A 72,089-nucleotide genomic window follows, 5' to 3' on the forward strand; every position below is an offset into this window, starting at 1 on the left:
AGACAACCCTTGTAATTATAGACCAGTGAGCCTTACCTCAGTTGTTGGTAAAGTGTTGGAAAAGGTTATGAGGGATAGGATTTATAACCATCTAGAAAAGAATAAATTGATTAGGGATAGTAAGCACAGTTTTGTGAAGGGAAGGTCATGCCTCACAAACCTTATTGAGTTTTTAGAGAAGGTGACCAAACAGGCAGATGAGAGTAAACCGGTTGATGTGGTGTATATGGATTTCAGCAAGGCATTCGATAAGGTTCCCCATAATAGGCTATTGTACAAAATGCGGAGGAATGGAATTGTGGGAGATATAGCAGTTTGGATCGGAAATTGGCTTGCTGAAAGAAGACAGAGCGTGGTAGTTGATGGGAAATGTTCATCCTGGAGACCAGATACTAGTGGTGTACCGCAAGGGTCGGTGTTGGGTCCAACTGCTGTTTGTCATTTTTATAAATGACCTGGATGAGGGCGTAGAAGGATGGGTTAGTAAATTTGCAGACGACACTAAGGTCGGTGGAGTTGTGGATAGTGACGAAGGATGCTGTAGGTTGCAGAGAGACATAGATAAGCTGCAGAGCTGGCCTGAGAGGTGGCAAATGGAGTTTAATGCAGCCAAGTGTGACGTGATGAACTTTGGTAGGAGTAACCAGAAGGCAAAGTACAGGGCTAATGGTAAGATTCTTAGCAGTGTAGATGAGTAGAGAGATCTCGGTGTCCATGTACACAGATCCTTGAAAGTTGCCACCCAGGTTGACAGGGCTGTTAAGAAGGCATACAGTGTTTTAGCTTTTATTAATAGAGGGATCGAGTTCCGGAACCAACAGGTTATGGTGAAGCTGTACAAAACTCTGGTGCGGCTGCACTTGGAGTATTGTGTACAGTTCTGGTCAACGCATTATAAGAAGGATATGGAAGCTTTGGAAAGGGTGCCGAGGACATTTACTAGAATGTTGCCTGGTATGGAGGGAAGGTCTTACGAGGAAAGGCTGAGGGACTTGAGGCTGTTTTCGTTAGAGAGAAGAAGGTTGAGAGGTGACTTAATTGAAACATATAAAATAATCAGAGGGTTAGATAGGGTGGATAGGGAGAGCCTTTTTCCTAGGATGGTGACGGCGAGCACGAGGGGGCATAGCTTTAAATTGAGGGGTGAAAGATATAGGACAGATGTCAGAGGTAGTTTCTTTACTCAGAGCAGTAAGGGAATGGAACACTTTGCCTGCAACTGTAGTAGATTCGCCAACTTTAGGTACATTTAAGTCGTCATTGGACAAACATGTGGACGTACATGGAATAGTGTAGGTTAGATGGGCTTGAGATCGGTATGACAGGTCGGCACAACTTCGAGGGCCGAAAGGCCTGTACTGTGCTGTAATGTTCTATGTTCTAAAAGCTCAGCAGGTCTGGCAACATCTGTGAAGAGTAAAATCAGAGTTAACGTTTCGGGTCCAGTGCTGGTCTGGCAGCATGTGAATAGAAAAATCAGAGTTAACGTTTCGGGTCCAGTGCTGGTCTGGCAGCATCTGTGAAGAGAAAAATCAGAGTTAACGTTTCGGGTCCAGTGCTTCTCCAGCAACTTTCTGTTTTTGTTTCTGGCAAACCACTACAACCTTTCTGCAGACTTCCTTTGCAAAGGCACAGAAGGAGATGTGTGACAGTCTCTAGCCCCCACCCTGCCCCTCTCTGAGCTACTTTGAGGGCAGTATGTGGTGGCGGAGAGAGTTTGCGTATACATGAAGGATCTCACCACCAGCCAAACCATGTCTTGGTGCTTGTTGGAAAGTTCTGGCGATGAGGTGCGGACGTGAAGACAGGCACTGTGCCTGTTCCAAATCATCAAAACAGCAACTGACATTTGCAGGCTCATTTCTCAAGACAATACCCTTACCAATCAGTCATCCTGACCAGCACTTCTGAAGTAGAATACCAAGCTCCAACTGTTAACTCTGTCTCTCTCTTTCCATAGATGCTGCCAGACTTGCAGTTTCTGTGCGTTTGAATCAGTTGTCCTGCCTGGTTTAAAATGTGAATGAGATGAATCTCCAAGTAAAACCTATAGTGAAATATCCTCGTGTCCTTACACATCAATGAATCGACTGGGCGTTCTCTCGTAGTGTCGTGCATCACTCAGCCGTCAGCAGGTGGCAGAATGTCTCTCTCTTCAACTTGCCCATTTAAAAAAAAACTCCTTTCTTCCTCCTCGTGAGATTATTTCGTTTTAGAAGATGTTATTGGCAAAACAGTTTTCAGTTCTCTGCAATTATGAGAGAATGTTGAGCAACACCAAGTTATCTTCATTGGAAAGGTTGCCATGTTGAGGGCAAACATGAAATAGATGCAACAAAACAAGAACAAAATTAAAGTGACTGGACAAGGCAGTTGGTTAATTTGCACAGTCTACTTTGCTACTGCCACGAGCTGGAAGCTCTGTTCGAGTTTAACTACTTTCCTGCCCGCCGTCAGTCTCCACGCTTCCGGAAGACAGTCGTTTTTGTTTTCTTTAAATAAAATAGCCTGTTCTTCGGGCTGACAGTCAACAATTCAGACCATAAATGGGACTTAAAATGCCCAGAAAACAACTTGTAACGCCAGTGAGGAGGAAGTTACATGTTTCAAGGGGAGGGAAGAAAAAGTCGCAAGCACACTTACAACAGAAAAGCTTGGAGTAAAGGATGGTAACTTCCTCCTTTGGATTTTTTTCCTCTTCTGTTTTAGTGCTAAGTGCAAAACAGAACTATTAAATCACAGAAACATACCATTCGGCCTATTCGGATATACCCTATTCGCTCAATGCAAGTGACACCCTCCCGCCCCATTCGTCTTCCCGATGGTCCTCAGTGTTTCCTTCTTGAGTAAATAAGCTGGTCAGATGTCAGTGTATGGTAAGGCCCTAGGTAGTGCAGAGGATCAGAAGGACCTTGGTGTGTATGTCCATAAATCGTTGAAGGCAACAGGACAGGTAGATAAGGTGTTTAAGAAGTCAAATGCAACAAAAACGGAAATTGCTGGAAAATATCACCGTCTGGCAACATCTAGCATGGTGGTTCAGTGGTTAGCACTGCAGCCTCACAGTACTAGGGACCCGGGTTCGATTTCAGCCTAGGGTGACTGTCTGTGTGGAGTTTGCTCTGATTTCCTCCCACAGTCCAAAGATGTGCAGGCTAGGTCGATTGGCCATGCTAAATTGCCCATAGTGTTCAGGGGTGTGTGGGTTATAGGGGGATGGGTCTGGGTGGGATGCTTCAAGCGGCGGTGTGGACTTGTTGGGCCGAAGGGCCTGTTTCCACACTGTAGTGAATCTAATCTGTGGGGTAAAATCAGAATTAATATTTTGGGTGCAGCGATCCTTCTTCAGGACTGATTGCGGCTAGGGAGTGGTTGGTTTTTATACAGAAGCTGGGTGTGGTAAGGAGTAGAGGATGGTTGGAGATAGAGCCCAAAGAGGCAGGAGAACAGTTGGACAAAAGAATGGATAACGCTCAGCCTGGGAGAATGAATATGTGCAAATGGGGGCTACTAGCGGCTAACGATGGGTAGTGCATGATAGCAAATCTTGTTATATCAAAGCCTGGTGTGTGTGTTTGGGATAAGGACATGAGAGAAGGTGTCTCAACTGCTAAAATTGTTGCCTTCAATATCAATTCCAAAAGGTTGCAGAGTTCCCATGTCGCAAATGAGGTACTATTCTTCTGAAGAAGGGTCCAGACCCGAAACGTCAGCTTTTCCGCTTCTCTAATACTGCCTGGCCTGCTGGGTTCATCCAGCTCTAAACCTTGTTATCTTAGATTCTGCAGCATTGGAAGTTCCTACTATCTCTGCTATTCTTCTAACTTGTGCTGAGCTTTGCTGGAACACTGCAGCATCGTTTCCTATTACACACACTACCCATTTTTTAGCCACTGACAGTCCCCGTTAGCAGCCATTCATTCTCCTAAGCTGACCATTATCCAATCGTTTTGTCCAACCGTTCATCTCCTCTCTCTCTCTTTGGGTTCTATCCCCACCTGTCATTTACCCCTTACCATCCCCCCCACCCTATCTTCTACATAAAAAGCAACTTTTTCCTAGTTACCATAAGTTCTGAAGAAGGGTCACTGGGCCTGAAATGTTAACTCTGATCTCTCTCCACAAATGCTGCCAGACTTGCTGAGATTTTCCAGTAATTTTGGGTTTTTTTGTTTCTGATTTTTAGCATCTGCGGTTCTTTTGGTTTTTTTTAAAGAAGTCATATGGGATGCTTGACTTATTAGTCAAGGCACTGAGTACAAGAGTAAAGAGGTTATGATTGAGCTATATATAACATTGGTTAGGCCACAGCTGTGCTGCTGTGTGCCGTTCTGGTCACCACAATACAGGAAGGTTATGATTGTATTAGAGAGGGTGCACAGGAGGCTCACCAGAATGTTGCCTGGGCTGGAGCAATTCAGCTGTGAAATGAAGCTAAATAGGCTGGCGTTGCTGAGGCTCAAGGGGAGACCTGGCTGATATGTACAAAGTTCAGAGGAGCAAAGACTGGATAGATACTTTTCCCCTTTCATGGAGGTTTCAGCAAACAGGGGGCACAGTTTTAAGGTAAGGAGCAGGAGGTTTAGAGGGGATTTGAGGAATTTTTTTTGCACCCCGAATGTTGTCAGTTTCTGGAACTCACTGCCTGAAAGCATGATAAAGGCAGGAACTCTTAAGATATTTAAGAACTATTTGAAACACCATTGGCCAAGGGCCAAGTGCTGGAAAATGAAATCAGATTCTGAAGAAGGGTCCAGACCCAAAGCGTCGGTTTTCCTGCTCCTCTGATGCTGCTTGGCCTGCTGTGTTCCTCCAGTCTTCACCTTGATATCTTAGATTCTCCAGCACCGGCACTTCCCACTATCTCAGAATTGATGAATGTTTGATGACCCACGTAGGCATGATGGGCTGAAGGGCCTCTTTTTGTACTGTACAAACTCTGAATCTATGGCTAGATAGACTATAGCAAAGAGACTGAGGCCCTTGAAGGATTCAAGAACAAAGGGTGGCTTTGAGCGAGATGGATTTAAATTCTACCTTCAGACCTGAACTGCTACCTTCATCAAAACAGGTCTTTATACACAGAGGGTAATGCAAATAATGACATATGTCCCCTGCAGACCCTTAACACAGGGTTAAGGGGGCTGGATGAAGGCAGTTTCTCATTTCTCCTGCTCTTATGTACTCAATGCTTCCTTCCAAAGTGGTGACTGTTTGTTTCTTTTCTCTCTCAGCACGTAATGTTTCCCCCCTGGATCCTGGCTGTTGAAGTGAGCTAGTTATTTAATCCCTGGATGGCTGAGGGGGTGGGCGAAGAGAGCCTGAGAGCTTTGGCTACAACCTGACCAGCACAAAGCCCCGTTTGTGGCTGCTGCTTCTATAAACCCATACTGAGGGAGAGAGTCCAGGCGTTCACAGCTGTCCTCCTCAGCTGTAGGCACACACTACTCTAGAAAGGTAAGTGATCTTTAAACCACAAATTTAAACATTCATTCTAACGTGTAAATAAACATGTATTCAAAATCCCCAGTTGGGTGTCTGTAAAACAAAAAGGGAGCAGCAACAATTGGACCTCAGCAGTTAGTCATCAAAGTAAATTTAATATATACATAACCTGCTCTCAGCCCATTCTATTTGCCTTCAAAATTGAATTATCTAAAACGTTAACAGAATTTCCAGTTTGCACTTCCAGATTATGCCTAGGTTCAAAGTGTGCCCTTTTCATAAAAAATCAATGATTCCACGCATGGGCTGCCATTGAATGTGTTTCCTCTCGTTTCTTTAAATTTCTCGTTTTTTTAAAAAAAATAAGTCTTATTTTTATTTGGTTTTTTTCCGAGTGTGCAATTCTACATGAATTGGTAACGTAGCAACAACCCTGTCTGACTGAGAAAGACTGTCCCCACACACATAACGCCTTCCAGGGTTGTAAAATTAACCTTATTTAAGAGATTTGTTTCAACTGAACGTACAATGCAAATGCACAAAATCAAAAGCTCATATTTGGTGCGGAGATTTTTATTTTCTTTGATTTGTTTAAATTTATTATTTGAAGGAAGGTATTACAAAAGTAGGAGAAAAATAAAATCAGTTTTTTTTGGCTTGTCTAAACATGGCGAGGTCGTCCGGGTTATTTGATATCTGCGTGTTGAAAAGATATACATGTCGATAAAAGACCTGGCATGTTCTGCCCCTCAGCCTCCAGTGAAAAATGAAAAAGCCTATTGTTCTTATGCTTTTGAGCTGTGTGCTGGTTACCCAAGCCATGCCGACAAATCGCCCGTCGTGCTACAAAAAGCTGCTAAAGGGTCGAAGCTGTCATAACATCCCCGAAGGGACCGAACACTTACGGCTCATAGACCATGGATTGACGGATCACTTCTGGGCTGGGGACGACTGTGAGATTGTGTGCTACTGCAGTTTCCAAGAATTGCTTTGCTGCCCCAAGTAAGTCACTTTCTGCACAGACAGACACACACACACACACACGTACCTCCTGCTGTTGCCGTTAGGGGGAGCAGTGATAACACGCTCGGCCATACTGGCAAACACTGCCAGGAGCGAATGACTCAGTTAACAAACTAGTACAGACTTTCTCACTGTAATGTACTGCAATTCACTGACTGACCGACAAATGCCACGAAGTCTAGAAATAACAAAGGGCATTGAATATTTATCGACTCGCCTCCTTCACAGGTTGCATTTATGTAGCACCTTGTGCGTTAAGAAAAACGTTCCAAGACAAAGAGGACTTGGCTCAAATGTGTCCAAGAATATCACAACGCGGTGACTCCATGTGAACAAATAACGTGCACTTGGAAAGCACCTTCCGCAACTCGGACATCTCAAAGTGCTTTCTAGCCAGTGAAATACTGCTGTATTTGTTGAACCACAGCAGCTCTTTTTCTCAAGTTCCGGCATATTTGGTGACGTTGGATGAATGGTAAATGTTGGCTGGGGCACTGGCCAGAAATCTCTTGCTGTTCGGAAATAGTTCTGTGAAATCTTTTTCCTTCCAGGCAAGAGGACACTCTCAGCTTTGGTTTAACATGACGGAGAAGCTTGCAGTGTACAGATGAAGTCATTGTGTTTGCATAAAATCGCGGGCCTAGATTGTGTGATCGGTGACAAAGAAACAGTGCTTAAGAGCTGAATTCAGACTACTCATGGTCTCTTAGAGCAAGGAATAACCTATACCAGACGCCGGAGCCTTTTTCACTACTCGTTGGGGGTGGGGTGGGTGCTACTAAGCATGCGTAACAGGAAAAGATTACACACTTGTGGAATGTAGGCTTTGCTGACTGGACCGCAGTTAAGAGTCAACACATTGCATGGGTTTTCAGTTCTATACAGGCCCGAACAGGTAAGGATGGCAGTTTCCTTTCCCTAAAGGACATCAGCGAACCGGAAATAAAAACAGAAATTGCTGGAAAAGCTCAGCAGGTCTAGCAGCATCTGTAGAGGGTAGTCCGAGTTAACGTTTCGGGTTGAGCGACCTTTCCTCAGAACTGATGGTAGCTAGGAAACTGTCTATTTATGTGTTTATATTCTGCCAATAAACGACAATGATTTTGTGGTTATCATTAAATTCTCAACTGAATTAAAACTCCACCTTTTGCCATGATGGGATTCAAACCCACGTACGCAGAATATTATCTGCGTCTCAGGACTAATAGTGATGATACCAGTGAGCCAATACGTCCACTGACAAGGTGTTTCCTCAGCCTAAAAAATCATCGCTGAGATGCTTGGTTACTAAAACAAAGTAACTAAAACAGATATTTTAAAATTTGTTGACAGTGTGTGGATATTACTGACTAGGCCAACATATGTTGTCCATGGCTAATTATCCAGACGGCAGTTAATAGTCAACTACATTTTAGTACCTCAAGTTCTAGACAGATTTCCTTCCTTGAAAAGGGACATTAGTGAACCAGATGGACTTTTTAAAGCAATCCATGACCTGCTCCTATTTCTTATGTTCTCAAGTCAGATCACAACGTTCTAGTTTCTATTCTTAAATAGACCAAAATGAACTGCAGCTGGTGGGATGGAGTTTACCCTGTTATAGGCACTAGGGCCAATAGCCACTCTGTTATCCCTCATGTGAAATGCTGTGTATTTCCCAGCTGTTGTACACATGCATCTTTCAGTTCTCAGATTCTGGTCTTTATTACTGAACCCTTCTCTTTCTCAATTTTTCTCTCCCCAGTCTTTCCAATTTAAGAAACTGCTCCAAACCCATCTTTTCTGTCAAGCCTTCGCAGGCCTCTTTATTTCTTCATCAATAAATTACCAGTGCTTATTTACAAAATACATTTTTTCTCTCTTCCTTTTGTAAAGTACCTTATAAGGGAGAGACTTTCCACATCAATCATAAATTTTCAGCTTTGCTTACAACTCCTCAGATACTGAAGCAGCCCATATCCAAATGCAGCAAGACCTGGACAGTATCCAGATTAGGGCTGAAGAAAAGCAATATTCATACCTCACAAATGCTAAGCAACGACCATCTCCAACAAGAGAGAATCTAACCATTGACCCTTGACCATCATTGAATGCCCCACTATCAAGGTGGTTATCATTGACCAGAAACTGGTCTTGCCCCATAAACACAGTGGGCTACAAGACTAGGTCAGAGGCTATAAATCCTACAGCAATTAACTCTCCACCTGACTCTCCAAAAGCCTGTCCGCCACCGACATGGCAGAAGTCAGAAGTGTGATGGAATACTCCCTGTTTGCCTGGATGAACGCAGCTCCAATAACGCTAAAGAAGCCTGACACCATCCAGGCCAATGCAGTCTTCCGGATTGAAGCCGTATCCACAACATTCGCTCCCTCCATCACTGATGCTGAGCAGCAGTGTATACTATTTACAAGATACACTGCCGCAATCACTAAGGTTTCTTAGACAGCACCGACTAAATCCATGACCAGTTCTAGCCAGAAGGACAAGGGCAGGAGATACATGGAAATGTCATCAACTGAAAGTTCCCGTCCAAGCCATTTACATTCTGACTTGCAAATGCATCTCTGTTCCTTGACTGCCAAGAGGTCAAAATCCTGGAACTCCATTCCAGCACTGTAGGTCTGCCTACACTAAATGAACAAGAATGGGGCAGCATGGTGGCTCAGTGGTTAGCCCTGCTGTCACACAGCACCAGGGACCCAGGTTTGTTTCCAGCCTTGTGTGACTGTGTGGAGTTTGCACATTCTGCCCATGTTTCCTCTGGGTGTTCCGGTTCCTCCCACAGTCCAGTAATGTGCAGGTTAGGTAGACAGACCATGTTAAATCGCTTTCCTGTGCAAGATGTGTGGATATTGTGGGGATGGGCCTAGATGGGATGCCCTTTGGAGATTGTGGATTAGACTCGATGGGCTGAATGGCCTGCTTCTACACTGTAGGAATTCTATGAAGTCAGTTTCCAACTACCTTCAAAGGGTAATAGATAATAAACGTGAGCCCAACAGCATGAGGAATATAGCTGAATAAGGCTAAGTCAGGCCATTGGAAATAAGGGATCTTGGTGATGGTCCAGAAAAGGAGTGGTTGACTTATCTTGGTTAAATACAAAATGATGATTGGGTGTAGTCTTGTTCAACCTCAGTTGTTAGGGAGGGAAATGAAGACAGTGATAATAGACTAAAGAGAATCAACAGGAAACCAGCCTATGTTTAGACCATAAGACTGAAGTGCATAACCTTGTATTTTCCTTTTTATTCCATTTACCAAGATTTTATCCACTCACTTAACCTATTTCTATCACTCTACACACTCATGTGTCATGTTCACTGCTTACTTTTTCACATGTTTACGCGTGATTCACAAACTTGGCTACAACACATTCTCTTTCCTCATCCTAGCCATTAATATACATGGTAAATAATTGTGGTCACACCACTGATCACTGTATCAACTCCACGAGGCCCTGTCTCTCACAATTGCAATTCCTCGTTAATGTATTACATTATATAGACATTACAGTACATCCAAAAACTAAGCGACAAAGATAGATTAAAAATTACAACTAATTTTAGGAAGAAAATCTAAGAATTCAATTTCAGATAAATGTGAGGTGATGCATTTGGGCAGGATGACAAGGCAAGAGAATACATGATGAAGAATAGAACCCTGTGAAATATTGAGGATCAGAGGAACCTTAGTGTGCACGTCCACCAGTCCCTTAAGGTATTGGGACAGATGAATAAGGCGGTTAAGGCGGCATATGGGATTATTATCTTTATTAACTGATGTATAGAGTTTAAGAGCAAGGAGGTTATACCACAGCTTGAGTATTGCATACAGCTCTGGAATGCACATTACAGGAGGAATGTGATAGTAAGAGAGGGAGAGAGAAATTAACTAGGATATTGCCTGGGCTGGAGCGTTTTAGTTATGAAGAACAATTGGATAGATTGAGGTTGTTTTCCTTAGTGCAGAGGAGATTGCGAGGGATCATGGTTGAGGTGTAAATTATGAGGGACATACATAGGGCAGACAGGAAGAAACTCCTCCCCTTGGTGGAAGGATCAATAATGAGAGGTGATAGATTTAAGGAAAGCAGCAGAAAGTTTAGACGGGATGAAAGCAAAATCTTTTTTACCCAGAGGGTGTTAGGAATCTGGAACTCACTGCCAGTAAGGGTGATAGAGGCAGAAACCTTCATAACATTTAGGAAGTATTTAGATGTGCACCTGTGACACCAAGGCATGGAAGGCAATGGACCAAGTGCTGGAAAATGCAGTTAGAACAATTAGCTGGCTGTTTTTGACCAGCATGAACTCAATGAGTTGAAGAGCCCTTTAACTCAATAACTTCTCCTCTGACTCACCCTTGAGTGATCAAAGTCAGTTCTGGAGATCAAATGTGGTCTTGCTGTTGCTATGTGCTGTTCTGTCATATGTGATGTAATAGCAGGCCCTGACAAAAAAGATTCAGCTTTTTGTTGAAATAATTGTTGTAAATAGACCCTTACTGTACATGCCAGCAGCGATTCCAAAGACTCACTGTTCTCCAGGCAAAAGAAAATGGTGGTCCTAATTGACAAAATTGCCATATTGTCAGAACAACAGAGCAGTAATTTTCTGGAAACTAGAATGTCAGTGATGTATACTGCCTTAGCAAATCCTGCAATGAATAACCATAATATACTAAAATGTGAGGCTGGATGAACACAGCAGGCCAAGCAGCATCCCAGGAGCACAAAAGCTGACGTTTCGGGCCTAGACCCTTCATCAGAGAGGGGGATGGGGGGAGGGAACTGGAATAAATAGGGAGAGAGGGGGAGGCGGACCGAAGATGGAGAGCAAAGAAGATAGGTGGAGAGGGTGTAGGTGGGGAGGTAGGGAGGGGATAGGTCAGTCCAGGGAAGACGGACAGGTCAAGGAGGTGGGATGAGGTTAGTAGGTAGCTGGGGGTGCGGCTGGGGGTGGGAGGAAGGGATGGGTGAGAGGAAGAACCGGTTAGGGAGGCAGAGACAGGTTGGACTGGTTTTGGGATGCAGTGGGTGGGGGGGAAGAGCTGGGCTGGTTGTGTGGTGCAGTGGGGGGAGGGGATGAACTGGGCTGGTTTAGGGATGCAGTGGGGGAAGGGGAGATTTTGAAACTGGTGAAGTCCACATTGATACCATATGGCTGCAGGGTTCCCAGGCGGAATATGAGTTGCTGTTCTTGCAACCTTCGGGTGGCATCATTGTGGCAGTGCAGGAGGCCCATGATGGACATGTCATCAAGAGAATGGGAGGGGGAGTGGAAATGGTTTGCGACTGGGAGGTGCAGTTGTTTGTTGCGGACTGAGCGGAGGTGTTCTGCAAAGCGGTCCCCAAGCCTCCGCTTGGTTTCCCCAATGTAGAGAAAGCCGCACCGGGTACAGTGGATGCAGTATACCACATTGGCAGATGTGCAGGTGAACCTCTGCTTAATGTGGAATGTCATCTTGGGGCCTGGGATGGGGGTGAGGGAGGAGGTGTGGGGACAAGTGTAGCATTTCCTGCGGTTGCAGGGGAAGGTGCCGGGTGTGGTGGGGTTGGAGGGCAGTGTGGAGCGAACAAGGGAGTCACGGAGAGAGTGGTCTCTCCGGAAAGCAGACAGGGGTGGGGATGGAAAAATGTCTTGGGTGGTGGGGTCAGATTGTAAATGGCGGAAGTGTCGGAGGATAATGCGTTGTATCCGGAGGTTGGTAGGGTGGTGTGTGAGAACGAGGGGGATCCTCTTGGGGCGGTTGTGGCGGGGGCGGGGTGTGAGGGATGTGTCGCGGGAAATGCGGGAGACGCGGTCAAGGGCGTTCTCAATCACCGTGGGGGGGAAGTTGCGGTCCTTAAAGAACTTGGACATCTGGGATGTGCGGGAGTGGAATGTCTTATCGTGGGAGCAGATGCGGCGGAGGCGGAGGAATTGGGAATAGGGGATGGAGTTTTTGCAGGAGGGTGGGTGGGAGGAGGTGTATTCTAGGTAGCTGTGGGAGTCGGTGGGCTTGAAATGGACATCAGTTACAAGCTGGTTGCCTGAGATGGAGACTGAGAGGTCCAGGAAGGTGAGGGATGTGCTGGAGATGGCCCAGGTGAACTGAAGGTTGGGGTGGAAGGTGTTGGTGAAGTGGATGAACTGTTCGAGCTCCTCTGGGGAGCAAGAGGCGGCGCCGATACAGTCATCAATGTACCGGAGGAAGAGGTGGGGTTTGGGGCCTGTGTAGGTGCGGAAGATGGACTGTTCCACGTAACCTACAAAGAGGCAGGCATAGCTGGGGCCCATGCGGGTGCCCATGGCCACCCCCTTAGTCTGTAGGAAGTGGGAGGAGTCAAAAGAGAAGTTGTTGAGTGTGAGGACGAGTTCCGCTAGGCGGATGAGAGTGTCGGTGGAGGGGGCCTGGTCGGGCCTGCGGGACAGGAAGAAGCGGAGGGCCTTGAGGCCATCTCCATGCGGAATGCAGGTGTACAGGGACTGGACGTCCATGGTGAATATGAGGTGTTGGGGGCCAGGGAATTGGAAGTCCTGGAGGAGGTGGAGGGCGTGGGTGGTGTCCCACGATAAGACATTCCACTCCCGCACATCCCAGATGTCCAAGTTCTTTAAGGACCGCAACTTCCCCCCCACGGTGATTGAGAACGCCCTTGACCGCGTCTCCCGCATTTCCCGCGACACATCCCTCACACCCCGCCCCCGCCACAACCGCCCCAAGAGGATCCCCCTCGTTCTCACACACCACCCTACCAACCTCCGGATACAACGCATTATCCTCCGACACTTCCGCCATTTACAATCTGACCCCACCACCCAAGACATTTTTCCATCCCCACCCCTGTCTGCTTTCCGGAGAGACCACTCTCTCCGTGACTCCCTTGTTCGCTCCACACTGCCCTCCAACCCCACCACACCCGGCACCTTCCCCTGCAACCGCAGGAAATGCTACACTTGTCCCCACACCTCCTCCCTCACCCCCATCCCAGGCCCCAAGATGACATTCCACATTAAGCAGAGGTTCACCTGCACATCTGCCAATGTGGTATACTGCATCCACTGTACCCGGTGCGGCTTTCTCTACATTGGGGAAACCAAGCGGAGGCTTGGGGACCGCTTTGCAGAACACCTCCGCTCAGTCCGCAACAAACAACTGCACCTCCCAGTCGCAAACCATTTCCACTCCCCCTCCCATTCTCTTGATGACATGTCCATCATGGGCCTCCTGCACTGCCACAATGATGCCACCCGAAGGTTGCAGGAACAGCAACTCATATTCCGCCTGGGAACCCTGCAGCCATATGGTATCAATGTGGACTTCACCAGTTTCAAAATCTCCCCTTCCCCCACTGCATCCCTAAACCAGCCCAGTTCATCCCCTCCCCCCACTGCACCACACAACCAGCCCAGCTCTTCCCCCCCACCCACTGCATCCCAAAACCAGTCCAACCTGTCTCTGCCTCCCTAACCGGTTCTTCCTCTCACCCATCCCTTCCTCCCACCCCAAGCCGCACCCCCAGCTACCTACTAACCTCATCCCACCTCCTTGACCTGTCCGTCTTCCCTGGACTGACCTATCCCCTCCCTACCTCCCCACCTACACCCTCTCCACCTATCTTCTTTGCTCTCCATCTTCGGTCCGCCTCCCCCTCTCTCCCTATTTATTCCAGTTCCCTCCCCCCATCCCCCTCTCTGATGAAGGGTCTAGGCCCGAAACGTCAGCTTTTGTGCTCCTGGGATGCTGCTTGGCCTGCTGTGTTCATCCAGCCTCACATTTTATTATCTTGGAGTCTCCAGCATCTGCAGTTCCCATTATCTCTGATACTATCACAACCATAATATACTTACACCTTTAATAAACTCATGGAGAAAATGTAATTTTTTTTTTACAAATTAAGAAATACACAAAAAGCAACATCTTAAGCTTCAAGTGTGATTTGCATGAAAATCCAAAATACCCTAAGTACATACACTTTACTTCTGATCAGGAACAGATTCCTAATTTCTGACTGTTATCAAACAAAAAATAGAACACCTCCAAAGGTAAGTGTGTACATGTGCGAAACTCTGGGCCAGGAGGTTTGTCAGCTGAAGCAGTCTAGTCCTGGCTGGGGATCCACCCATATAGCAGAGAGTGGATCTGTGTTGAAATTATGCCCCTTTGCTTCTAAACAAGTTTCTGTTTTTCAAAGACTGAAACATCTGGAATTCACTAACAGCGCTAAGAGAACATAGGTGTCTAGGTTATGTGACAGGATAGGTAGTAGGTGTGTGAGCAGATACCATGGCAGTAGGTGTGGAGGGTGGGGGTGTGATATGAGGTACCAGGTAAGACTGGAGGTAAGATGCCAGGTAGGTGAGATGGTAGAGTGCCAGGGATGAAGTTCCCAGTTGATGAGGGATAGGGTGACAAGTGGCAGGTTAAGTGAGAGTGCTTAGTATGGTTTGAGTAAGGGGAGTTTGGGGCCTGTTGAGGCAACTCTGGTTGAGGTGGTGATCTTGGGGGCCAGGGAATGAGGATGATTGGAAACAGAATAGGGTCCGAGTCAGTAGGGTCAGTTTGGTCTGGAATAATAGTGGGGAGCTCGGGGCATTGGGTCTGGTGCGGTGAGGGTGTTGGGGTAGGTGTCCCATGACAAGGTTGGTGAGGTCGGAGGTTTAGTGTAATAATGGTGGGGTAATATGAAGGTCAAATGATCAGATTCATACACAGTTAGTGTGTGGGCTTTAATTCCTGTAACACTTCCTTGCTAACAAATTGGGTAAATCCGTCCAACTGTACCTCAGATTTGGGGCCGTTAATCAGAGGGTAGTTGATGGTGGGCAGTTGCCCATTAGAAGCTGGAATTTCTCAGGCTAGAGTCAGGACTCCCAAACTATCCCAACATTCATTTTCCAGTGTACACCCAGGCTTCTACTATCCAGAGATGGAAAGATCTAGGTTAATATGCTATATAGTTCACCCTTAAAATGAATTAGGTGATTGAGTTTTATTTAATCGATCATAAAAATGATGTCCAGCAGGTTACTGTGTGGATTCTGACAAATTGCATTTGTATTGTATATGCCTTGGTCAGCAGATTGCAGATATTCAGGTTTAATCCAGTTTCATCGAATTCTGTGAAATATTACTTTAAGTGTGGTATTGTTTTGTAGTCAATGGAAATGGGACTTCTTTAAATTGAAATATCTAATAGAGAGTAAAAACCAAAAGAACTGCGGGGATGCTGTAAATCAGGAACAAAAACAAAGTTGCCAGAAAAGTTCAGCAGGTCTGACCACATCTGTGGAGGAGAAAACAGAGTTAACGTTTCAGGTCCGGTGACCCTTCCTCAGAACGCAGTTAACTGTTTTCTCCTCCACAGATGTGGCCAGACCTGCTGAGCTTTTCCAGCAACTTTGTTTTTGTATCTATTTAGAGAGCTTTTGGCCCCATTTCTACAATGTCATCTTACTGATACTGTAGCACCGAAGAACCCTGGCATGAACTTTTAAATTGTTTATTCAAATTTTACAATGGCTTTCACAGGATACGTTCATGTTTCGACTTTGCATCAGTGGGAGCCTCTGAGTCTGATGGCTGTGGATTTTGAATCCCACTCCAGGGATTACAGTATAAAATCAGAGCTGACACTACTGTCTTGTACTGAAGAAGTACGTCATTGCAGAGAGTCACACTTCTGACAGAGTTTAAATTGAGGTGCAGTCCGAAAACTAAAGTAAGGAGCGGGAGCCGACAACACGATTTGTTCAGACTACTCTGTCAATCAGTGCAATCATGGCTCATCTTGAATTTTAAGCCAATTTCTCACCCATTTGAATCCCCGAGATACTATAATTCCATCTGAACTAAAAATTTAGTCAGTGATGGAATATGCACAACCGTCTGGGCAAAGAATTCCAAAAATTCTCAGTCGTTTCTCAGCAATGATTGGGGGATGTGATGGGCATAACACTGATGACACTGGATTAGTAGTACAGAACTAGCAGCTGGGGGCACGGGTTCGAATCCCACCTTGGACACGGTGAAATTCAAATTCAATGAAAATCTGATATACTTGTTTAATAATGATGATAGTTGCTTGTTTTCAAAAACTCATCAGGTTCGCGAACATCATTCAGGAAAGAAAACTACCACACTTACCAGCCTACTCCAGACCCACAACAATGTTGCTCTCGCCTAGCTGCCCTCTGTGTAATTAGGGATGGGCAATAAATGCTACAAGAAATGGACACTGAAACGGTCAGTAAAATTGGTTATTATGACCCTGTGGAAGGAAAGGGAAGAATTGGCCAGAGTTTCACTCCAAATGACTATGCAGTTAACCAACAGCAGTGTGTGGGGGATCTGCATGAAGATAACATTGTAGTTGGGCCTGGCATTACTAGTGGGCTAAGTCTGCCAACATTAACTTGCACCACTCAATAACCAGCTGCACCCCAAATTTAGCATCACCTGTTAACTAGTGCTGCTTGTTGATCATCACCACTCAACCACCTCTGACAGTGTGTCAAAACTGAAATAGACCTTGGAAACAACAGCTGAAGTTTAACAGCTTTACATCTTGTTCTGTTTCAGGGACATATTCTTTGGACCAAAGATTTCTTTTGTGATTCCTTGCAATTTCTAATGAAAAGAAATTTAACAGCAGCTTGAAAACCATTCACTGGTCTGCCAAAGACCTGCTTACCTACGTACAGTTCTTCTCCTATGATCTTCCTTAAACATCATTTGTAGAATGTGACCCACAACATGAGAAGTACTATTTCGCATAAGGAAGTGTAAAAGTTCTTTTTATGTTTGACGACTCAAATGACAATTAAACGCAAATGCTAAAATACACTAAACCATATACATGCTTTTTCAATCTAACATAGCAATCAACAATCTTTGTGGGCCATCCTACTAAATAGTTGTTCAATGATATTTAACACCGGTTTGTTTTTAATAAAGAAATAAGTTTAATTTCTGGATGTTCAAAGAAGCAGCTAAAATGCAGTTAAAATACTGATATTTATCCAAACTAATTACATAATGTAGTATTTGTCTTCCTTCCAACTGCTTACTCACCCTTTCAAAATTGTACGTTCAAGTAAAACTTACAAGTATGATATCATTTAAGTGGGACCCTAAAACCTAATTTAACACTCCATTTTACAGATTTTCTTACTTTTTATTCAAACAGTTTTGTCGTTGTATTGTAATTGTTTTATATCCTGTATTAAAAATGCTGAAAGTTCTAATGAGTCAAGTTTATTTTATTGCACAAACATTCTAATCTTAATTGTAGGATGTAATTTGTTGTATGGTTGCTCGAGTCCAAAAGAGGCAAATACTTCCAGAATTTGGCAAAGTGTCAATTTCAGTGAATTTCAAGAATGGTTTATCTCTAGTGCCTCACAAGATTTGGAGTCCTTGTCATAAAGATCTATAGCACAGAAACAGGCCCTTCAGCCTATCGCGTGCACATCAATCAAAATCAGCGATCTAACTTTATAGAACATAGAACATAACAGCACAGTACAGGCCCTTCGGCCCTCGATGTTGTGCCGACCTGTCATACCAATCTGAAGCCCATCTAACCTACACTATTCCATGTATGTCCATATGCTTGTCCAATGATGACTTAAATGTACCTAAAGGTGGCGAATCTACTACCGTTACAGTCAAAGCGTTCCATTCCCTTACTACTCCGAATAAAGAAACTACCTCTGACATCTTGAAATCATTTTGGAAATCCTTTCCTCTACATCTCTGGAACTTCTTGGAGGCCTGTAGAAAACTCCCAACAGGGTGACCTCCTTTCCGGTTTCTAACCTCAGCCCATACTACCTCAGTAGACGAGTTCTCATCAAACGTCATATTAGTCTTGAATTATTCTATTAAATCTTACCATAGATTCATGTATTTGCTCTATTTCTCACAAGTCACCTAGTGCATGGGTATTTCCAAAAATGTTATTAAATGTTTCCCTGTATCCACACCCACTTAGAGTGCTTGATAATTTTCTGAAATGCGCCTCATAACCAATGCACCACACCTCGAAGGTGCTCCATTGGTTGCATCTTCCCTCTTGCCACAGGCCAGGACCTCCCAGGACTCCTGGCTTTGGAACCTTATTTAAAAAATGGTTGCGTACCCGGTCGAGCCCCATCAGCCTGGAGTTGCTCTGCACAGTTCCTGTCAATTGCCTCGGATGTGGTGGACAGAAAAGAATTGACAGCTCACTTTGCTGATAGACACTAGATGGTGTAGAGGACAGCTGTCCACTTCTCTCAGGAACGGCAGAAGTGATCACGCTACTGGCCTAGTCCCAAGTTGCCACCTGAGTCAGTGCTGCCTCCAAGGTGCTTGTGCTCCTACTCAATGCTGCAAGGAGGCCAATGATCTTCTCCACTCTGCCAGTTAAGAACCAGCACTTTTTGTCTGCTATCTCTATCTATTCTACTGCACACCACCCCCCCACCAAGGCTCATGCTCTCTGTCATTCTCACTGTCACATCTTTCCCTTGTTTGCACTCACCTCCCTCTTCACTCCCAGAACATCCCGTACTACCAACTGTGCATTTCCTCTGCGTGACCTCCTCGTGGACAATTTTTTCCACACTGTGCCAATACTACCAGCTGTGCCAGCCACTTTAATCTCAACTCCTGCCCTTTGTCTCACTCCAGGAAAAAATAGCCCAACACAGGACAGAGAGCCTGGGCCAGAGCAGGTGCCTGGTTTCTGGAAGTTCTTTGAATGGGCTATTTCTCCTCATGCGAGCTGCAGACAGAGAGTGGCGGAGTGTTGACTGGCATATGCTCTCAACCATTTTGACGCTATTGCAAACTCGCTATTTGGGTCACAATTGGAAAAAAAAGTTGTGTTTCATGGAGGGAGTCACATAGTTGGCTTCTCAATCTATCTGACCCCCAGATCTTCATACTTCTTCATGGTTGACCTCCTCAAACTCCTAGCTTTGATCCTCCCAAGTTCCCAATGAACCTGTTTAACTGATCATCTCCACATTTTACCTACAAGCCCCACTGTCACCAGACATTGACATATAGAAACAAAATAGTTGCAAATGTTGAGAATAAGTGAGAGAGTTTGGGGATGACAGCAAGATTGGCCAGATCATTAACAGTTAGTACTCTTAGGTTGGTCAGCTAGGCAGATGGAATTTAAGCCTGATGAACATGAAATGATATACTTTAAAAGAAGTAACAAGATAAGGGAATATTCAATAAATGACAGGACAGTGGGAAGCTCAGAGAAACTGAAGGATCTTTATTCTTGTCTACAGATCCCAGAAGGTGGCAGGGCAGGTTAACAGTAGTTAAGGCAGCATATGGAACACTTGCCTTTATTAGTTAGAGCGCAGAGATCATGTTGGAGCTATTCTATGTTCTGTACAGGACTTTTGTTAGGCTACAGCAAGAGTCGTGTACACTGTTCTGGTCACTGCGCTAGAGGAAGGATGTGATTGCACTGGAGAGGGTGCAGAGGAAATTCACCAGGATGTTGCGTGGGTTCGAGTGTTTTAGTTATGAAGAGACGCTAGATCAGCTCAGGTTGTTTCTTTCAAACAGAGAAGGCTGAAGGGGACCTGAATGAGGTGTACAAGATCACAAGGGGCGTGGACAACATGGATAGGAGGCAAGCAGTTGGTGCAAATCTGAAATAAACTGCCAGGGAGGGTAGTAGGGGGTAGGAATCCTGCACCTGGGATATGGCACTGATGCAGGTGGCAACTTGGAACAAGGCTGGTGAAGTCTGGAGATGTTTTCGCTCCATCCCAGTCCAACATCATCATCGCCACATCTTCTATACTATTGTCTTCCACATCTTGTATATGAATGCACACTTGAAATGTCATACATTGGGCCACATGCTGAAAAGTGGTATTAGTGTTGATAGGTTGCACAGACTTGATGGCCTGAAGGGTCTCTTCTGAGGTCTATGACTCAAGGATTTGTTGTGGTACTGGGGTAGCATGTTGGAAATTACTTTTCCTGGAGTCATCACATAGAATCTTTAACCTAAAATAAGTACACAAAATTCCCCAATTCAACAGATTTCCAAACCCAAGTGGATAGAAAACTTGGACTGAGTTTGTGTGTTTAATACTTATTGTTACTTGTAATAAGTAATTAGACACTATCTCCAGGTAAACAGTTATAAGTCAGTGTATAATACTACATATTAAATTCTAATATTCTTACAGAACTTCCTCTCATACATATACTGACAGAGTATAAGAAGCTATTGGCAGAGGAAAACAAGGTGGTGGTTCAGTGGTTCCTATTCTGGGTTGCCGTGATGATCCTTACTGTTCTGAAACTGGTCAGAATGTTGCTTTTCAGACATCTTTCTTTAGATACTTTAAAGGACTGTTTTTCTTCAGGTTTAAAACAGGTTTTGATGGCAGAGGAACAGATCTCCCTCCTGTTCCCAGCCCCAAGCTGTTAGGTTACCTGCAAACCACAGGCTTTTGTCATCAGGAATTGGTCACTAGTCCATAGACCAAATAATTATTGCCATCCAAGTGCAGCTGTACACAGAACCCCAAGACTTCAATGTTTTTCAAACTATGCAACAACCCCTTATAACACTGGTTTTGAATAGTTCTTTCATTGGAATTGACTATTTTCGTCTTTTTTTTTAAGAAAATGTTCTTTATGCCAGACACACTGCGTCGTCATGCTAGCCAAAGTAGTCCAAGTTCCCCTTCTCCCATTTTACCTCTTTCCCTCCTATGCTATGTCAAAGCCACATGATACCAAGTTATAATCCAATAGGTTTATTTTAAGTCACAAGTTTTCAAAGCATTACCCCTTCGTCAGGTGACATGACATCACCTGTTGAGGGAGCAGCACTCTGAAAGCTTATGACTTAAAATAAACCTATTGGACCATAACCTAGTGTCATGTGACTTTTGACCTCAACCACCACAGACCAACAACAGCATCTCCACATCTTCTATACCTTATTGTCTTCCACCCCTCATAAATCGGGTTCTCAAGTTCACAATAATTACTCCCTGTGCATCCCACCACGCTGCCTCCAATCCCTAGAATAGAGTTCCTCAGCCTCCCTCTTGCAGCAGCCCCTGATAACCCCCTTCCTGACCTTTAAAAGGATGGATCTCCAGGACTGACTGTGGTTCAACCCTTTGACTGACCAGATGCCTGATTAATCGGTGTACAGCTCTGACTAACGTGGCAGTATTCTCTGGATCAGTTGCAAAGGATTGACCGTGGCCCACTCCTCAAACCTTAGAGAGACAGACCACCTGATTCCAACCACCCGAAGCTACTGACTGACTGCATCCAAGTCCCTGGACTGATATCAGAGGCTGCCCTTGACTCAGAACTACTGCTCTTAAACTTTGAGACTGATCATTTGGTTAATGTACAATGCAGTAAGTTTGCTGCATACACTGGTGCAGGTATGGGCACGAGATTGAAGTAGCACAGTGACACTCAGCAACATGTCCACCCTCTTTGACTGATGACTTGATTACCATAGCAAGCTGCCTGGCTCTGACTATGCTAACCAGCAAGTCAAGACAGAAGTACCTTGAGCTTTTAACTGCTGGTTGAGGTGGCAAAATGCATAAAGGCAAGGCAAAGCTAAGATGTTGTGAGCATCAACAGAAAAAGTAAGCAATTGCTCAGAGAGCAAGCAAGGCGGCCTCAAATGCTCGATGGTCTAATCCATGAGTTGGTGCCTATTCCTGCATTCCAAAGTGCAGCATTAAAGTGTCAAACCAGATTGTACAAGTGATGTGTCGCCAAGTGTAGTGAGACTGATGTCAATTTAAGTGGACATGGCACCCCTTGTATGTTGGGTGCGCAGTTGCTGTCCATAGATTATGTCCTAGGACACTGGTGACTGCTTTCCACAGAGGAGGGCAGGAGAAACCAGGTCCTGCTTCGATGTTAATGTCAGACATTGTCACTGCCTGGTTTCTGCATGGCAGGTGGGAGAATGGGAAACTGCACGAGAAAAGATTAATCAATCATGAGATGCAAACTCATACAAATGTGTGGAAATAGGCCTCATACTTAGTAGCAATGCTCTCAAATGTTGAGAATCTCATTCCTGCCAATCTCACTTGATTTCCCTAACTTTCTCACCAAGGCCCTCATCATTCAGGGGCTGAGAAGATTCTATCATTAGAGTCAAAGGGCTGAGGATGGGTTTCAGCAAACTGTTTGAATGTGGACATAAGGGATTGAATGGAACAGTGGGACGACAGTCTTTCAGTGTTTTGGAGGGCCGTTCAACAATCCTAAACTGGTTTACATTTAACTTTTGTTTTTCTGGGAACACTTGACCAGCCTTTCTGGTGTTACACACTGCTATTGTGTGACCTCTACTGGAAATGTAGAGGATTATTTTATGTTCATAAGAAAGTTAAATGACAGAAAACATTGCTGCAGCAACTGGTGAACAATTTAAGTTTCAGTGACTGCAAGAACATCAGAAAGAGAACAAGTCAATTACATAGAAACATAGAAGATAGGAGCAGGAGCCGGCCATTCAGCTCTTCGAGCCTGCTCCACCATTCTTCTCAATCACAGCTGATCGTCCAATTCAATAGCCTAATTCTACTTTCTCCTCATAATCGTTGATCCCATTCATCCTAAGTGCTATATCTAGTTGCCTCATGAATACATTCAACGTTTTGGCATCAACTACTTCCTGTGGTAATGAATTCCACAGGCTCACTACTCTTTGGGCGAGAAATGCCTCAACTCTGTCCGAAATCGTCTACACTGAATCCTCATACTGTGACCCTGGTTCTGGACACATCCAGCGTCAGGAACATCCTCTCTGTATCTTCTCTGTCCAGTCCTATTAGAATTTAAGTATCTATGCTATCCCGCCACCCATCCTAATTCATCTGAACTCCAGCAAAAACAATCCAACCCAGTCAATCTCTCCTCATACGTCAGACCCACCACCCCCGGAATCAGCCTGGTAAATCTTTGCTGCATTCCCTTGAGAGCAAGAGCATCCTTATACAGAAAAGGAGACCAAAACTGCACACAATATTCTAGTGTGGTCTCAAGGCCCTGTACTATTGAAACAACATATGCCTGCTCCTGTACACAAAACATCTCAAAATGAAACCCAACATACCATTTGCCTTCGAGATAGTAGGAACTGCCAATGCTGGAGAATCTGAAATAACAAGGTGTGGAGCTGGATGAACACAGCAGGCCAAGCAGAATCAGAGGAGCAGGAAGGCTGACGTTTCGGGCAGAGACCGTTCTGAAGAAGTTTCTAGGCCCGAAATGTCAACCTTCCTGCTCCTCTGATGCTGCTTGGCCTGCTGTGTTCATGCAGCTCCACACTTTGTTATACTATTTGCCTTCTTTATCACCTGCATGTTGACCTTCAGTGACTGGTGCACAAGGACACCCAGGTCCTGCTGCACACTCCCCTCTCCCAATTTATAGCCATTCGGGTAGTAATCTACCTTCTGTCATTGATTTGCCCACTCAGCCAAACTGTCAAGACCATTCTGAAGGATCTCTGAATCCTTATCACTGTTCACCTTCCCACCCAACTTGGTATCATCTCCAAACTTGGAAATGTTACATTTTGTTCCCTCATCCGAATCATTAATATGTATTATGAATAGCTGGGGTCCCAGCACTGATCTCTGTGGCACCCCACTAGTTACTGCCTATCAATTTGAAAAGGACCCATTAATTCCTACTTAATTTCAGAAGAAGGGTCCCGACCTGAAACGTCAAGCTTTCCTGCTCCTCTGATGCTGCTTAGCCTACTGTGTTCATCTAGCTTCACACCGTGTTATTTATTAATTCCTACTCTTTGTTTCTGCTCTGCCAACCAGTTTCCTATCCATCTCAATACACTTTCCCCAATTCCATTCACTTTAATCTTGCACATTTATCTCATGAAACTTTGTCAAACGCTTTCTGGGAGTCCGAATATACTACATCGACTGCTTCCCCCCTCCCCTTGTCAACTCTATGAGTTACATCTTCGTAGAATTCCAACAGATTTGTAAAGCATAATTTCCCCTTCATCCACTCATGCTCACTGTCTGATCCTGCCACTGTTTTATAAATGCTCTGTTATAAAATCCTTGACAATGGATTTGAGAATTTTCCCTATTACTGATATTAGGCTCACCGGTCTATAGTTCCCTGCTTTCTCTCCACCTCACTTTTTGAATATCGGAGTGACATTAGCTACCCTCCAATCTGCAGGGACTGTTCCAGAGTCTATAGAATCTTGGAAGATGACCACCAATGCACCCATTATTTCTAGAGCTACTTCCTTAAGTACCCTGGGATGTAGATTATCAGGCCATGGGCATTTATCAGCCTTCAATCCCAACAACAGCACCATTTCTCTACACATAGCTCATCTACCTGTACTTTCTCTACTATTCAATAAGGTCACGGGTAACCTCACCACAGTCCTCAGTCCATTTTCTTTTATAATCAGCCCACCACCACCCGCTTAATAATTGTTGACTCAGCATTTTCAGTTTCTTTTTAATATCCTGAGGTATTGTTGTACAGAACCAATTTTGTTTTTTAACCTTATACCAATTTTTTTTCCTCTTTCTACTAACCATCACCAGTAAATCATCCACGTTTCCAATTGCATATGTGCGAAGCCTGTGAAGGACAATGCAAACAAAAGGAGAGGAGATGGTAAGGAGAATGGGACGGGGCTAGGTCGAAATTGTATCTAAATAGGAAATAAATGCATCGTACCCCTTGCAATGACCACCTCTCTCTAAAAGCATTAAGAGCATGATGGACACCACATGCTCCCCCTCCAATAACACCCGAGACGATGACTTCAGCTTGTACAAGGGGGCATAGCTACAAATTGAGGGGTGATAGATTTAAGACAGATGTCGGAGGCAGGTTCTTTACTGAGAGTCGTTAGGGCGTGGAATGCCCTGCCTGCCAATGTAGTTAACTCAGCCACATTAGGGGCATTTAAACAGTACTTGGATAACATATGGATAATGATGGGATAGTAGGGGGAGGGGATTAGATTAGTTCACAGGTTGGCGCAACATCGAGGGCCGAAGGGCCTGTTCTGCGCTGTATTGTTCTATGTTCTATGACCGCAGAAGGGTGGCAGCTGGCAGAGATGACAACCCCCCCACCCCGCCCAACAGTCCACTGCCTGGACCTGTTCATAGCTGGCCTGGCCACATCAGGAGCAGAACCACAAGGAGGTCCTCTGACCTACCCACACCCCTCTGCACTGGATGCCCAAAGATCAGGAGCATTGGGCCGAAGTACAACCGAACACACATAAGGTTTTTCATGTAATTAAGAAGGGAGTGCAAACTGATATATACATAATCCACAGACTCCACAGCACTGTAGAATAAACAGTAGAGCTAGGAGTCCATGAATTGCTATAAATTGCAAAGTGTAACAGACTGTTGAGTCCAATACCCTCACCCCAGGTCACTTATGGAAAATAGGGCTCCTGCACATTGCACGGAGTGTGATGAGACCTAGCTGCTAAGGAATTTGGTGTGGGTGGGATTCTTTCCAAAACATTTTTTCTTAACTGTAAAACTATACTTTAGGTTAGCAGTCAGAATCTGACTTTGGGATTTTAAGACTGCAAGCTAGTTTAATGTGCCTAATTTATAAAGACTACATAGCAATGACAATTATTTGTCAATCAACTGGATGTAGAAGGAAACTGAATTAGTTATTGCAGCTTGGGTGTGACTCAAGTCTTCCTGGAAGAGATGAGACTTGAACATAACACTAAGTGTGGCCTAACCAAAGTCTTAAAAAGCTGCAACATGGCATCCTGAATCATGTACCCAATTCCCTGACCAATAAAGGCAAGCATGCCATGCGCCTCCTTTACCAGCTTTTCTTTGTTATCTTCACACAGCATGTGAACACTAAATGAGGTGAGGCCTGTGTGTGAGGAGCTTCCAGTGCAAAGTTGCCACTTTTATTCAGTTTTTTTTAAAAAATCAATCCAAGTGGTAAGCATCAGCTCAGCAGCATGTATTAAGCATCTAAGATTGTTCTGGAGTAGGTGGTGAGCTACTTTCCTGAGCCACTGCAATCCTTTTATTTACAATCTCATAGGACCGTAAGATACAGGAGTAGAATTAGGCTATTCGACCTATCGAGCCTGCTCTAACATTCAATCATGGCTAATGTGTTTCTCAACACTATTCTCCTGCTTTCTCCCACTAACCCTTGATTTCCTTACTCATCAAGAACTTATCAATGTCTTAAATACACGCAGTGCCTTGGAGATTGTCAGGGAGGAGGTTACTTGGATTTTTCCATTGCAAGGTGCAATCAGACCACTGACATTGGAGCAAACCTGAAGTAGCCAAGGTGCGAGACGGGAGGGTGTAACTAAGGGTAATGCAGTTGAGGAGCTACAAAAGACAGCAACAGAGGAACCCCAACTGTTGTAACTATCCACCAGGTTTGAGGATCTTGCATTTTGAAAGACCCACAGTGGGAACAGTCACCTGGACGGACAAACTTACAATTGCACTGTGGTGTAGACAGCCCTTCATGAGAGGGGAGGTTTTTTTTTTAAAAATTCCTGGATGGGATGTGGGTGTGATTGATTAGGCCAGCATTTATCACCCACCTCTAATTACTCTGGAAAATGTTGTGAGCTGCCTCTGCAGTCCAAGATGCAAGGACACCACAGCACTATAAAGGAAATGATTTCCATAATTTTAGCCCAGCAACAGTAAAGAGCAACGACGTAATTCAAAGACAGAATTACACGTGACTTAGAAGGGAACTTGCAGGTGTTTTCTGAAGTTGCCCACACCGCAGTTACTTGGCAAAGGCTGTGGGCTCAAACGATGCCGTTAGGAGTCTAGGTTGCATGGTTTTATCTTATAGATTATACAAGCAACTGCCACTGTGCATGCATGGTGAAGGTGCTGCCATTCAAGTGGCTAATTTGCTCTGGTTGGCATCAAGCTCGAGTTCTGTTGGAGCTAAACTAAGCAGCCAAGGGGAGAATATTTTGTCAGACTTCTACTTTTGGCCTTGCAGATGATAGATGAACTACCGACCACAGAAATACCAGCCTCTGACCTGCTTTTGTAGTCACCGTATCTGTAATGGTTAATCCATTTGTTCCTGACCAATGTTGATCTGCAGAATATTGATAGCAGGAGATTTAGTTATGACCCTCTCTTGTTGCAGATGATCATTGCCTGGCTATTGTGTTGCACAACTGTTCGTTGTCCTTTAGCAGACCAAGTCTGGATATTGTCCCAGTCTTATTACACATGGACACAGGCTACTTCAGTACTTGAGGAATTACAAAATATACTGAGCATTGTGCAGCGAACATCAACCCCTTCCCCCACCATCCATCTGACCTTACACTGGAGACACTAAATTGTAAAACTATAGCTTGTACAGAATGTTTTAAGCTGAACAGTAGGAAGGGTAGACTTGGAAGTTTAAAATGAACAAGGAACTAATGTAGGACAGTAGTTCAGGTAAAGATAACCAGAGTGTGGCAGGGATAGAGCACAGATAAATGCAATGCACTAAAGTCAGTAGGAAAATACACAAAGGTAAAGACAGAAGTCTAAGGTCTTTACCCAAATGCTGCAAGTATTCATAGCACAATAGAAATCATTGAGTACATACTATGATAGCCGTTAGAGATAAGATTGCAAAGAGGCCACAGCTGGGACTTGGAATGATCAGAAGAAAGGAAAAAGGTGGTGAGGTGGCTGTGTTAATAAAGGGTGGTAAGGATAAAAAAAGAATTCAGCTCAAAATCTAAATGCAGAATCATATTGCACAGAAACAAAATAACAGAGGAAATAGGTCACTACTGGGGCTGGTTCACAGAGTCATTGACAGTAGTGACACTGTAGTACAGAGTATAAAAATCAATAAAGGTCAATAATAAAAGTACTACAATAAACATGGGAGGCTAATCTTCATTAAGATAAACAAATTAAATTGGCAAAAATAGCCTAGAGGATAAATTCATAGAGTGTACTCTGGACAATTTCTTAGAACAATACATATTAGAACTAAACAAAAAACATTTGTTTTGGATTTGGTGTTGGGTAATGAGATTGGATTAGTTAATGAGTAATAGTGAATAATTAGCAAGAATCCTTTAGGAAGGATTAAATTGTAAAATTCATCAGACTACATTCACAAGAAATTTGGATCTGAAACTGATGTCTTAAACAGAAAGATGACAAGGGAAGACAGTTGGCTAAAACAGTAATATGGATTACTAGATAAAGGGGGAAGAGCAGTGGCAGTCTAGAGACATTCAATAACTTTCATGTTCTGTTGAGAAAGAGTTAAATGCACCATCCATGGCTAGTTAACAAAAGGCATTAAATTTATAAAGAGTATACAACTGCTTTAATTACACATTACCAGATCTAATACAAAGTATCATTTGCTTTCAAGGCCCCAGAACAGTTTTGCTGTAGTGGGGATATGGTTTGTCCTGAACCTGATTATCAAGGGACCACACTCACTGTGGTGGTGAGGTGGATCAAAGCCTGCCATTCAATAGGTGAGGTTTGTTCCAAGAAACTGGTTTTTGACTTCCTGGGTCTCCCATTTCTTGACCAACAAGTAATTTGGTGGTGCATCCAGTTCAGAAAATTTGCATCTTATGCAAGATGGAAGGTGGACAGTGGATGGATTGATTATATGAAGTGGTAGGTGAAGGGATAAGGATTTCAAAGTGATGCTTTTTGCCAGTCAGCATTGATACCCACTGTCAGATACAGGCACCCCTGAAGCAAATGATCCTACCAGCTAACTGGAATTCCAAAAAAACATAACTCTTCAGACTTTCAAATACATTATAAATCCAGATGAAATAGTCACTGCTTATGTTCCTGTCCAACTGCTTGAAGAACTGAATTTAAGCTTGTTAACCAAAAGAATTTTTTAAGCCAAATCCTGAGTTTCCATCCATGTATCTTTCAAAGTAACCAAGAGTATTTCTGCAGCACAAATTCAGCTAACTATCAGTTTAGCTTGAAGCATTGGCCCATTAGCAAACAAAGTGAAGATAGTGGTGGAATGTGAGAGAATCAGCAGACATTGTTATAGACATGTTGAGTTAAATGGTATGTTCCATACTTTTAAGATAACGAAGTGTGGAGCTGGATGAACACAGCAGGCCAAGCAGTACCTCAGGAGCACAAAAGCTGACGTTTCGGGCCTAGACCCTTCATCAGAGAGGGGGATGGGGAGAGGGTTCTGGAATAAATAGGGACGGGGGGGGGGGGGGCGCGAAGGCGGACCGAAGATGGAGAGAAAAGAAGATAGTGGGGAGGTAGGGAGGGGATAGGTCAGTTAGTAGGTAGGAAATGGAGGTGCGGCTTGAGATGGGAGGAAGGGATGTGAGAGGAAGAAGAACAGGTTAGGGAGGCAGAGACAGGCTGGACTGGTTTTGGGATGCCGTGGGGGGAGGGGACGAGCTGGGCTGGTTGTGGGATGCGATGGGGGAAGGGGAGATTTAAGCGGATGAAGTCCATATTGATACCATTGGGCTACAGGGTTCCCAAGCGGAATACGAGTTGCTGTTCCTGCAACCTTCAGGTGGCATCCTTGTGGCACTGCAGCAGGCCCATGATGGACATGTCATCTGAAGAATGGGATGGGGAGTTAAAATGGTTCGCGACTGGGAGGTGCAGTTGTTTATTGCGAACCGAGTGGAGATGTTCTGCAAAGCGGTCCCCAAGCCTCCGCTTGGTTTCCCCAATGTAGAAGAAGCCACACTGGGTAAAATGGATATTGTTGCTTGGCCTGCTGTGTTGATCCAGCTCCACACTTTGTTATCTTGGATTCTCCAGCATCTGCAGTTCCCATTATCCCTGTTCCGTACTTTTTGAGAGATCTTCATCTCACCTCAAGGTACCTTTGATTTCCTCCCTCAAGCAATCTAATTTCAACTTACATGTATTTATAGCTTTGAAATTCATGCTTCCTTTTATTTGTTGGCCATCATTTGCCCTTGAATTGAATAGTGTGCTGGGCCATTTCAAAGTCAAACACATTGCTGTGGGCTTGCAGTCGCAGGAAAGGATGGTGTTTCCTTTCCTAAAGGGCATTTGTGAACTAGATTTTTTTAAAAAAAAATGTAAGTTTCCAGGGCATCAGAATAGACTAGTTCTAAATTTTGGATTTATTAGTGGGATTTAAATACCACCAGCTGCCATAGTGGGATTTGAATCCATTTCCCCAGAGCATTAGCCTCAGTCTCCATTACATAACCAGCCAATAAATCACCACTTGCTCCAGATGCCTGAAATACAATCCTCTAAGTAAAGATCTTTTCCTGAATTTGAGTGAATAAGTTATTTCTGACCCTACTTGTGGCCGCCCTCACAGCAGAAAACATTTTACATTTACTCAAAAAATAAAGTTCCTAACCTTAAAAGACTTCAATTTGTTAACTTTCAGTTTGAGAGAAAAGGCCCCCCAGCCTATTCAGCCTTCTCTTATACATATTAAGTTTTAAGTTTTGGTCTCCTTTCTGAGTATTATTTATGGAAACTAGAATAGTTTCTACTACTCCAAATGGCTAACCAAGAGTCAATAGTAGTTTAACGTAACCTGTCATTAAAAATTCTAACATTCTGGAAATAGGTTGTTGTATTCTTGCAAGATCTCAAAGGCTTTACACCTTTAGGACAGCCAGATGGTACTACAACACATGACGCTCTGTAATACTGGGTCTCCATCTTAGTCTCTGCACATTCTGTTTATTTATTAAAATGCAGTCAATCTGCTGCAGTCTCGCTATGTAATACAGGAGTAATTTAAGTAAACATATAACCGAGACCTTATTAAGTCTTTGAGAGGTCATTAGTGTACTAGTTAATAAACTTCCAGATAACTGAGTCAAGACAAATCTTACTTTGTGGTAGGTTATGTAGGCTAACATAGAAAAATCACATGATGCACACCACAGTTGACTGGACTCTTTATTTAAGATGGCATTAGCTTTTTAGAAACTACTGATATGTACCCACCATTTTTCACTGATATACTTATCAAACAGCCTCTACTTTTGCATTCAGAATATGTCATTGCAAATTTACTGGGGCATTATTCCACAAGCAATGTTATCTTCAATGGCACTATCAGCTAGGAAGGATATTAGTGATGCCATTGTGAAAAATGATACCTCCCACACAACTGGAGAGTTTTAAACTAGAATGAAATGATAAAGTCACAGAATCATACAACTCAGAAACAGACCCGTCAGTCCAACTCGCCCACATCAACCAGATATCCTAAAGTGACAGAGTCCCATTTGCCAGCATTTGGTCCACATCCCTCTAAACCTTTCCTATTCATGCACCCATCCAAACAGCTTTTAAATGTTGTATTTTTACCAGCCTCCATCAATTCCTCTCTCAGTTCATTCCATATCTGCATTACCCTCTGCATGAAAGGTTGCCCGTTAGGTCCATTTTAAATCTCTCTCCTTAAGCTCATACCCAGTAGTTTTGGAATTCTCTACTCTGGAACAAATTCCTTGTCTATTCACCCCAACCATGCCCTTCATGATTTTGTAAGCCTCTTATAAAAGGTCACCCCTTAGCCTACGACAATCCAGGAAAATAGCCCTAGACTAAATCAGCCTCGCAATACAGCTGAAACACTCCAACCACGGCAATATACTTGTAAATCTTTGGTGCATCCTTTCCAGTTTACCAACATCTTTACTGTAGCAGGGAGACCAGAATTGAACACAGTATTCCAGAAGTGGCCTAACCAACGTCCTGTACAGCCACAAAATGATCTCAACTCCAATACTCAAGGCACTGACCAATAAAGGTAAGTGTATCAAACATGTTCTTCACTACCCTGTCCACCTGTAAGTCCACTTCCAAGCTTACAGCCCAAGGTCTCTGTTAGACAACTCCCCAGGACCTTACCTTTAAGTGTGCAAGTCCTGACCTCAGTTGCCTTACCAAAATGCAACAGCACACATTTATCTAAATTAAATTCCATCTACCATTCCTCAGCCCATTACTGTGACAACACTCTTCACTGGCCACTAATATCCTATTACGGAAGGCAAGGCCCAGTGGTATCACCCGTGGACAATTAATCCAGGGACCCAGGTTCAAATCCCTCCATGGCAGATGGTGAAATCTGAATTCAATAAATGGCTGGAATTAAAAATCTAATGATGACAGTGAATCCTTTGCTGATTGTTGGGGGAAAACCCATCCGGTTCACTAATGCCCTTTAGGGAAGGAAACTGCCATCCTTACCTGGTCTGACCTACATGTGACTCCAGGCCCACAGCAATGTGCTGATCCTGACTGGCCTCTGGGTATTGCCAGCGATGCCCTCATCCTGTAAATGAATTTTTAAAAAAAAAAGCACCGCCAATTTTAGTGTCATTTGCAAGCTTACAAAATTATTTCTCCCATATTGACATCCAAATCATGTAAGTGTCAAAAATTAGACTAACAAAAATGAATAAAGTTAGCTTCTATAATAGTGAACATGGAAACCTGCTCAGCAGAAAGTCTCAGAGATAATGGGAACTGCAGATGCTGGAGAATTCCAAGATAATAAAATGTGAGGCTGGATGAACACAGCAGGCCAAGCAGCATCTCAGGAGCACAAAAGCTGACGTTTCGGGCCTAGACCCTTCAGCAGAAAGTCTCATCTGGTTCCTAAGTCCTTTATCCAGCCTGACCTTCATGCAATTCCAATATCTCAGCAAAAGACCTGATTTTTTAACTGTTCTCTGAAACGACCCAGTGTGAATGTGAATAGAGTAGTTCACAAGTACCACCTTCAAGAGTACTTACAAATGGGTAATAAGTGCTAGCCTTGCCAGTGACACCTATAACCTTTTGTAAGAATAAAATGAAAAAAACTTTCCAGGTGCATTGAGAATGCTAGTCCTTGTGTGAAGCTTTTTGGTTATTTGTGCATTGGTAACACCTGAAACAGCCTACATTTTCAACGAATGCCACAACAGCAGGACTAAGCAGGAAACCCAGACAATTTTTCTTCCAGAGAAAGGTGGTTATTTACAGAGCCTCTGCTTCAATTTAGCACAAACTAGAAGACACAATCAAATTGTCTGGATCTGAGGTTCAGCTATTCACTGAATAAAACTATTTCACTTTTCTGTAAAAGACAGGCATGGTCTGGAATTTTGAAGTGAAAACAGAATAATTTTTTGCAGAAGTAGTCAACTAAGTGGAATTCACAAACAATATCAAACTTTTGTTCATACAAAGCAATTGTTTAAAGTTATTGAACTGATCACCATTCTCTTTACCCCAATGGCAGCATGAAGTAATTCAATAAACAAGTGGGATTTTATGTTGATACAAAAAGGTTGCAGTAAATTTGTTGGCTCAAATGTTCTCCTCTACTACACTCAAGTGAGTGACTCACCACGATAGCAGCTTTCATTCCGTACTGCTTTAGCCAATCCAATCCTCGAAGCAGTGAGGTAGGAAACGTCAACAGCCACTGTTGGAGTGGATAAATTGATCAAAATTCTGCTCAAGGATTACCAAATAGCAGGAACGATGGTCATTTTTAATGTTTCAGCCAGCTTATTAAATAATCATTAGTCTCATTTAAATTCCAAACAGTTTAACTCAGTACTGAAAACGAAGCCTGTAACCTATTGGAGTTCCATGGTTCAGCATACTTTCAGGTTAACAGGCAAGGCAAAAAAAAGTTAGCCAATTATTCCAAACCATGGACCAGAGTCCAGCAGTACACATGAAGTCAGCCTTCAGAACCCTTCCAAGTCCCAAAGCATGGACCTGTGGGCAGTGACAACTTGCAGTGGGCAATTCCCCTGTTACCCTGTCTCTGCCTCAGAGCTAGAAATTTGGAACACAGACAAGGTGACAACATAGGAAGAGGCCATTCACCCCATTATTTCTATGCTGAAACAGTAACCTGGGGAAATGTCAAATTAAAAACTTGTCTGAAACATGGTCAACTCTGCACGTTACTGTCCACCCTCATCACTCAATCACTCTTCTTTAAAACCTTATCGTACCACAGCTGTGTCTTGACTTCCCTTGACTCTAAAGTGGAACAGAGTCCCTTTCAAGGGCATTGCATTGACAATTTCTGTGAAAGCCTAGATTAGATGGGCCCAGAAGAAATTCATGGCACGATCCAGGCAACCTTTTCTAATACAGTCACCTTATACATTTCAGAATGGAAGGAAAGTCAGGTTTTATCTTCAGTCTATAGAGTTACATTAGGCCAGTTTTGCAGTAGTACATGAACTGTCAACAATCATTAGTTTGGCTCACAGCTGGAGGGCGGCCAACTAAATGTTCAAGAGCTGGCAATCCCTCAAAGCCACCGTTCAAACAAAAATCAGAGTTCAAAGGAGTGGGGACAATTTCCTTAACATACCTTGACTCAACAGCTTAGTAGACATACCCATGCCGTCAAGGCTGCACAGTTCAACGTGGCAGTCCAGACACCCAAGGCTTTAGGAATAGATAATTGGCAGTACAGACTCAAAGGGTTGAAGGGCCTCTTCTGTACTGTGTGACAAACAGTCACATGCTTCTTTCTTTTGAGCATGAGCATGTAAATCATCATCAACTCAGTCTTCTAAAGCCACTAATATTATCTGGCCACACATGTACCACTGAAGTGCAAATTTTAACCATGGTTGAACTTTCAGTTTAGGAGATTGAAATAATCAGGAGTGCTTGGTGAGCACAGCAATGTCTTTGACTGAATCATGGTGCTTCGTCCCTCGAGATATTCTTCTTCAAAAGTCTTTTGAGGGGGAAAAGAAGATGAAATACAAGCCAAATGTTCTGAGGTCAACTTTTTTGACAGTTACCAGCATTTCCCGAGCTTGTCAAATAATAAAGTAGTAAGTTAGGGTGCACATCTGTTTAATGCAAAATTGACAATCATGTCTTAAGTAGCCTGCAAGGTAACAGTAGTAACAAACTTTTTACCTCTGCAACCATACCCCAAACCCATTGAAGCTGACAAGTGTAAATATTACAAAAATTCTGACAGTCGTTGTACAGTACATTGTATATTGTGCACACAGAAAAAAATTAACACTGTAATCAATCTTAAGAAAATCCTGGTGCACAAAAAGTTCAAACTTTATAATTGATCACTGTATTGCCAACAGGACAATGTTCACTTCCAACTATGATAAATTTTTTGCTGCATTTAAAAAAAATTTGAATTAATAAGCGCTACAACATTCTCGACTGCAATCCTTCGTTTTCCAGAGTTGAGTTTTCTTGCTACGAATTCCCGTTCCAGCCAAGTTTTAAAAAAATTAAACCAGGGTTAGGCATGGCTGTTGCAACATAACTGTGATGCAGAGCTGAATTCCTGCATTCCGCAATGCTGCCCATCTTCTGTGTTTCCAGAGTTGCATTAATTGGAGCCATGTTATTTCCAAGATGATGGGCCAAAATAAGAAATCTAAACATGAGGTGGTCTCCAGGTCCTGCAGCACCATCCCAGTGTTTTTTGAAAGTGTAATTTTCTCTTTCAGTACGTGACTTCATTCAAGAGCTAATAAAAAATACGCAAAGGGAATTTGTTTGTCTCGTGGCTCTATTTAACTATAGCAGATTCTAGACATTAAAATTCTGAGACTGGCAAATAATAACTGCAAACGTTTTGCTTTTACATAAAAAGAATTCAAAGAAAATCACACACCAATTTCAGCTGATGCTTTTAAAGAATAAAGATGTTTAAGAATGACTGACTTTAGAAGTGGAAATCTTGTCACTGCATGATCTTGTGATCAACATTAGCCCAGTTAATGTCTTTCAGTGAATGCTGCTGTCAGATTTCTGATCATGCCTCATTTTTTCATTCTTCACCATGTAGATAAAATAGGCTAGAGTTTCCTTTTCGTTGACTGGAATGGTCCTAAAATGACGACTGATTGTCTGGGGAGGGGAGAAAAGAAGATTTTTGTTTTTAAAAATTAGAATATGTTTTTCCAAATTTAATTGAAAGCGTGTGCTACATTTCAAGCTGATACTTTTCCACTGCAGCTCATGAAACCCAGTAGAGGCAAATCTTTGACAACAAAATGTGAGGCTGGATGAACCCAGCAGGCCAAGCAGCATCTCAGGAGCACAAAAGCTGACGTTTCGGGCCTACACCCTTCATCAGATGAAGGGGCTAGGCCCGAAACGTCAGCTTTTGTGCTCCTGAGATGCTGCTTGGCCTGCTGTGTTCATCCAGCCTCACATTTTGTTGTCTTGGATTCTCCAGCATCTGCAGTTCCCATTATCTCAGAGGCAAATCTTTGCTCCCCATAAGCGTAATCATGTTCTCCTGCACAAGGTTTTGAGATGATAGCTGCCACATACACAATTAACACTTCTTTTAAATCATTAATGAATGCACAGAAAGTAGCAAAAATCACACCAAGAACACAGTGGTATCGGCAGTGTGAGAAAACAATGACAAATTATAAAGGATAATTGAAAATGTACGAGTTATATTAGGATAAATGAAATATTTAAACTCAAACTTTAGTAGGAATATGGGAGAACCTCCCGAAACCTGTGTGATCATTTTCAGATTGCAAGTAACCAGTGTTGAAAGGTACAATTCAGCTCTTGAATGGTCAAAAATTGGACTTTCCCCATTGGAGAAGAAACATTTCATGCAAGACTGGCCTCCCAGCAGCGCAATGAGGTTGCAAAACATTCAGGGAATCACACTATCAGCCATGTTTATACTATTGTTTGAGGAATCAGAAGTTTCATTCAAAAGGGACTGGGAGGGCTTCTGGAAACCAGAATGACTTCACAGCAGCAGGTTATAAAACCAACTCGCTAGCAGTTCTCAGCAACTGGTAAACTAACATATGGAAAATTCATTATAGTTGAGGAATTTCGACAGCAGGAAACAAGGAGAAAAGAAACTGATTCTTTAGCATTAAAAGGATATCCACAAAATTCTCTTGATCGGCACTCCTTGGTTAGCTAAAATCAAGTCACAAGTAAATAGATATTGTAAAGCACACAAACTAATGCTAAATACACATGATGTTATCATAGAATCCTTAGTGTGGAAACAGGCATTCAGCCCAACAAGTCCACACCACCCCTCCGAACAGCATCCCACCCAGACCCATTCCCCTACCCCTGCATTTCCCATGTCTACCCACCTAACCTAACCAGCTCTGGGCACTATGGGCAATTTAGCGTGGCCAACCCACCCAGCCTGCACATCTCTGCACTGTGGGGGGAAACTGGGCCACCTGGAGAAAACCCACGTGGACACGGGGAGAACGTGCAAACACCACATAGATAGTCACTGAGGGTGGAATCGAACCCGGGTGCCTGGCACTGTGAGGCAGCAGTGCACCACCATGCCACCCTAAAACACTTAGAGCCTCCTTGGTGAGGAAGTGAACCCCGGTCTCCCACGTGACAGGCAGGGATACTAACCACTACACTATTGAGGACAGCATGAATGCCAAGCCACAAAACTCAAATCTGAATCTTGGAACGTGTCAAGGTTGCTCATAAAGGCTGACCTTGAGAACAATAAAGCTAATCAAGGTGGGAGAAGAAACTAAGTGTACTGTACATGTAGTTATTGGCTAGGGTCCCCAGATAAAGCTGTGTGCACACATCAACCGAAGACGGAACTCTTCACAAGTCAATCTCAAAATTAGCTGTGTATGGTTTATAGACATTGTACATCAGCAATCCTCAGAATGTGTCCAAATCTCACCCATGCACAGTAAAAATAATCTGACAGCATGCAGTTATTTTATAACAGTCAGAAAGAGTTAATGCTTGACCAAGTGCAGGGCCAGCATTTACCGCCATTCTTAGTTGCTCTCAAGAAGACGGTAGAGAGCCACCTTCTTGAACTGATGTCCATATGCTCTATATAGATGCAAAACATCACAAAACAGGATTTTGATTCAATAGCACTGAAGGAACGGTCACATATTTCCAAGTCAAGATAGCGATTGGCCGGGGTAGGGGGGCATCGCACACATCTGCTGCCCTTGTCCTTCTTGACGGAAGAGGCTGTCGGTTTGAAAAGGTGCTGTCTAAGGAATCCAGGTGAATTTGTGCAGTACATCTTGTCGATGGTACACACAGCTGATACTGAGCTTTAATGGAGGAAAAACTTCCATCAACACTTTCACCTTGTAGATGGTGGACAGGCTTTGGGGAGTGAGAAGGTGAGTCACTCACTGCAGGATTTGAGCTCGGACCTGCTCTTGTAGCCAGTGTTTAATCCAGTTCAGTTTCTGGTCAAAGGAACCACAGGATGTTGATAATAGTGAATTCAGTGATGGAAGTGCCACTGAATGTTAAGGAGCAATGGTTAGATTGTCCCTTATCAGAGGTGGTCATTACCTGGCACTTTTGGAACAAATGTTGCTTTCCACTTTACAGCCCTCAGGTTCCTAAAAATCTCTAGTCTCGACGCTGTATTCACATAATCTAAGCAACTGCAGTCATACAACAAACTTCATATTGTTTACTGAACAAAACTTTATTTAGATAAAAATAGTAGATAGCCTAGCCTATAAATGTTCACTTTGGGAGTGAAAGAAGTCACAACTCCCTGAATACAACTTGCTGACAACGGAGGAACCCTTGCCACAACACTATGAGTAGTGGTGACCAGTACTATTTCCAAATGGTACCAACTAAGAAATTAGAATTTAGAACTTCAAGGAAAAGAAAACATGCTGGTGACAGAGAATATTTCAAGAGAAGCAGATGCTGCTTTTTGCAGACAGCAGTAAACATCACAAATCTTGTGAAAACGCTCAAAAGACTACTTCAGAGAATAGCACAGAAAGCACTCAAGGAACATGCAACTCCCATGGCATAGGTACAGGCTACATCATGCGGCGGTTTGTGGAAGCAGTCCCAAGTCCACTTTGAACTGGTGAGCAAACCAGGCATTAATGGCTGCATGAGTCAAAACTCTTGCACAAACAGTGGAAGACTTAAACAGCAACAGTAATTCAGATTGAAACTGCACACATCTGCTGCCCTAAAATAAAAATCAGAGCTCTGATTAGGGTTCACCACCATAGTGCACAGTTACACTGATGCAGGGCAGGAAAAATAAAACAGAGAAGGTCACGAAAGAACATTTATACTTTCCAAGAATGGAATGTCAGTAAAAATTTCTAGCCAGATCACCTACAGCAGAAGTGCATCGGGCAATTTAAAGGCGTTCACCATTTTAATTGAGCAGAATTATTTTCAGGAAACAAGAACGCAACAGGAGTCTTGATAAGGTTCTGAAGGAAGGGAAAGCCCTACTTTACAAAGATGAAGGGTGGCAAGATTCCCATTAATGCAGAATGAAAATCTTAAAGGGAACATAAAATACCTAATGGCATTAGGAAGCTATGTGGCGCATTCCTTTTGGCAATGACCCCCATTCAGATGGAATTTCACACTGGAACCCTGAAGTCTCCCTCAGGATACTGCGCCCTAAATTTGAGCTAGCTTGCAGTAATCTGCACAGAGGAATTTCCTATGTGAATTGGTGCTGGACATCCTCTGCATCCTCGCCCAGACACTTCATGGTGTTCAATCCTGCTGTGTGGTAGTGTGCCAGACCTCAGTGGGAGGCTTTCTAATGTGTGGCTCTGCCCATTTACCATTGGAGAATTTGTGTGGAGAGTGTTGCATGCAGTAGTCCCATGCAATGAATGATAAAGATGGCTCATGGACTCCAAATTTGCTTGTATTTTCTATGGTCCCAAGGAGTCTGCATTCTAGTGCACTCTGTGCACTAAATCCCAATTTAACTTGGGAGGGTCACGCTCCCTGATTTTTGGTTGCATTGAGCCCCGGGCTCCCAGTCTGCTTATCCTGTAACTGTGTTCTCTAAGCAAGATTACCCCACAATTGGGAGTACCATCCTAATACTGATCCTGTCAAGCCCTCCAGAATCATCCATGTTTCTGCAAGGTCACCCCTCATTCTTCTGAACTCTAATGAATAAAGGCTAACTTGTTTAGCCATTCTTGGTAAGTCCATCGCATGAATAAGTCTAGTGAATCTCTTTTGAACTGCCACCAATGCTAGTATGTCTTTTCTTAATCAAAACTGTACACACAACTCCAGGTGTAGCTGAATCTAAACCCTGTGCAAACTTAACAAGAGGTCATTACTCTTAAATTCTAATATCTAAGTAACAAAGGCTAAAGTTCCACTAATCCTCTTAATTGCTTGCTGCACCTGCATGAAAACTTTTTCCTGCACTCAAAAACCCAATATCTCTGTGCTGCACTTTGTTTTGAAGTCCCTCTCAATTTAACTAATACTCTGCCTTCGATTCTTCCAACCAAACCTCTCACTTTGCCACGTTTATATTTCATTTGGCATGTTTTTGCCAAATCACTACTTATATCCTCATCAGAACATGTACTCCCACCTACTTTTGAATCATTAAATTTTGGGGGATATATTACATTCTGCACCCTCCTCAAAGTTTATTAATATAAATTGCAAATGAGGTCCAAGAACTGGTGCTTTTGACACTCTACCAGCTACATTATTCCAACCCGAAAAAGACCCATTGATGACAACACTTTCTGAATCCAGAATCCATGCTAATGTATCAACTTCAATGTTACGAGCAATATTACATGAGCTCCTAACTTTTGCAGTACCCTTTTACATTGCACCAGAAAACAGCAGAATATTGATAGACCGGAGAGTTGGGCAGTCCAGCAGAATATAGAAAGACTGGAGAGTAGGGCAGATAAATGGCAGATGGAGTTCAATCCGAGCAAATGCAAGGTGATGCATTTTGGAAGATCAAATTCAAGGGCAAATTATACAGTAAATGGAAAAGTCCTAGGGAAAATTGATGAACAGAGATCTGGGTGTTCAGGTCCATTGTTCCCTGACTAATGCTATGGACTAATCAATGATAATCAGCATGGCTTTGTTAAGGGAAGGTCATGCCTTACAAATTTAATTGAATTCTTTGAGGAAGTGACAAGGAGGATTGACTTGGCACACTAGTCAAAGAAGTAAAAGCCTATAGGATACAGGGTAGTGTAGCAAATGGGACCCAAAGTTGGCTTAGTATTAGGACAGAAGGGATAACAGAGGAGGCCTGGCCTTGTGCATGGAAAGTAGTTTCAAGTGGTGTTTCACAAGCCTCAGTTTTGGGACCTCTTGTTTGAGTTATACATTAACACTTTGGACTTGAACATGGGGAACAACTGGGAAATTTGCAGATTACACAAAAATCGCCTGTGCAGTCGACATTGCAGAGAGTACCTGAGCTCCAAAATAATATACATGAGTTGGTGGAGTGGGCAGTAAAGAGGTAGATGGGATTCAACTCTAAGTGCAAAATAATGCATATTTAGGGAGGTCAAACAGCAAAAGGAACACACAAACAGGAATATACTGAGAGGCGCAGAAATATTGCAGCTACAAGAGCAGGTGGCAGAACTGCTAGGAATTCTGCAGTAAATAACTACATCCTGGCTCCCATTTACATAGCACAAGTCAGGAATGTGGTAGAATGCTCTCCACTTACCTGATGAGTGCAGCTTAATACCATCCAGAACAAAGTAACACACTCAATAGGTACACCACCTTTAACATTCACTCCCTGATGCACATTGGCAGTGTGTATCATCTATGTACTTGAGCCACTCATTCAAGTTCTTTTGACTGCAAATTCTACAGCTTGAAAGGTCAAGGGCAGCTGATTTATGAGAACACTATGATCTGCAAGTTGTCCCCAAAGCCACACATCATAAGGACCTATAACTATACCACTGTACATTTATTGTCAGTAGATCAAACTTCATTCTCCTTTCCTAATAGTAGGTACTTCTATACCTGGCGAGCCACCACCTTAAGAAATGTAATTGGGGAATGCTACACCAAATGTTGGTCTCACTAGAAACACCAAAACCTATGAAAGAATTGAGTGAAATCACTATTATTGCAGTTTACATATATTCAAGGAAACATTCAACATTTCTAGTAGAGAACCTCTATCACATCCAATGGCTTTTGTAATACCCTTTACCAAGTGATTAAAATGGTTTGGTTTTCCACAGTGCATCTTGAAACCGATGAGTTGAAGGAGAAATGGGACAAAGGCTGGTCTATTTAAATCGAGCAAACAGTGTCTAAATTGCAGCTTTGTGAACAACAGGGATTCTGCATTTAACTTCAATTTGCATTGCTCAGCTTTAATGTGGTTAGGTTAATGGGGTCCAAAATCTTACTGACATCATGAGATTAGTTTTAATATCATTTATTTCTATAGCCACTCTGACGTTGATCAGGTGAGTATGATTGCTTTGCTGCTCAAACTTGAGGCTGCTCCTCCATACCCAGCCTTGCACTGTACACTTGCTCAATGTCTATACCGGCATAGTCAATCTACTAGGCCATCGACCAGCAGTCAGACCAACAGACAAGAATGGCCATCATTGTCTGCAATGGAGCCCCAACAAACGAAGCAAGCAATGCACCCATCCCCAACCTGTGTTGCCTCAGTGAGAACTATACCCTCCAAGAGACCTGGGCCCTCAGGGTGGGGAGATTGGGAGACGACACTGGGACCAGCCACATACAATTCAAGAAGAATGATTCTAAGCAAGTCCCAGAGGCAGCAAAAAAAAAAAGGGGCACTGCAGACCTCCAAAAGATACTACCAAGCAACGACAAGGCAGCCAAAAAAAAAACGAACAACAGACTTAGCAAGCAGCACTTTAAGAGAAAAGGACACCCTGCAGCAGACCCCAAAGCAGTGCCTTCGGCTGTACTCGAAGAATTCACTGTAGGTGGTTCCCCAAGTATAATATTACATCTTTTGTATTTTTGAAAAACAATTTTAAGTTGTTTAACTTGTCAATGTGGGAATTTGAGGATACAAGGAAGTTTTAACTTCTTCCTTGTTGGAGAAGCCCTACAGAACCTTACCCATTTTCACAGTGATGATTGGTATAGAAATCAATGCTTCATTTAAAGTTGTTTCAAGTGATTTCAGGGATGTAACCACAATTTTAAGTGAGGACATCCAGCACATCAAATAGGGCCTATAGAATGCATGATTGAAACTACAGCAAAATCTCCTGATTGAATCCGGATTAGTTCTCCAGTGAAAAGCAGTCACTGGAAAATAATTACACAATTCAAAACCAGACATCAAATCAAACCCAGAAACTTAGAGCAGAGGAATCTCTGGAGACGATGGCAGTGCAATTACCCATTGATATCTATTCTGGCGGGTACTCGTATTGTCACCACGTAACAGTGCCTTAAATACTTCCTGCTGAGTACGCTATACTAACATGTAATAATTTAAAACACATTAGCAACTCAGGCAAAAAGAAATGTTACAAACTTTGCAATGTAGGATCCTATTCACAATTCAGCAACGACACTTGGCAAAATAATTTAAAGCTAAGTGTCGCACACTCCACAGTCAGCTTATTTTGCAACAATCATCAAACAACAAATAAACACTTTAGAATGAAAGCACCACAGAATGTATAATACCTCAGCTAGCTGAGCTTTATTTAGTCCAGGTCTGGTCTGTAGTTTGAAGTGTCTCTTATAACGTCTCAGTGTGTTTACTTGCAATTGAAACAAATCAACCTAAAACAAAAGAAAAATGAAAGAAGTTTGAGTATCTTTTGGGAAATCAGGTTGATGGCCACAAAAATTTAGAAATAATTTCAAAAGACAGAAATGATGATTGACATTATAAGTGGAAGATTATTTTAGGAGTCAAGAATTGAAAAAAGGAAAAGCTTACAAATATGCACAAGGCCTCTGTATTCCAGGTTCTCCCAATAACAAACATCTACAGGTCTGTACCAAATTGCAGGCTGTGACTTTGCTCATCACAATATCTCAACTGTGACTACTTTGTTTTTGATAGTTAAACAGCTCACCCTGAAACTGGGAACATTCAAAACAACTGCTAAAAGGATACATCTACATATCACTAAATCCACGATGGCTATAGAAATGGTAGGAACTACAATACTTATACACTTGTATACTTGAAACCAAGTGGTTTGGCTATAAACAAAGAGCGATGGAGAATTGCTTTTTCAAAGGGCAAACAAACTACATTTCTGTCTCTGCTATATTTCCTAAACTTCTGCATAAGAATATTCTCAGACCTACACTCCTGCTTCACCCTCAATTATTTCCATGGTTTCTTTCCAACTGCATGCAAAAGTGGCCATTTTCTTTTCACAGCTTGGACAGGACAATAACTATTCTTGGATTGAGTACGACAGGCTGGAGACAAGAAATCTGCATCAACACATCTGCAGAAAGAGACAAGTAGGCCATTCAAACAATTCAGCCTGCTCAGCCATTCAGTAAGATTGTGGCTGACCCCAACTACCCTGATAAACTTTCACACTATTGTTTAACCAGAATCGATCCACCTCAAAAAGTTAAGGACTACTTCCATATTTCTCAGGAAGAGAGTTTCAAAGATTGTCAATTTTCAGAGGCTTTAAAAGAGTCTCATCTGTTTTAAGTAGGCAACCCCGAGCTTTAATAATTTTGCACAAGGGAAACATCCTCGCACATCAATCAAGTTGCCTCCAGAACTTTTAAACTCCAGCAGATGTAAGCTTAGTCTATCTGACCTTTATTTATAAAAGGTAACTCACCACTCATTCCAGATATTAGACTGGTAAACCTCTGAACTGCTTCAAAACACATTTATATCCTTCCTCAAAGTGAACTATACTAAACATACTACCCCAAGATATGGGATCTTTAGTGCGCTTCATAACGGAGGGAAAGCTTTCCTACCATTGTATTTATTTCCCTCATAATAAATGATAACATTCACTTAGTTTTCATAATTACTTCTCATACCTGCATACTAATCTTGAGAGATTCACGGAATAGGCTGAAATCCCTTTATACCACACACTCTCACCACTTGACAATATGCGTTTCCCTTTTTCCTTACAGAAAGGATAATTTTATATTTTCCCATATTATGTCCTATTTGCCTAGATCATTGCCCACTCAATCCATTATTTTCCCCCCCAGCCTCTTGTGCTCTTCACAACTTACTTGCCCATCTAGCTGTGTGTCATCCCCAACTTTGGCAATTAACCCTACAGCCCATCCCTTCATCTACATAATTTGTAAAAATTGTAAACAGTTGAAGTTCTAGCATCAATCCTAATACAGCACCACTCATTATATCTTACACACCTGAGAAAGACCCATTTATCCTAACCAGCAGAAAATGGAGAGTAAGTCAGTCTTCGATCCAGCTTGTATAAGACTTGTTAGACCTCATCTGACATATTGTGCACAGTTCTGGGCATCACCTTACAAGAAGAATGAGAAAGCACTAGACAGAGCAGAAGTGGGTACTAAGAATGGTTGCAGATGAGAAACTTCTGTTTTGTAGATAGACTGAAGGAGCTGGGACTGTTCTCCTTGGAATGAAGGCGGCTAACAGGCTTTCAAAATCATGAGCAGGCTGGATAGAGGAGTTCAGGAGAAACTGTCTCCACTCGTAAAAGGAACAAGAGGCTCAGAATTAAAGCAATCTGCAAAAGATGCAAGAGTGAAAGGAGAATTTTTTTTCCACACAGTAGGTAATAGGGCATGGAAGGCACTGCCTGGAAATGGGGAGAAGCCTGGTTCAAATGAAATATTCAAGATAGCATTGGATGATTACTTGGATAAAAATAAATGTATAGGGGCATGGGGATTAAAAAAAAAGAGATTGACACTAGGTAATGATGCTCACTTAGCAAGCTAGTGCAGCATAATAGGCCGAATGGGCTCCTTCTAGACTGTAACCCCTGTGATTTTGTACTCCACTAACCACTGCACCCGAAGACGTTTTTTATTCCGCAACAATCTTTGATGGGGGACTTTAACAATTCTGGAAATTCAAAAAGTACATCCACTGGTTCCTTTATGTGCAAGATGTGTGTCACTTCCTCAAAATCACCAATAGATCAGTAAAACATTTCGCTTTCACAAAGCCCATCTTGAATGTGCCTAATTACTTTTAGGCAAGTGCCTTGCTTTGACTTCTTTAATAGTGCCTAACATTTCCTGCCACCAGGAGTGGAAGACGTGAAAATTATTTTTGACTTCTTGGCTGATGGTGTAACCCAGAAAAATCAAGTTAATTTCAGTGAATTCTATTCATGATCTTAAACTACAAATCCTTCTAACCAGGGTAACTCTGTCATAGATTGTCATGACTTCAGCTAATGACCAGATCAGAAGTGCTACTTAATTATTATAAGAAAGGAAGATTTTGTATTTATAATGCAGCTTTCACTCACTTCGAGCTTAACAGAACATTCTAAAGTACACTCCCTGCTCTAATTTAGAGAAACATGGCCAATTTGCGTACAGCAATACATCACAAACAGCAATGACCAAACTATTTGCTTTTAAAGTCAGGGTAAATATTTACCTGGACATAGAGAAGAACTCTACTGTGCCCCTATAAAATAATAACAGCCGTAGAATCTTTTCAAGTCTATGCGCTGGGGCATACAAGGCCTCAGCTTAGACTCTCATCTTTTAAAAAATACAACATTCGTTCTGTCCTCTACTGGAGTATTGACCTAGATTTCATACCCAATTCTAGGAAGGAAAGCTTTAACTCAGTGTCAAATCAGGCAAAGTGCTCTTTCTGATACTCCTTTAACTAAACCAAATCAAATCACTATTTTATCTACTGATTTTGAAAGCAATTATTCAAAGTTCCAAGTATTTAATTCACCTCAAACAATAAACTTAACACATTAACAAATACAGATTTGACTCAACAGAATCTCTTCTGTAACTTGGGCAGGTATTGGACGATAGTTAGTTCCAACAAAAGTTTACATTTGCATGACACAGTGCCACTCTGCAAGTGTCATCATGGCCAAGACACTAAAGATATGAACACAAAGCTCAGGCTGACTAAAGGAATGTTACACTTTGTCATACTTGCCATCTTGCGGATGAGACATTTGTCACAAATATGAAGTTTGCAAGGTTGTTATGTTTTGGGACACACTCTCTCCAATCTAGGGTGAAACAAGGAGGAAAGAAAAGTTGTAAGACCTGCCCTGAATTCTCCCAAGCTTGGGCGGCCTGGTTGTTAAAGGTTAGGAGGGCCCAGGCTGTTTGAGGGAAGAAAGTGCAAGATATCTGCACCTGTGGACAATGGCAAGGCCATCTGCGATGGCTGCAAATCTCAGTCATACAGGGTGGTGTTGGGACTGTCCGATCTTATAAATGGTTATACTTTATATCTTTAATTCCAAGACAGAAGAGAGTTGATTTAGGAAAAAGTTAATCACTTTCACCAGGGTATCAGGCTGACAGGATTCATGATGACATTTTTTTGACAGGAACAGGCCATAGAAAGCACTGTGGTATCAGCGTATAGGAGTATCTTAAGATAACCCTGAACCCTTCAGATAGGTCAATCTGAAATATTCACAGAAAGCGAGAAAAGGCAGAAAGATAGAGACAGCTCCTTTTGTTACACAGATGAGAGCTCATGCTCAGATTCAAGACACAAAGTGCCTGAGAATTTTCACAAGGCTGGAAGATTTGTCACACTTTAGTTGGGGGAAGTAAATCACCAAGGTCATTCTCACTGTGAAAGTCAATTCAGGATTGGAAGTTACCTAGCTGGAAAAGGGAAAAATCAAAAAGTGGAAAACAGCTATGGACTAGCACTTAGACACTGCAGTATTCCCTTAAAAGACAAAAATATAATCAGAGCAGGGGATTTTCAGATGCTTAGGGTTAAATGAGGAAAGTCTTCCGCAGCTGAAGTTGCTTATCGAAATAGCATTTAGTTAAACCAACACACCATTACTACAATTAAAAGTAGTGTTAACCTTAAACTCGTGAGATTCTTCCAATCAGCCTGGGGATATTCAAACATGTTTTTTAAAAGGTTTTTTGTCGATATGGGTGACCCTGAATATTTATCTTGCAACCAATCTCACTAAATACCAAGTACAACAGTGATTATTTTTTTATTAAAATCAAACTTAAGAGTGTGTCCTGAGGTCGTAAATGCTACCTCTCAAAAAAAAAGGGGGAAAACTGCAGAGGTAAAATTTGATTACACAAGTTAAAACAATCTTATTTGTATATAATGATGTCAGGAGAATATCCTGTCAGCTAGTTTTGAAAGTGGTCGACCTTATCAAGTTGATGGAAGATGGGCCAGAATTTCAGGAAAAACTCATTCTATTTGTGATAGCGGGAGTTATTTTTAAATATTTAGAGATAAAGTGAAAAAAAAATGCAAACGTTGTACCCTCACTATAATCATTTGGAAATACATGACACTGCGGGATAGCACAAACAAAATAAATACAAACCATATCCTAAACAATCAGCACCTATATTTTATGTTTTACTTAAACACCAAGGCATTATATACATCTATATGTAATATATATATGTAGATAGATATAAATATACTTTGGCCAGCATTAGCTGAAACAGACAGAACAGCAAAGGCACAACTTCAATCTACAACAATGGCATCTTCTTCATTCTCAACACAAACAGTGATCGAGTTACAATTCACCTTGGAAGCCTCAGTAAAGGCTGCAACCCAAACTGCAAAATACAATCGACCTTGATGACATGAGGTGTAGGAAATAGGCTAGCCAATACATCTAATCATTAATCCAGCAACCTCAATAAGATGCATCATGCCAAACATGTGTGGTTGGACTTGGCTGTAATTCCAGCCCTGCAGGGTGCAAACTGATGACATTCACCATCAGCATACATGAAAGCACCTAGGTAAGGTGCCAGAGGATAAAAACGACTTAGGAAGAGCAATCTAGCAAGGGATCAACATGCTGAAAAAGGATCATAAATTCAGATGTGTGCATTTGCAAACGTAAAATTTTCAAGTGAGGAGTAAAATTGTATGACTGAATTTCAAGAAGTCCCTAACCAAAAATCACCCAAACAATCAGTGCTGTACACATTTACCTCTGGAGACTCCACATCATGGTCTGGTGAATCACCCCCATCATCATCACTACCTTTTCTCTTCCTCTTGTTTCGCACACTTTGTATGAAACTTTTGTGAAAGTCACATATGTACAGGTGTCGAACCTGAGAAAGAAATGTTTCAAGAAAGAAAAACAAATTACAACAAACTGATTCTCATAAGAAAGGAGGAAAAAATAAACTGATGGCTGAATGATGATGGTGCAAATCTGAAAGAGAGAACTGACAGCTGAATTTCAGTTGAGAATGCTTTTTCCCCCAAGTTTGCAACCCCTACAAATTAATTTTGTGGGACTCAAAAATCATGACCTACTAGCTGTCCTGATTGGGAAGGAAGGGGAGATTAAGAGATTCTTTGTGATTAAAGTGGGCTACAAATTCTCACACTTGATAATTCATAATCACATCTCTCAGTCAAATGGGCCTGCAATGATCCAATACACTGTTCATTGACAATCAGACTCATTGTAGGCTCGTTCTACCCAGATGGCAAAAAAAATCAGTGGAGACTGGGGCTCCTTCCATTCAGACAGTGCTGCCTGCTAATGAATGACTTATAGTGACATGATTCTGTATATAGTCCCAAATCATTTGAAAATATTTGGCACACAAAGATACACTCCATGAAGTGAAATCACCATTGTGGTCTAAGGATAAAGATAACCAATTTGTATCATATTAGTAGTGACCAGATCATCTGCTTTTCCTGATGCCTAATTTATGATCATGACACTGGGAATAAATCCCCATTCGTCTTCAAAATAACGCCATGGTTTGTTTTTATGTCCACATGAGAACAAACATGGCCTTGAACTGAGGTTTCACCTGAAGGACAGCACCTCTGGCAATGCAGAACTGCTTCAGTACTGGACTGAAGTACCATAAAAGCTTTTATTTTGATGCTCAACTTCTCCTGTGGAACTTGAACTGATGACCTTCTGATTCAGTGGGAAGTACAATCCATTAAGCCAAGGCCAACACTGCCTTAAGGCAGTGATTTAGGCAAATAAGCAACATCCCCTTACATGAGTGTGAACTCTGCAACTGGAAAAGAATTGCCCAGATGTCCAAAGCAAACCAAAAAAAAGCAACATTGGGGGGTGGTCATTGTTAAGCTGCAAAGCAGCTGCAGTCAGGGACGTCAAGGCAATTTCTTATTTCCTAAACTGGTTCTGATCGGGAGTGCATTGTCTGAACTGATCGTGGTGGTTCAGCAGTGACTTTTAGTATGGAATTGGATACTTCGACCAAACAATATTGCTTAACTATCTGAACGAACGTTTCTGCTGATATTGAAAATTCTGAACTTGGGCAACAGATCCGAAGCAGAACTTAAAGATTTAAAATCAGCCAAGTCAAAATTTGACAAAACTAATCAATTTTTTTTAGTAATCATTACTGAGTCAGCTCTTTTGAAAAAACAACCCAGTGAATGACATCGTAGCAATGAAGCAAGTACAGTGTGCTGAATCATACAAAGGCAAGTTTCCCAGTACAGAGGTGTCAGCCTTGACTCAGTAGGCTGTGGGGTTCAAGTGCTACTCAAATAACTGGAGACCCAATCTCGTTCTTGCCATTTTTATCATCAGTGCTGAGCAAGCTCACTCACTGTCGGCAACTACTTTGGCACTTGCTAACTATAGCACTGTAACTACAATTAACGTGTACTTTGTCATAAAATTGCAATAACCATATTTAAGTGCAGCAAAATAGCAATTTACAGGAGTGTTATCAGTCTAAAACTAACAAGAGTGCAGGGAAGTGTAGTTGAAATGCCCATCAGCCATGATTTCAATGGCAGAGTGGACTTGATGGGTCAAATGGCCTTACTTCCACTCTTATGGTCTTATGAAACTATATAAAGGGCAATTAAAATAGGTGGCAAAATGTCTGGACAAAATGGTAGGCCAGAAGGAAGATCTTGAAGATGAAAGAAAATGCTAGAGGTGTTTAAGAAGAGCATTTCAAAGCCAAAGGCCTGTGGAAATCATAGCCATAACTGAATGCGAGGAAGTGATAATCAAGATGGCAGAATTGAAGAATGCAGAGAATTGAAGATTTTAGGAACAGGATGTGGTAAAATCTGTTTAGGAGTGATTTAGGTAGAGGTTCTCAGATAGTGATACAATGCAAGATCAGTGAAAGATGTGCAACAGATGTCTTATTTTGCATTACGTTGTAGGTAAACTGCTCAACTAATGTTAAAATGCTCTTCCTAATATTACGTAGTAGAACTAACAGCACGCTAACAAGACAATGGCGCTCTCCAATCCCGGACAAACCTACTCATGAAGCAGAAATTTGCCTCAAACTGTTCAGTCAAGAGATGAACACTGATAGTAATCAGTTGCAGTCCCTGCTATAGTTGCCAAATACTATCAATGACAATACTGACTGCTTTGCATTCTAGAAACTTACAGCACAGAACTCTCAGATGGAAATTGTTCCCATGTAGAGGCCAGACCTTTCCAAGCCACAACCCAACAGAACAGGCAGTTGCCAGAATGGGTCTGTAGCCGAAGAAATATTTGGTCTCTGGTAAGAAAACACTTGTGGTGGCAAAGATGGTTTACAGGGCACTGTGGATAAAAGGTAACGAGGCAAACAGGAGAATTCTTCCTATAGATTTCCACAGTTCAATATAGGCTGAATAGCTCCCTTGGGCACTGAAAGACTGTTAACCCTCACCTTCTCATGTGAAAAGTTAAGCAGAATGCATTTGTTTGATCTCTCAGCAACGATGGAAGCTGCACAATTCGAATACGTCCTGGTTTGGTTGCAATGCCCTCGTGATCAAATTGTTTTCCCCCCACTGACTTATCCCTACTCAAATTACAAATTAGCAGAGGAAGCTTAAAAGGATATTCACTGTTGAAGATAGCAAATGTCAGCTCAAGGCAAACAGAATCAAGAAAAGCAAATTTCCCCTTTCTCACCCTGTTTCAGAACACATCTTACAAAAACCATCTCTCATTAAATACATTCTCCAATTCAGGCAGATAGCAACCACATTCGGCAAGTAGCACCCTTGCATCTGAGATCAAAGGTTATGGTTTTGAGTCCCAGTGACATGAGCACACAATCCAGTCTGAGACTCTAGTGCAGTATTGAGGGAAGGCTGCACTGCCACCATTGAATGGAAGCCCAGACTGGTCTCTTGGCTGGTTATTTTAAGATTTCGTGACACGCTACAGGGATCAGGATGTTCTCTCCAATTCAAGAATTATAGGTCAAATCTTTATTGTTCAGATCAATATCGTCAAATCAAACAGTCTCAAGTGTTTTCTGTGAGACCATCCATGTTTAAATCACTGCAAACATACTTCAAAAGTATTTCAGCGGCTATAAAGGCTATAAAAGACATTTATGCACAGGCACTCCTGCCAGTCAGGGAGCATGGGTCGTGGTCTGAGGATACACAGCAGGCCATTTCAGATTCAGGCAAAATGAACTATCTCCCTCAGAATGTGGGAAATTCTCCATCACATTACGTGGGGAGACCAAGTAATGGAATACATTTAAGAAATAAATACAAAACTTCCCAGGAGGTTAAAATGTCAATGGGAGAATATGGCATTGAGTTAGAGGGTCAGCCATGATCATGTAAAATGGCAGATCAAGCTTGATGGATCAGATGGCCTACTCCTGATCCAATTGTGTGTTTCCAGAAGGTATAGAAAATAAAAGAAGTTTGAAACTAGATCTTTCAGGAATGAAGTTCGGATACATTACTCCGTAAAAAGTTTGTTATGCTCAATATAGGAAACAAGAACTAGATTAGACAACCTGGCTGTTTGACCCTGCTCCCCACTCAATACAATCATAGCTGGTCATCAACCTTAACTTGAACCGTCTCCCTGTTTACCAACTCTTTTGATCCCAAGACAAAAAAGTTCTATTAAAATCTTCAGTACAAGCAACTGATGGTGAAGCACCTGTCATTTTAAACTTAAGATTAACAGATACTTGCTAGCAAAGAATGTTAAGGCATATGGAGAAAGGGCCACATGGAATCAATCACAGGTTACCCACAACCTCAGCGAAAGTGGGGTTGGAGGGGCTAAATGGCTTCTTGGTCATTTTTTCCCCTCAGTGTTAGTATACACCCGTTCGCTAATTCCTCCCTTTCTCTAAACCAGTCATTCTTATGGTGAAGTACACCCCCAACTCCAGCCCTCCGTGACTCGACGACTCAAAAGAATATGACACATTCTGGCTCGGGGAAACCACTCGACTCAAGTCAGCACAGCGTTTACTCCGTCGCCACAGACTCCCCAATGTTAAACTGGAGGTCATACCAGCGTCAGATTAAATATAACAGCGAGCGTGTGTGGAAACTGTTGGCTTTTTAACCAGCCGGAGAAAGAGTGCTAACAAGAAAAATCTCCACCTAGTATTTTAATCTTTTAAATAAACAAAAGATAACTCAAGTCTGTACAGGCAGTTCAAATCTATTTTTTCAGGCCTTTAATCGACCGCATGACTGTTGTTTCACATCAGCTTCTACACAGTATATATGCACTCACTCTCCTCTTCCTCTACGAACGATATTACTTTGCAGAATGGATGTTTATTTTTAAAAAGGGGGAGGGGAGAGAAATAATTAAGAGTTAACAGACTTACGTTCTTGTCGGTTTCCAGTTTGAGTTTCTTCTGTGAAATACTTTTCTGGATTCTCTTGCTAAAGCTGGCGTTGCCGGCTGGGCGGTTGCACCTCTCTCCATCATCAACCAGACAACAAATGTGGCCAAAGCCTGGAGCCCCTGCGCCGCCATCCCGGCTGTCTTCTTCGGTACTAAAACCGTTCATTTTTCCCCCCTACTATTCCCCCCAACCCCCCTCCACTTTGGAACCCTTTTCTGGTTCTCTTCAAACACTCGCCTTCTACCCCTAAACCCTGAAACGGGTTCAGAGAAGAGTCTATCAACTCAACGCGTGTGAGATTCGAAACCGGCGGCAGCACTCAGTTCCACGGCAGGCAACGATTAAAAAAAACTCACATATATACTCACATATAAAAAGAATTCAATATGGCAGAAAATGGCTCTTTAACGGCAGGTTAAAGAACTCACATTGCAACTTTCTTAGTGAGAAGTGGGGTGGGGGGGGGAACAGAAGGGTGGTCTAAATCTTATTTTTAAACAAAAATTACAACTCTGTAAGAAGCTCACAATGGCCGGGCTGTCCTATGCAAAGCCCTTTATGACAATTATTCGCTCTCTTGCGCCGATAACGCGCGTCTTTGCAAAAGAAAAATGACAAAAAAAAGAGGTACTGAAGAGGGAGAAAAAGGGGATGGAAAGAGAAATTATCCACCCGGATTGAAGTACGGTGTTTTCATTCAGTCTTATTGAACACACGTACAATACAAACCTCGAGCTTAAATGGATAATAAAGCAACGCTCACCATACGTCTTACACACGTCCCCCTCCCCTTTAAAAAGACGGTAAAGGAGTGGGAATGGAAACAAAAAACACAAACGACAGCAACAAAATATAATAAATTACACTGACGTCCGCCCGCTGCAGTACTTGGGCTGCTACTGGCGAACAGCTGTTGCCATGTACCAACGTTCCAAATGGAATCCAGGAAATAATGCCCCTGCATTGATACATTACCAGCGTTCCAAACCCGAAGAGCCCTACCGCTTCGCCCGCACCGCAACACGGGAACTGTAGTTCCTCCCAGAGCGCCTTCACGCATGTCACGTGTTATTGCCGGTGAACGGCAAGGACTACATTTCCCAGAAGCCTGCAGTCCGCGTGGTTTGTGCGCATGTACACAGCCTGAAACGCGGAAGAAGCCTGTGTTACAAAAATAAATGAGCGCAGCGACTTTTTTTCTCAAATTTGTATCTTGGCTCAGAAGTTGACGCCTCGTTTTTCAGTTCGACGAGTGTTGCCGTAGGAAGAAACTGTTTTAGAGTAAGATTGTCATAGGTTCGATTATAGCCACAGATGCTGTAAAAGTGCCAACAAATAAACAAATCTTTCTTTGAAAATAATATATTGTGGTGAATTCTGTTTTCTTTTGCTCCAATGTATACTGGTGGAGTTGAAATCGTTCCTGTGTGCTCGTGAATGTGTCTGTTTTTGTTACCACTTTTGCAATCATTCTCCGATCTCTCTTCCTGTTTAAGTTGTTCCGCGACAATGTTTTAAGTTTGGCACTTTAACTGTTAACACGATTCAAGACCCTCTGAAGCTCGCTGCTTAAGCAGCTGCGCCAAACCGGAATGTTTGGCAGCTGCAGAGATAAGGATTCACTATACAATTTACATGGTTTTCAGGGAGGTCACAAGTTAACCCAGCAAATGTACACAGACTACAGATTGGCAATGTCAAAGTTAAGTTTTAAGAAAGATAAAGATTTTGCCACCCGGAGACGTCGTAAATTACGACTGAATGAAAAAATACTGTAAAGATATAGCGTGGGGAAAATCCATGCGATTGTGAATGACAATTTAAAGCACAATGGCTGATTCTGCAGTCGGAAGCGGTCCGGGCCTGTAATACCATACATAATAAATTAGCTCTTAGTGTGACGTTGGCAGGAAGCGTTGAGCACAGGGAAAGAAACCAGTCGGTGCGCTACATTTACAGTGTACTGGGCCAGCCGTCTCTCACATATTTCCTAGCTTTCGTTCAAGGAAGGATTGAAGATGTACAAAACTTGAGTACAAAAATACACGTGTACGATAGTCGTTTTTTATGCTAGTACAACAGAAACAAATGAAACGCAGTGCACTATTTAGCGAAGAGCGTAATACCATCAAGGGAAATCCTTCAGCAAAAGTAGCAATAAACTCGCCAAGGCTTCTTCAACCGCACCTTCCAAATCCGGGACCTGCAGGAGCAAGAAGCACAAGGACATTAACTGCCACTAATCACCAACACGACGAATTAGCTGTGCATCCCATCGTGCCTGCTCCGTCATTCAATAAATCATGGTTGATGAAACACTTCAGTACGCTTTGCTAACCCAGTCTTCACAATCCTGTATTCCATTGGTAATTAGAAATCTAACAATCTTTAGCTTGAAACTACTCATAGCCTGAGCTTCCACAACCTTCTGAAGTAGAGAACACCGCATGTGAACCCTCTGAGTAAAATTTACTTTGCTTCTCACCTGTGACCCAAGTGGCATTTCCCTTATTTTTAAATTCTGCCCTGATTCTAGACTTCCCAACCAGGGAAAAACAAAACAAAAAAGCAAACAGTGGCTTTTTTTTAAAATTCAAAAATATTCTTCATTCATTAAAAAAAAACTTTGTATACGGACAAACGCAGTTCTGTGCAGTAGCATATGAGGAAACAAGTGAATATTGGAGTTGGGGGCATCTCTTACTTGTACAAGATTATATTTACTTACATTTGAGGACTGGGGGGGTCCGATAGGAACCCCCATTTAACTTCGACAGAACGATGTCTTCCCCCAATGTGCCTTGCAGCAACTGCCACAAGCATTAAAGCGACCCTCAGCACATAGTTCTGGACCTTGGACTGTGCCAGTCTGCAACATTCGGTCATAATAAACTCCTTGCTCAGGAAGAGAAACACATTTCAGGCAGACCAAAGAGTGTCTTTCACCGAGTTGATGGTCCTCCAGGCACAGTCGATGTTTGTCCTGGGGCACAGACCATAAATCACGTTGTCCCGTGTTACAGGGCTGCTCAGGGCAAACCTCGACAAAAACCACTGCATCTGTATCCAGACTTCCTTTGCAAAGGCACATTCCAGAAGGCGACGTGTACCAGTCTCATCTCCTCCACAGCCACTTTGAGGCCAACGTGCGGTGTTGCAGGCCGACTGGGTGTGCAAGAAGGATCTCACAGGTAGTGCCTTTCTCACCATCGGCCCAGCAATGTCTTAGTGCTTGTTCTTTGTTATTACAGAAATATATTTATTCATAGAAAGAAATCTTTATGTACATACACAGTTAATGAAGCCGTTCAGATCTTTTCTAAAATTCTTTGGACGTCACTGGCTAGGTAACATTTATTATCCATCCCTAATTGCCCGGAGGGCAGTTCAGAGTCAACCACATTGCTGTGGGTCTGGAGTCACATGTAGGTCCGACCAGATAAGGAATGGCAGTTTCTTTCCCTAAAGGGTATTAGTGGACGGGGTGGGTTTTTCTGACAATTGATTCACAGGCATCATCAGCTTATTAATTCCAGATATTTTATTGAATTCAAATTCCGCCATCTGTCATGGCAGGATTCGAACCTGGGTCCCCAGAATGTTATCCGGGTCTCTGGATTAGCAGTCCATTGATAATACCACCAAGCCATTGCCTCCCCAATACTCTATTTACTTATGGAGAATAAAATAAACATTGGCATTTGTCTTTCTCCATACTTACAATTAACCTCTTGATGTCTAGTTGAGACAATAGTGGGGTCTGATTACTGAATGGACCCCTTTGGCACAAGGACCTGACAAAGTGACCTTTCCCCACTGTGCCTTGGCAGCAGCTGCTCCAAGCTTCAGTACATCCCTCAGCATGTAGTCCTGGACCTTGGATTGTGCCAGTCTGCAGCACTCAGTCGGGGTCAACTCTTTCAACCAGAAGACCAGCAAATTTTGGGCAGATCAAACAGCACTGCGTTGATGGTCCTCCAGGCACAGTTGATGTTTGTCTCAATGTGCGTCACGAGGAACAGCTCGTAGAGCACAGAGTCCCATGTCACAGAGCTGCTTGGAACAAACCTCAACAAAAACCACTGCATTTCTCTCCAGACTTCCTTTACACAAGCACATGCCAACAGAAGGAGGTGTGTGACAGTCTTGTCCCCTCCGCAGCCACTTCGAGGGCAGCATGCAGTGGTGCAGAATCCAGGCATTCATGAAGGATCTCACAGGCACAGCCCTTCTCACCACCAGCCAATCAATGTCCTGGTGCTTGTTGGAAAGTTCTGGTGATGAGGCATTCTGTCAAGTGACTTTGACAGTCTGCACAGGGAACCATGCGACAAGATCGAACCTCACCTTTTCCTGAAGGGTCTCGAGAAAGCTACGTACTGACTTTTGCCAGATGGACTTGCGGTCAACAGTATGATTCTTCACAAATTTCTCCATGCAGGACAGGTGGTACGGGTTGGTCCAACCAGTTGGGAGCATTCCACAGCATCAAGGCCAAGCCTGTCCCTTGCAACACCAGGGACAGATAGAACCTGAGTAAGTCGTGACACTTGGTGTTTGTGTACCAAGGATTTATACACAGCTTGATACAGTGACACACAAAGATGGCCATCAGGGTGAGGGTAGCATTGGACATTCATTTCCCTCTTTGTCCAGTTCTTTATAAATTAATGTCCCTTCAGACTCAGTCCATCTTCGACCTCCAAATGGAGTGAAAGATGTCCCAGGTGACTACAGTGGTGCAGGTTTGGGGAATAGTCAGACCTGCGCCACATACAACAACACTGTGAGTCCCTCACACCTGGGGCTTGTGGATAATTGGAAACAAAAACAGAAGAAATTGATGGAAAAACTCAGCGCTCTGGCAGCATTTGTGAAGAGAAAGCAGAGTTAACATTCAAGCTCTCGTGACCAAAATTTCTGAAGGACGGTCATTGGACCCACAGTGTCATTTCTGCTTTCGGTCCAAACATACTGCCAGACCAACTGAGTATGTCAACCAACTTCTGTTTTTGTCACAGGGGAAAACTCTATCTTCATCTACTAATCAATACATTTAAATATTTTGTATTTTTAATGAGATTGACCTCTCATTTTCTGATACAGCTATGTTCCCTTCCAATTTGCATATTAACATCAGCAACTGCTGACCAGCGTAATAAAATTGAAGACACTTCTCAGGGCTGTTTCTAAACAAAGGGTAACATTGAGCTGTGAGGAGAAATTATGTCAGGTTTGAAACTTGGTCAACCAGGTAAGTTTTGGGCTGTGTTTTAAAGGAGGAAAGCAAATAGGGAGACAGAGGTGTCAGGAGGAAATTCAGAGCTTGGGCCCAAGGAAACTATGGCATGTTCCCTGGGACTCACAAAAGTCAAAATCACCAAAATTTTCCAACAAGTGCCAAGACATCGCTTGGCTGGTGGTGATTGAGCACTAACTGTGACATGCTTCATGTATGTTCATTCAGTCTGCACCACTGCATGCTGCCGTCAATGCAGCCAGGGGTGGAGTTCATACTGTCACAAATCACTTTTGGGGATGTGCTTTTTCAAATTAAGTCTAGAGAAAGTGATTTCTGTTGAGATTCATCCCAAGCAATTCCACAAGGCAGGGCTCTATGTGCTATGGTCTGTTTCCCACGATGCACACGAGACAAAACGTTGACTGTGCCTGCAGGACCATCAACTTGGTCAAAGGTGCTCTTTGGTCTGTCCAAAACTTGTTGGTCTTCCAAAACAAGGAGTTGACCTCAACCGAATGTTGCGGACTGGCCTATTCCAAGGTCCAAGATTGTGCTGACAGATGCAGTCAAGCATGGGCAGCAGCTGTGAAGGCACAGTGGGAAAAGACCACTATTGAAGGTCTTTCTGTTGAAGTTAAATGGAGGTCCATTCAGTTACCCTCCCAGTGCCTCAAATATACATAAATAGTCTTGCAGAGATCAGAAGGGTTTTTGGCTTGTTTGCTAGATGGAATCAGGATCCGACATTTGTTTGTCTCTCCACATACTATTATACAGAACTAAACTGCTTCAGTGAATAAGTATGTATACAAAGATATTTTCATAAGTATATTTTTGAAATTAATAAAATTAGTGTAATTACAATTGAGGCCCTTGAGTCCTTAGAAAAGAATAAAACTTCCAGAAGCAATGGCTTACCAGCTGATTCGTATTCAGCTCCATGGGACTGGTAGCATGTACAAATTCATGAGGAAAGGTATCATCACCCTCATTTACAAGCAGAAGGGGGAGAGTGTGTAAATTAGAAATTAGCAACGAATTTCACTGCTGACTGCAGACTATAAAATCCTGTCTAAGTTCATCGCCAACTGGGTCAGGTCTGATTCACCCCTACCAAACTTGTATTGTACCAGAGAGGACAATCTCTGAGAGCCTCACGCTCCTCACAGATATGATTGCCTACATGAAGGACCAGGCAAAGGCCTATGACCAGATACTGCACACCTACATATGGGATATGCTGTCTATAGTGGGCTTTGCAGAGGGAATCTGCAATTGAATCTGACTGCCCTACACCAACATCGTTAGTGCAGTCTAAATTAATGGGTGGAAATCAGAAAGCTTCCCTATCAGCTATGGAGTCAGGCAAGACAGCGCACTATTTCCCGCCTTGTTTGTGTTCAGTACAGAATCTTTTGCTGAGTCCATCAAGAAGGATGCAAATTTGGGAGGGGTGAATGGTCCAGGCAGCAGGGGCCTGCAGGTCAAAACCACCGAGTACATGGATAACATCTTCATTTTGTGCTCAGATCCACTGTCAGTGTACAGACTCGTGAACATCTGTGTGGCGGAACTACTTTGATTGAACCTTGTAAAGAACCACTGCTTCTCTCTCCAGACTTCCTTTGCAAAGGCACATTCCAGGACAGTCTCACACTTCAGTGGCTTCAGAAACCAAGGTAAATGGAGGCAAGAGCGAGGTCATGTTTTTTGAGAGCTGGGCCAACCAATCCTTTAGTCCCTTCACCATCAGGCCAGATTTCCTGCAAGTGCCTGGAGTATGGCTTGGAGGGGTCAGGGCATGCACAAAATCTTGGGAGAAGCACATTTCTGAGGTCAGGCAAAAACTGGGTTTTTGGGTGCTGGTCTGGCCCATTTCCCGAATCTGCACCATTGCAGTCATCCAAGCCATTTTTCACCTTCAGTGGAGGTCTAAGATGGACTGTGTCCGCTGGGACACCATGTACAAAACTCTGGATAAGGTGGGGGGGAATAAGCATATCCAACACCATACTCATCCCTTTGTCCCCTTTGTGTGTGGTTGCATCAAGCTGTACATAGATCTTTGGTATGCAAACACCAAGTGTCACTATGTACTGAGCTGCTGCCTGGCCCCAGTGTTGTGAAGGATGGGATTGGCTTCATTTTTGCGGAATGCTGTAAGCAGTTGGAGTGTTCCATATCATCTGACTTTCGTGGAGAAATTAGCAAAGAGAAACACCTTTGACCAAAAGTCCATCAGGAAGTGGTCAGTATGTAGCATCCTCAGGATCCTGTCAGCTTGTTCCCTGACCAGATTGTCAAAGTCATTTAGCAGTTTACTCATCACCCCAACATTCCAACAAGCTCCAAGACATTGCTTGGCCAGTGATGGGAGGGGTATTATCAGTGAGATTCTTCAGCTACATCCAGATGCTCTGCTCCACTCACACTGCCCATGAAGTGGCCACTCGGTTGGGAGGTGAGGTAGAGATTGTCACACATCCCCTGCTAGAATGTGCCTTTGCAAAATAAGTCTGGAGAAAGATGCAGTAGTTCTTGTCAAGGTTCGTCCCAACAGTTCTGTCACACTGGCCTTTGTCGTCTACGGTCTGTTCTCCAGGATGAACACCAAGACAAACATCGACTGCTGAAAAACATTCTTTAGCCTGCCTGAAACCTGCTGGGTCTTCCACAGCAAGGACCTCATCTCGACTGAATGTTGCAGACTGGCATATTCCAAGGTCCAGGACCACGTGCTAAGGGACACACTAAAGCTTGAGGCAGCTGCTACCAAGGCGCAGTAGGGAAAGACTACTGTCTGAGGTCTTTCTGCTGAAGTTAAATGGCTGTTTGTTCACTTATTGGACTTCCCAGCCCCGCAAATATGTTTAAAGATAGTCTTGTACAAGTAAGAAATACCTTTGATTTGTTTTCTGGTTCGAGTCAAACTCAACGTTTTCTTGTTACTCCATATGCTATTGTACAGAGCTGAACTGCTTTAGTGACTGGTTGTATAAATGTATTTTTATGAATAAAGTATATTTTTGAAATGGAAAAGAGAAATAAAATTGAAGAGGTGTACAGTAGGCCAGAATTAGTACAGCATAGAGATCTTGGGGAGTTGTACAGCTGGAAGAGAGTGCAAAGATAAGGAAGGCTAGACCACATAGAGATTTGAGGAGTTATAGAGATTTACTGCACAGAAATAGGCCATTCAGCTCATCATGTCTGCCCTGGGCAAAAACATCCAATTAACCATTCTAGTCCTATTTTCCAGCATTTGACCCATCGCCTTGTATGCCTTGGTATCGCAAATGCATATCTAAATACTTAAACGTTATGAGGGTTTTTGCCTTTACCACCCCATAGGCAGTGGGGTCCAGATTCCGATGCGCCTCTGAGTGAAAACGCTTTTTCTCACCTTTCCACTAAACCTCTGCTTCTTACCCTAAATCGACCCTCCACTGATACCTGCACCAAGAGGAAAAGTTTCTTCCTGTCTACCCTGTCTATGCCCCTCTAATTTTATACATCTCAATATATCTTCTCTCAACCTCCTTTGCTTTAAGGAAAATAACTCCAGTCTATCCAATCTCTCTTTATAACCGAACTCTCCAGCCCAGGCAACATCCTGTAAATCTAGCCTGTCTAGTACTATCACATCCTTCCATAATGTGGATTCCAGAACGACACACAATACACAAGCTGTGGCCTAACCAACATTTTATACAGTTCCAGCATACTTTTCCCGCTCTTAAACTCTATATGCCTCTATACTTGCCTAAAAGTTAAGTATACCATATGGCTTCTTAACAACTTTACTCACCTGTACTGATACTTCACAGGATGCGAATAAACGTACATAGAGGCCCTGGTGATCCTTGGTTCTTTCCAGGGTTCTACTGTTCATGATGTATTCCCTTGCCTTGTCCTGCCCAAGTGCATCACCTCACTTGTTGTTGCCGTGGAAAGGCAGCCAACATCATCAAAGACCTTTTCACTCCAGTAATGCTCCCTTCCATCAAAAGCAGAAGATACAGAAGTTTGAACACATGCACCAACAGGCTCAAGAACAGCTTCTTCCCTGCTACTATTAGACTGCTAAATGAACCTCTTCAACTTCAAACAATGTTGATGTTGCTAATGTTGTTCTTGTCTTGTGCACCCCCTGTGCAAGTATAACCTTGCATGCCTTGATCTGTCAAAGCACCATATGATCTGTATGTCCTGGTTTGTTATAATCTGCATGTACTGCTTACAAATCAAAGATTTTCATGTACTTAGGTACATGTGACTACAATAAATCAAATGAAATCACAAGGATGAGAACTTTAAAATTAAGACCCAATTCATCTGGAACCAATGAAGGTCAGTAAGCACAGAAAAACAGTTTTTGCTGTAAGTTAAGACACAAGCAATAGGGTTTTAGACAAGCTCATGCTTACACAGGGTAGAATTTAAATATGTAATTCAGCCAAGAATAATTACAATAGTTGAGCCTAGAGGTAACTAATGCGTGAATGAGAGTTTCAGCACTGAGAGTTGGGCTGAGCCAAGACTGAAGCCTTGTGATCTGGAGGTAGAAACAGGTGATTTTAGAGACAGCACAAATCTGAGGCCAGAAGGTAATCATGGGATCAAATTTGTTCGTAAATAGATTGGTTTAGATATTTTTTAATCAACTTGTTCAGAGATATTCTCATGCATATAGTCAGAGATCCAAGTACGGAAACAGACCCTTCAGTCCAACTCATCCACACCAACCAGATATCCTAGATGAATCTAGTCCCATTTGCCAGTATTTCACCCATATCCCTGTAAACCCTTCCTACTCATATAGCCATCCAGATGCCTTTTAAATGTTGTAATCGCACCAGCATCCACACCTTCCTCTGGCAGCTCATTCCATATACGCACAACACTCTGTGTGAAAAAGTTGCCCCTTAGGTTCCCTTAATATCTTTCGTCTCTCACCTTAAGCCTATGCCCTCTTGTTTTGGACTCTCCTACCCTGGGGAAAACACCTTGGCTATTCACTCTATCCATGCCCTTCATGATTTTATAAACCTCTATAAGGTCACCCCTCGGCATGTGAAGCTCCAGGGAAAATAGCCCCAGCCTACTCAGCCTCTTCCTATAGTTCAAACAATTCTGGTGCAAGTAGAATTTAAACAGATTGGCTTAATCTTGGGCAATTGTTGAGGAGACAAGTGAGTTGGAAACTAAGAATCAGAACTTGAAGCAGAGAGTGAAAACAATGGATTCAGTCTTACCAGTATATCTTTGAAAGAAATTTTTGCTTATGCACTACTGGTTCTAACATGAGCCGTCTAATAAATACAAGACAGGAATCAAAAGAGGCAATTGTGATGAAAATTGACATGCTTTTGGATAAGAAATAGGAGGAGGCAATTTTAAACACTTTAGAGAGGGATCAGAGGTAATGGGTGTAGAAACAAGAAGAGAAGAATGTAAGTGATTCTTCTTTAGCTACAATTAATCAGTTGAGTTAGGATACAAACTCAGTGAACACTGGACAAACTCAGTAGATCTGGTAGCATCTGTTCTGAACAACAATTCTGAATAACAGGCATACTGGACTCGAAATGTTAGCTTTGCTTTCTTTCTCCATGGATGCTGCCAGACTTAGTGTTTCTCTAGCATTCTGTTTGTTTCAGATTTCCAGTGTCTGCAGAATTTTGCTTTTATTTTTCCGTAAGAAAGGATTGTTTGGCCCTAAGAAGTCATATCAGATTTGAAATGTTAGCTTTGTTGTCTCTTTCCAGATGAGCTGGACCTGCTGAGTTTCTCCAGCGCTCTCTTTTTATTGGGTAAGAAGGTAACCTGGAGAAAGCAGTGCCACCTAGCTGTAAGGTTTGGAAGTGAATGGTGTGGTCAACCATGACAAAGCTGGCAGTCAGTATGACAAGCATGACGATAGAAAGTTTACGTGTCACAGTTACATAGGACATTTTTGATATTGATAAAAGCCGTTCTGGTGTTCTGGCAGAGACCGAAATTCAATTAGAGTGATTCAACTGATAATCATATATTATTATTTTTTCTTTGTGAGTTAAAATCCTGGAAGTCTCCACCTAACAGCTGCTTGCTGTTTATGTAATTTATAATTGAATTACTGCAGCAAACAAATTTTAATCAACACCAGGAGAATAAAATGAAGCAGAGAGTGTTCCAAAACCTGTGCCTAAGAGAAACGGGGTAGCTGCTTATACAAGTGCTTCTTCGTTCAGACAGTTCCTGAAACTGTGAGTGATAATGGGAACTGCAGATGCTGGAGAATCCAAGATAACAAAGTGTGGAGCTGGATGAACACAGCAGGCCAAGCAGGCTTTTGTGTTCCTGAAGCTAATTTGGTTCAGTGCAGTCCAGTTTAATATCCTACAATAGGTTCCAAAATGACCTACTTACCCCATCACAGCAATTATGTTCCTATAAAAAATTTCAGAGAGAGTAAAAATTTAAGTTTCTAAGCAGAATAAACTGTTATGATATTAAGTAGTTTGCATTCACCCTTAGCAAGGCCACATAATCAGACACTGAGGGAAGTGATTCAAGCCAAATCAGATTAATTAATATAGGTTTCTAATTTATATTCAACAGTTCATCATTCCAAACTACTGTATTTCCTACATTACAATGACATTTCAAAAGCATTCATTGAATTTAATATGATGTCCAACATTCTTAAGCTATCTACAGCCTTATAGAAATGCAAGTCTTTCTTCCTTTCAGTTTATACATGTACACTTTGGTATTGAACAATGCTACAAACTGACCAGATTATTTCCTAGTAATAAACTGCAAATTGTTTCTCAAACATGGGAGAATAATAGAATGCCTACAATGCAGAAAGAGGCCATTCAGCCCAGCAAGTCTTCACCCAGCCTCCGAAGAGCATTTTATCCAGACGTAGCCCCTCAAACTATCCTTTTAACCATGCATTTACCATAGCTAATCACCTACCCTGCATATCCCTGGACACCTCAGAGACACAGGGAGAATCTGCAAACTCCACACAGGCAGTCACCCAAGGCTGCAATCAAACCTAGGTCCTTGGTATTATGAGGCAGCAGTGGCTAACCACTGAGCCACTATAAATAAAAACCGAAAGAACTGTGGATGCTGTAAATTAGAAACAAAAACAAAGTTACTGGAAAAGCCCAGCAGGTCTGGCAGCATCTGTGAAGGAAAAAACAGAGTTAACGTCCAGGCCTGAAATGTCAGCTTTTGTGCTCCTAAGATGCTGCTTGGCCTGCTGTGTTCATCCAGCTCCACACTTTGTTATCTTGGATTCTCCAGCATTTGCAATTCCCATTATCTCTTAACACTTTGGGTCTGGTGACCCTTCCTCAGAACACTAAGCCACCATATTGCCCATAGAGACAATTGTGTTTAAAATAAAGCTCATCCCATCTCAGGTACATCATGTAGGGTCTTCACAGACAATGCACTATTTTAAGTACATTTGCTTGTTATGTCAACAGATTCCACAACTGACTGGCATGCAGCAAAGTCTCATGATGGGCAACAAGGATATAAGGTAACAAAGGTTTTTCTGAAGAAAGGTCCCGACCCGAAACGCCAACTTTCTTTCTCCTCTGATGCTGCCTGCCTGGCTGTGCTCCTCCAGCTCCACACTGTGTTATCTCTGATTCCAGCATCGGTAGTTCTTACTATCTCTAAGGAAATACCTGATCTGTTTTAGACGGCCATTGATTGATGTGCAGAGTGTGTATGAGTGTAATATGCCAACTCCTACTCTCATCAATTCTGCTTCGGGATAGATAACATCCACCTGAACCACTGAAGTACAGAATCCATAAAAATGTAGCTTTCCATCAATGTTATGCTGGAGTGCCAGACTTTAATGCTCAAACTCTTGGTATAGAGTAAGAACCCACACGTTTCAGATTCAGTTCTTGGTCAAGCAGGCTGACAAACCTGTCACAATTATGTCACTACTGCAATCTGTATATCAGGCATCTGACAGGGCACACTGCCCATCAGTTAATGAGGCAAAATTTTGAGTCCAGTCATCAGAGATCCTCACTGGTTTAGTTATAACTTTCGGTGCACCTATCAGCTTTCATTTGCAGGACTTATCTCTCAATTTCCAGTATTGCATGCTACAGGTGACAATGCATTCCTCTCTTGACATACATTCTTTCTGAATGGAGTATCTTTCATATATACCTTCATGTGAGTCTCCAACTCTCTCATTGGGGCTAGCGAGAGGGAAGACCGGATGGGTTTAAAGGCCAATAAATACCCCGGGTCTGAAAATTGACATCACCATAATATTTAAGGAAGTAGTCCTAAAAATTATGAATTCATTGGTCATCTTCCAAGATTCTACGGACTATATAACACTTCCTACAGGATGGAGTGAAGCTCATTTACCCAACTATTTAAAGAGGGAGATAAATAGGAAACAGGAAATTATAGACCAATTGGCCTCACATTGGTAGTGAGAAAAATGATAGAATCCGTGGTAAAAGATTTAATAGCATAGCATTTGGAAAATAATGACAGGAACAGTCACAGAGAGCATGGATTTATCATGGAAATAATACTTGACAAACAACTGGAAATTTTCAAAGTGTAACTAGTAGAGTTGATAAAGGGAAGCCTGTGGATTTGGTTCACTCGGACCTCTAGAAGGCTTTTGATAAGGTCTCACATAAGAGGTTAGCGTGTAAATTAAAGCGCATGGATTTGAGTTAGTGTACTCACATTTTTAGAGAACTGGTTTGCTGACAGGAAGGAAAGATTAGGAATAAGCTTGTCTTTTTTCAAGTGGCAGGCAGTGACTAGTGGGGTACTACAAGGTTCACTGTAAGGACTCTGTAGCTACTCACAACATAATTAATGATTTAGATGACAGAAAAAATGTAAAATCTCCAAGTTAACAAATGACACAGAACTGGGTGGAAGGATGAGAGATAACAAAGTGTGGAGCTGGATGAACACAGCAGGCCATGCAGCATCTTAGGAGCACAAAAGCTGATGTTTCGGGCCTAGGCCCTTCATCAGAAAAGGGGGAGGGGGAGAGGGTTCTGAAATAAATAGGGAGAGAGGGGGAGGCGGATCGACATCCCCTGAGGTTTGTCCGGATGGAGGAGAGTAACTTCTTCAGGTTAGGCATCCCTGGAAGAGGCTTCACAGTGAAGATAAAATTGTATCAGAGATAATGCGAACTGCAGATGCTGGAGAATCCAAGATAACAAAGTGTGGAGCTGGATGAACACAGCAGGCCAAGCAGCATCTTAGGAGCACAAAAGCTGACATTTCGGGCTGAGACTGTTCATCAGAAAAGGGGGAATGGGAGAGGGTTCAGAAATAAATAGGGAGAGAGAATGAACTGTGAAGAGGGTACAGAGATGCTTCAGTGTGATTTGGACAAGTTGAGTGAGTGGGCAAATTCATGACAAATGAAGTTGTGAGGAAGAAATGAAGAAATGTGAGGTTTGCGTTTTGGTAGCAATGAATGGCAAAAAATGGGTAAAAGAAATCTGAGTGTCCTTGTATATCAGTTGCTGAAAGTAAGTGAACAGTGATGAAAGCAGGTGATCTATTGACCTTCATAGTGAAAGGATTCAAGCACAAGAGCAGGGATGCATGGCTGCAATTGTACAGGGCCATGGTGAGACCACACCTGCAAAACTGTGTGCTGTTTTGATCACCTTATCTGTGTTGACTATGGAGGGAGTGCAACTGAGGTTTACCAGACAGATTCCTGAAATGGTAGGACTATATTCACAGGAATTTGGAAGAATGAGGGAGATCTCATAGAAATCTATAAAATTATTACAGGTCTAGACATAGTAAACATAAGAATAATGTTCCCACTGATGGCAGAGTCCAGAACCAGGTGTCATAGTTGAAGGAAATACAGTTTAAGAGTAGGCCATTCAGGACTGAAATGAAGAGTGTCTTCACCCACAGACTGGGTGAACCTGTGGAATCTCTGTCACAGGAAGTGATTTTGGCCAAATTATAGATGTTTTCAAGGAGTTAGATATATTTCTTGGGTCTAATAGGATCAAAGGATATAGTGAGAAAGCAGAAACAGGATACTGAGTTAAACAATCAGCTATGATCATCTTGAATGGCAGAACAAGCTGAAAGGACAAAAAAGCCTGCTCTTGCTCCCATTTTCTATGTTCTTCGTAAATTGGATCAAAAAAATATTATGAGGACAAGGCTGGATATGAATTGTTAACCTGTTCTTTCAAACAGACAAATCAATATTTAAAGCATCAGTTTTGATTCAGTTCATTTATTCAAATCAATACCACTTGTCTTTGCATGCCAAACTGCATAAGCAGTAAGTGATAGACAAAGATAAACAATCCCACAACCAAGAAATGAACCCTAAGCTCTGCTGTCCTGCCACATATAGTTCTGAATAATGGACAAATTATAACTCACTCACCTGAACGATGAGGGAGCCCAACACATCAGTGCAAAAGATAAAGCTAAAAGTTTGCGAAGTGGATAATCCACCTCGGCCATCTCCAGAGATTTCCAGCATCACAGATGCCAATTTTTTAACAAAGTAAATTCACCGTACGTGATATCAAGAAACAGCTGAGGGTTCTGGATACTGCACAAGCTACAGACTTGAACAATACATCAACAATAATACTGAAGATGTGCTCCAGAACTTTCTGTGCTGCTAGCCAAGGTATTCCTGTATAGCTCAACACTAGCATCTACCAGACAATGTGGAAAATTGTCCAGGTATGTCCTGTACACAAAAACAAGACAAATCCCAACACGACTAATTACTACCACATCAGTTCACTCTCGATCATCAATAATGCAACCAAGCAGCGATCATTTAGCAATAACCTGTTCAGTGATGCTCAGTTTGAAGAGCTGAATTCGAGAATTAGGTGAGAGTGACTGCCTATGTCATCAAAGCCACATTATTGCTATCTTCATTTGTCTACACCCCAAGATCTTGAGTTCTGTACCTAAAGAGCTGAATTCCAAGGGTGAATTTGACTGCCTTTGACAACAAAACCACATTTTACTGAGTGTGGCGTTAAGGAATCCTGGCAAAGCTGATTCAATAGAATTCAGGGGTAAACGCTCTGCTGGTTAGAGATATAGTTGGCACAAAAGAAGGTGGTTGTGTTTGCTGCAGGTCAATCATCTTAGCCACAGGACATCACTAGAGGAGTTCCTCAGAGTAATGGTTTTGCTCCAACTATCTTCAGCTGCTTCATCAATGAGCTTCCCTCCGTCATGAGGTCAGAAGGCATAATGTTTGCCGATGATTGCACAATGTTCAGCACCATTTATGACTCTTCAAATATTAAAGTAGTCCCACGTCCAAATGCAGCAAGACTTGGACAAATGGGAAGTAATGACAGTGCCACACAAGTGCCAGGAAGTGACTAGTTTCAACAAGAAAGAATCTAACCATCACCCAATACATTCAATGACAATACCATCACTGAATTCCCCACTAACAATGTCTGGATGGGTTAGAATTGACTAGAAACTGAACTGGACTTGCCATAAATGTACTGTGGCTACAACAGCAGGCCAGAGACTAGAAATTTTGCAATGAGTAACTCATCTCCTGACTCACCAAAGCATGTTCGTAGAACATAGAACAATACAGCGCAGAACGGGCCCTTTGGCCCTCGATGTTGCGCCGACCTGTGAACTAATCTAAGGCACAGCCCCTACACTATCCCAACATTATCCATATGCTTTTCCAAGGACTGTTTAAATGCCCTAATATAGCTGAGTTAACTACATTGGCAGGTAGGGCGTTCCATGCCCTTACCACTCTCTGAGTAAAGAACCTGCCTCTGACATCTGTCTTAAACCTATCATCCCTCAATTTGTAGTTATGCCCCCTTGTACAAGCTGAAGTCATCATCCTTGGAAAAAGACAAATTACAAGTCTAGACTGTGATGAAATACTTCCCACCTACATCGATGAGCACAGCTCCAATGACATTCAAGGAAACTTGACACCTTCCAGGACAAAGCAACCCACTTGTTTGGCACTGTAAACATTCATTATCTCCACCACAGATACACAGAAGCAGCAGTGTGTACCATTTATAAGACGCCATGCAGAAATTCACCGTAGCTCCTTAGATAGCAGCTTCCAAATCCACAACCACTTACAGTGAGAAGCATAAGGGCAGCAGGACTATGAGAACATCACTACCTGAAAGTTTCCCTCCAAATCACTTACCAACCTGATTTGGAAATATATTGCCATCCCTTCAGTGTCACTGGATCAAAATCCTGGAACATGTTCCCTAACAGCCTTGTGGGTCTATCTACACCAAACAGACTGCAGCAGTTCAAGAAATCAGCTTCCAAAACCTCCTCAAGGGTAGCCAGGAATGGGCAGTAAATACAGACCCAATCAGCAATGCCCATATACCACAAATTTAAAAAAAACTGCATTGGATAAACATATGGATGATAATGGAATAGTGCAGGTTAGATGGGCTTCAGATTGGTTTCAGAGGTCGGCGCAACATCGAGGGCCCTGTACTGCACTGTAATGTTCTATGTTCTATGCAATACAAGAGTCCCTATATCACATGGATTGCAGCTGCTCAAGAAGGTCACTCACCACTATCTTGTCAAGGGCTGTTAGGAATGATCAATAAATGCTGGCCTAGCCAGAGTCAGCCCCACCTTGTGAATGAACT

The 72,089-nt window shown here is 42.6% G+C and overlaps 2 protein-coding genes across 4 annotated transcripts; one reads left to right on the forward strand and one right to left on the reverse strand.

The window, feature by feature from the left end:
- The first annotated feature begins 5,234 nt into the window (after positions 1 to 5,234).
- LOC125451298 (scrapie-responsive protein 1-like) lies at positions 5,235 to 17,705 on the forward strand. Its single transcript, XM_048528278.2, has 3 exons — positions 5,235 to 5,457; positions 6,199 to 6,447; positions 17,038 to 17,705. The coding sequence occupies exons 2-3, from the start codon at positions 6,212 to 6,214 to the stop codon at positions 17,087 to 17,089; spliced, it is 288 nt and encodes a 95-aa protein (XP_048384235.2). The 5' UTR covers positions 5,235 to 5,457; positions 6,199 to 6,211; the 3' UTR covers positions 17,090 to 17,705.
- Positions 17,706 to 35,367: 17,662 nt separating this feature from the next.
- On the reverse strand, positions 35,368 to 55,180 carry sap30l (sap30-like). Of its 3 annotated transcripts, XR_009445612.1 has the most exons (5): positions 54,132 to 55,175; positions 49,488 to 49,613; positions 44,013 to 44,111; positions 36,178 to 36,413; positions 35,368 to 36,030 (listed from the first exon to the last, which is right to left on the reverse strand). XR_009445612.1 is itself a non-coding variant. In XM_048527769.2 (4 exons), the coding sequence occupies exons 1-4, from the start codon at positions 55,122 to 55,124 to the stop codon at positions 36,291 to 36,293; spliced, it is 450 nt and encodes a 149-aa protein (XP_048383726.2). In that variant the 5' UTR covers positions 55,125 to 55,180; the 3' UTR covers positions 35,368 to 36,290. The 3 variants fall into 3 exon arrangements, 2 of the variants coding, with proteins under 2 accessions (XP_048383726.2, XP_048383727.1); XM_048527769.2 differs by having other exon boundaries at positions 35,368 to 36,413; positions 55,023 to 55,180; XM_048527770.2 differs by having other exon boundaries at positions 35,368 to 36,413.
- Positions 55,181 to 72,089: the final 16,909 nt, after the last annotated feature.

Source organism: Stegostoma tigrinum, chromosome 3 (assembly GCF_030684315.1).
Source record: "Stegostoma tigrinum isolate sSteTig4 chromosome 3, sSteTig4.hap1, whole genome shotgun sequence".
NCBI lineage: Eukaryota > Metazoa > Chordata > Chondrichthyes > Orectolobiformes > Stegostomatidae > Stegostoma > Stegostoma tigrinum.

Excerpts from the sequence above, each read along its gene's own strand:
- sap30l (XM_048527770.2), bottom strand. The coding sequence starts at position 54,317 with ATGAACGGTTTTAGTACCGAAGAAGACAGCCGGGATGGCGGCGCAGGG. Across the intron at positions 49,614-54,131 it reads AACTGGAAACCGACAAGAAC|GTTCGACACCTGTACATATG; the intron begins GTAAGTCTGTTA and ends TTTCTTTCTCAG. Across the intron at positions 44,112-49,487 it reads ATGATGTGGAGTCTCCAGAG|GTTGATTTGTTTCAATTGCA; the intron begins GTAAATGTGTAC and ends CTTTTGTTTTAG.
- LOC125451298 (XM_048528278.2), top strand. The coding sequence starts at position 6,212 with ATGAAAAAGCCTATTGTTCTTATGCTTTTGAGCTGTGTGCTGGTTACC. Across the intron at positions 6,448-17,037 it reads GAATTGCTTTGCTGCCCCAA|GGACATATTCTTTGGACCAA; the intron begins GTAAGTCACTTT and ends GTTCTGTTTCAG.